At 40.9% G+C, this 72,089-nt stretch overlaps 1 protein-coding gene across 14 annotated transcripts; it reads left to right on the forward strand.

Moving 5' to 3' along the window:
• Window positions 1-6,268: 6,268 nt before the first annotated feature.
• ZNF454 (zinc finger protein 454) lies at window positions 6,269-58,910 on the forward strand. Of its 14 annotated transcripts, none has more exons than XM_067032223.1 (9): window positions 6,269-6,354; window positions 9,331-9,426; window positions 19,185-19,274; window positions 28,231-29,386; window positions 29,981-30,056; window positions 30,777-30,849; window positions 34,156-34,281; window positions 35,295-35,931; window positions 36,046-36,368. In XM_067032223.1, the coding sequence occupies exons 4-8, from the start codon at window positions 28,307-28,309 to the stop codon at window positions 35,329-35,331; spliced, it is 1,392 nt and encodes a 463-aa protein (XP_066888324.1). In that variant the 5' UTR covers window positions 6,269-6,354; window positions 9,331-9,426; window positions 19,185-19,274; window positions 28,231-28,306; the 3' UTR covers window positions 35,332-35,931; window positions 36,046-36,368. The 14 variants fall into 14 exon arrangements, with proteins under 14 accessions (XP_066888324.1, XP_066888323.1, XP_066888325.1 ...); XM_067032213.1 differs by lacking the exons at window positions 6,269-6,354; window positions 9,331-9,426; window positions 19,185-19,274; ... (2 more) ...; window positions 30,777-30,849; window positions 34,156-34,281 and adding exons at window positions 34,567-34,973; window positions 37,343-37,433; window positions 37,935-38,061; ... (2 more) ...; window positions 55,370-55,582; window positions 55,668-58,910 and having other exon boundaries at window positions 36,046-36,170; XM_067032218.1 differs by lacking the exons at window positions 34,156-34,281; window positions 35,295-35,931; window positions 36,046-36,368 and adding exons at window positions 8,596-8,634; window positions 33,013-34,138 and having other exon boundaries at window positions 6,299-6,354.
• The last annotated feature ends 13,179 nt before the right edge of the window (window positions 58,911-72,089 follow it).

Below are 72,089 nucleotides of genomic sequence, written 5' to 3' on the forward strand. Positions count from 1 at the left end.
CCCCCCCAAGCGGAATCACATACATTTTATAGCTTTCATTTTTCATTATGCAAAGTGTGGATATATCAAGGGTTTTTTTCTCATTGGTTTGTTTTGTTCCGGACCGGAGTGGGGTCTTGGCTCTAGTTCCTTGATTGGTTAGCTGTCGGATGCCTACTTTACATTTTCGTGTTTTTGTGGTGGGGGGTTGAGTCACATGAGTTATGGTTGGCTAGGGCGACCTTTAAACTCTTTGGCTTAATCATTCTTATCCCCCCGCCGTAGTTGTTTGCTCGCGGTTAGGGCATGTCTCAGACATGTCCTGTTTTCCAGGCCTTTGTTGTTTGCTCGGAACGGTTTCTGCCCAGGGGGGTAGGGGTGTAAGTATAGTTAAGGTCCTACAACTGTAGTTATTTAAAGTTTTTTAAAATGCAAAAATAATCTACAGGGGCTTCCCTGGTGGTGCAGTGGTTGAGAATCCGCCTGCCAATGCAAGGGACACGGGTTCGTGCCCCGATCCGGGAAGATCCCACATGTCGCAGAGCGGCTGGGCTCATGAGCCATGGCCGCTGAGGCTGCGCGTCCAGAGCCTGTCCTCCACAACGGGAGAGGCCACAACAGTGAGAGGCCCACATACCGCAAAATAATAATAACAATAATCTACAGTGTTAGAAGTCAAGATAGTGGTCATGTTAGCTAGGCAGCAGTAGGGAAAGGATAGAGTTAAACCAAAGTGTGATTTGTTTTGCAGAAACTATCAGTTAAATGGCAGAAACACACCACGTTCCAAAAAGGTTACAGTGCATTCCAGTCAACAAGATACCACAGTGCTAACAAACAACCAAGAACCTGCTTGCTTGCAGTTTTTGGCAACCTAGCGTAACCTTTGCCTCATAATGATCATGCCTACTGTTTCATGAATATGTGTGACGCCCCCAGGCTTAAAACTTCCCCTGTCCAGCTGTTCATGGAGAGTTATGTCCCTGTCTCCTTACTTGTCAAAAGTAATAAATGTCTTTGTTTTAATGGAAAGTACTTGGTGTGTTCGTTGGCTGTGCACCCCAAGGAGGGACCAATAGTGTCTAGTAACAGTTACCTTTGGGTAGAAGGGATCAGGTAGTTGTTGGGAGGGCATGAGGGGAGCATTTGGAGTACTGAAAACATTCTATTTCCCTGGATGGCAGTTATATAGCTGGATGGTGGTTGTGTTATGGAACCAAACTTTGGTCTGCTAGCCTGCAGGCAGTAAACCAATCTACTATACTGGGTTGTGGTGAAGGAAAGTGTGGCATTTACTGTAAGGCACCAGACAAGGAGTCTGGGACAGCTAGTGCGCAAAAAGCCCTAACTCCCATACGGGTTTCAGCAAAACATTTTTAAAGGCAAGGTGAGGGAGGAGGAGTCCCAGGGTCTGTGATCAGTTCATGCACAATTTTCTGATTGGTTGATGGAGAGGTAACAGGGTGGTATCACAGGTTAACGTTACCAGTCCTCAGGCACCAGTAACATGCTCCTGGTCATCATGTAGTTAATTTCTTCCATTTGGAGGGGTTTCAGCATTTGCAAAACAACTCAGGAAATGTACATCAGATACTATTACATAGGTACTTCAGAGAGGAGCTACAGCAGAGGATATAGGGGAGGGGTCTGTCCCAGGACCATAGGGTCCTGTTTGGTTACAGTTATATAGCAGTGTTAACTTGTGATGACCCATTAAGCAGTATGCTATTAAAGAATAGGACTTTTCTGGGCTTCCCTGGTGGTGCAGTGGTTGAGAATCCGCCTGCCGATGCAAGGGACACGAGTTCGTGCTCCGGTCCGGGAAGATCCCACATGCCGTGGAGCGCTGTGAGCCATGGCCGCTGAGCCTGCGCGTCCGGAGCCTGTGCTCCGCAACGGGAGAGGCCACAACAGTGAGAGGCCCGCCTAGCAACACACACACACACACAAAAAGAATAGGGTTTTCTTTAAGGTAAAATTATGACTGTCATATAGATATAAAATGAACAGATTTTAAGTTAATTACTTAATTAACTAGTGAGGGAACAAACAAAACGTTACCATTAAATGGTGCAAAAGACATGAAATGAATTTATAAACAGATACAGAACTGTTTTTTTTGTCGGGGGTGGCTGGAGGGAAATCACTTGTCCCTCCACCAGACAATAATTTATTTGCCAGTGTACAGAAAAGAATAATTTGTATTGTTTTCAGCTGTCTACTCATATTTAAACTTACAAACTTTTAAAATAGCTCAAAGATAATGAAATGTTCATACCTTATAGAATCAGATAACCTGGAAGGGCATGCTCTAGACACATAGTTTTCTCCTGCAGATGCCAAATAATCTTTTTGGTCCATTTCACAGTCTTTTACATAACTTAAGAGTTGTCAGTCTGTATATTATACTTCCATTTTTAAAAAGTTTATTAAAAAATAAAATTAAATTAAGGAAAATAGAGAGTTCTGCAACCCATGCATCAGCTTTCTCGGGTATTCCCCAAGGCTACGCTAAATTCCTGAGACTTCCGCATTGACCAGCTTTCTTTAAAACTTCAACCTCTTGCCACATGGCTGGCCTCTGTCTTACTTCCCTCTTCCCAATTCCCTCTCCAGAGACTAACTATCCAGATGTCTACTTGGTGGGGCAGGGGAAATTGACTGTAATGTTGATTGGGAAAGGTATCTAAAGATCTGCCTCAAAGAGTTTTCTCCTTGCCCTCTTTATCTTTTTTTTGTTTTAGCCTCCACCTTCAGTCCCACTTCCAGAAGTATCTGGTATTACCACTCCTGTACTTCTGAGGTTTCTGAGATATGAAGTCAGACTGGCTTTCAGCTTTTTTTTTTATAGCTGTCTGGGGATTTGGCATTTTTCAGGTTTGCCAAGAAAATAACATCCGTCTACTTTTCAGGTCCAAAATGTTGCTGGTGTGTCCTTGCCTGATTTTTCCTGAACTTCTGAGTTAACTTTTCAAGTAATACCTTAATTTTGGCTTTACTGGGTTTTGGAAGGGAACAAAATTTGATGTATTGTTAGAGAAAAAAGTATTATCCTACCTGTTAAAAAATATTGTTCATGGTATTTGTTAAAGAACAGTAAGGCAGAGTTTATTCACGGGGGGCTGTTGTGATTGGGTATAGGGACCACTGCAATGGAATCTTGCAGTTGGGAAGAGGGACTGGGATCAATTCCAAATACAGCATAAGCAAGTAGGAATTTATAGCCAATGAGCCAGGTGGGGGTGGTCAGAGAATACATAATTACTAAGAGGAAACATCAGGGGTGGGGGGGGCACCAAACTAACGGAATACTTGCTGAAAACAGACATCACCTGAAGCATGGCGGAGGAGGAATTACCAGATATCAAGAGTAATAAGATATGGAGGATGGGGTATTCTGGCTAAACTGAATTTAGTAGTATTCTTGCTAAAATTTGACAATGCAGAAACAAAAATGAGAACCCAACTCTTGAGGCCTAGTTGAAAAAGAGCTCAGAGGAGCCTGATTAGAGTGTGACCAGCCTAATCTCTAAATATTCCCTTTACTTAAACTTTTAAAAACTTTTCTGGTATTTTAAAAAAATGTCTAATTGCATTGTTGTCAAAGAATGTGGTACTTATGATCCAGTTCTTTGAAATGTGTTGAGACTACTTTTATAGCCTAGCATAAGGTCATTTTTTATAATCCTATGATTAAAAATTATTTTTATTAATTTGGGGATGCAATATTCTATGTGTTTGTCCATTAAGTAAAACTTGTTAATTTTGCTCTTCAGATATTCTATATCTTTAGTGATTTTTTTGGTGAGATTTTCTATCAATTACTGAGGAAGATAGTTTAAAAATAACTCAGTAGGGCTTCCCTGGTGGTGCAGTGGTTGAGAGTCCACCTGCCGATTCAGGGGACACGGGTTTGTGCCCCGGTCCGGGAAGATCCCATATGCCGTGGATTGGCTGGGCCCGTGAGCCATGGCCGCTGAGCCTGCGCGTCTGGAGCCTGTGCTCTGCAACGGGAGAGGCCACAACAGTGAGAGGCCCGCGTACCGCAAAAAAACCCCAAAAAACAAACAAAAAAAACTCAGTAGATTTGTCAATTCTCTTTGTTCGTCAATTTTTGCTTTAGATATTTTGAAACTCCATTATTAAATACATAAAAGTTTATGAATATTTTCTTTTCTTGGTGAATTAACTCTTTTATTGTTATGTAATTACCTTTTCCACCTCTAGCAATATTTTTTGCTTTAATGTGTGTGTGTGTGTGTGTGTGTGTGCGTGCATGCGTGTGTGTTAGTAGTTACATTAACTTTCTGGGGTTAATATTTGCCAGGTATATCTTTTGCCAGTTTTCCACTTTCAAGGTTTGTGTATCTTTATGTTTTAGCATATAGCTTAGATTTATAAAAATGTAGTCTGACAGTATTTTTCTTTCAATTGGAAAGTTTGGTTCATGTGCATATGTAGTGATTACTAATAGACTTGGCATTATTGCTATCATCTTCTTGCATATTTTTTATTTACCTGAATTTTTATGTTTGTGGCTTGTTGCGTTATGGGGGGGTGGGGGTTGGTTTCTTTCGGTCCTTCTCCCTCTCCCTATTCTACATTCTCTGCCTACTTGTTGGGAAATTGCACACTCTTATGTTGTGAGTTTTATCAAGAGCCATTTCTCCACCAAACCATGATGAATATGTTCATGCAGTTTCTGATGTACGCATGACCTTGTAGTCCTGGAATAACTGTCTGATTCAAGGCATTTGAATCGAAAAATACAGTGGTAGATTTTTACTTTGTTTGTTGCTATCTGGGTTACCTTCACTTGGTTAAATGAACTGTGAAGATTTTCATGTTTTTCAATATTTTGAAATAGTTCAAACATCTCTCAAAAAGAAACAGAGTTGGACACTAGTTAAACACAGTAAAGACATATTTTATTCAGTACTATTGCAATAGGGGCTTCAGTAAAACTGAACTCAACTCCCAGTAGAGCAAAGGCAGCTGGGGATTTACAGCTCCAACAATCAGGGTAAAGGAGGTCAGTGGATGGAAATTACTATAAAGGAGACAGCAAATTTGGGGGGATCCTTGCCAAAGGCTGGCCAAGGACTTAGACATCAAGAGTAGAGGATGAGGAATTTGATCAGATATTAAGAATGGGAAAAAAAAAAAAAAAACGAATGGGGGATTCTACCTAAATTGACTTAGCAGTATTCTTGCTAAAACTGGGCTCCACAAGCCAAGGACAGGGCTCAAGGAGGAGGCCTAGTAGAAAAGAAGACTCATAGGAACCTTCCTAAAGTCTGGTCAAAGGTGGAGTCTTTGTCACATCAACAGAAAGAGGCAGATGAAGCTACCGGTTATTTTTAGAAAAACAAATATTACAATCTAAGCTACCATATTGATCTGCCCTACCATATTGATCTGCCCCAAATGTCATGTACTTCTCCAAATTCCAGCGGCAGACCCAGCTGTAACTGACAGCTCTGGCCACACATTTAATTAGAGATTTTCTCTGCATTCCTTTTCAAAAAAATTAATTTATTTTTGGCTTCGTTGGGTCTTCTTTGCTGCGCGCGGGCTTTCTCTAGTTTGCGGTGATTAGGGGGCTACTCTTTGTTGTGGTGCTCGGGCTTCTCATTGCAGTGGCTTCTCTTGCTGTAGAGCACAGGCTGTAGATGCGTGGGCTTCAGTAGTTGCAGCACACAGGCTCAGTAGTTATGGCACACGGGCTTAGCTCCTCGGCCGCATGTGGGATCTTCCCGGACCAGGGCTCGAACCTGTGTGCCCTGCACTGGCAGGTGGATTCTTAACCACTGCGCCACCAGCGAAGCCCTTGTCTGCATTCTATACAATGATAATTCTGAAGCAAATACAGCAGCACCTGACACTGAGCTAGGAAAGGAGGTACAGTAGCCACCATTCATGGAGTGCTCACTCTGCATCTGGTATGTTAACTACAACATCTACTCAGTCTTCTGACAACTTTGCAAGGAACTCCTCTAGGCTCCCTTTATTTCAGAGGAGGAAAGTGAGGCTTAGCCAAGGGTGTCTGCCCCTTCTTCCCTACCCATGGGTTAGGAAACCACAGGTTCTAATGAGAGGCTTCTTTAGGGTTGCCGGTGTAAGGTTACCGCGCAGTCAACTCCTGGCTTGGCAAGCCACAACCCCACCAAAATGAGGTACCCATTCGGGGAGCCACCACCTTCCGTCCCGCTGGAACCGCCCCTCCCCCCACCACCGAGGCCCGCGCCTGCGCATTCGTGACGTCCGCGCCGCGCCCTCGCAGCTTTGTGGGAAATGTAGTCCGGCACCCCGGGGTGGAGATGCTGGGAGGGGCGGCATTGGTCCGCTGGTTGCTGTGGCTCCTGCTGGGAGAGGGTGAGTGCGGGGCCACGGCGGGAGGCACTGGGTCTGGCGGGCGCCAGAGGGCCTGGCGGGAGGGGTCCAGCACAGCCGGGCGAGGCCCCTTAGGGGCGGGGCGGGGCGGGCTGCAGATGGGCCGCGACCTCTCGGACCCTGCGCAGCGCCTGGCTTCTAGCTCCAGATGTTCCTCCTCTCGCCCTGGGGGCCCAGCTGGGTTGGGAACACCGTGAGCTGCGGCGCAGGACGCGGTCCTTCCACCACCTGTCCCCCGAGTGGCGAGGGCAGGGGACCCGACGCGGCGGCCCCGGGTCCCAGGGGCAAGTGAGGGACCGAAGGCTCTGGAAGTCGCTCGGACCCTGGGTTCCTCCCCGTCGCGAGCTGTCCCCCGGACCCACCTCGGAAGTCTCGGGGGATGCTGGACCAGGGTGCGGGTTTCCGAGCTCCAGCACCTGCCCTTTGTGTAAACTGCATCTCGGGGACCGCCCTCAGTGATTTCTGATTCCTAAGGGTGATAGCGTGGGCTCCCCTTAACTCATCTCTCTGTAAGAATGGGGAGGCCAACCCTGTGCAGATTTCTACTTCAGGGAATCCTTTTCTTTCTTTTCTTCCTTTATTTATTTATTTAAAACAGTTGTTCTCTTACCAAAAAAAAATGTTCACTGTAGGACAACTAGAAGATTCAGAGGAGCAAAAAGGAAAAAATAATTTGAAAACTGTCAGAATCTGCATATCGACATGTATATACATATAAACACAGAAACGCTTTGTTTTTAAGCAAATATATGGATATTAGTATTCTTTTCTCCATTTACTTCAAAAATGAGTGCACAAGTCTTAAACTCCGAGATTTTTTAATAAATATTTTTATCTGTGTAGTACCACTTAAGATGCAGAATAAACTTTTGTGAGTTTTGAAACTATATACTTATACCAATTTTTAAGAACAGCTAAGTCTGCTTGTTAATGAATATGAGAAAAAGTATGTCTGTGCCATATTTAATCCTCTCTTTAGGCCTTTGTGTTCTTTCTCAGGGTTGTGGGGTTTTTTGTTTGTTTGTTTAGTATTATAAACAATATAGGCCATCTGGCTACATATATCTTTGCATTCTTGTCTCATTCTATAAATCTCTTCAAGTGAAATTTCTAGATCATACTATAAGGCTGTTGATACCTCCTGTCCTATTCTCTCTAGAAAAGTAGTAGTTTATAAACATTGAAAGATAAGGGTGCCTGATTGACCCACAGCAAGTCTGAGTGTTACTATTCTCTAACTTTGTGAGAGGTGCAAACAATAGGGTTGTTTAGATTTGCATATTGAAAACTAGTGAATATTTTTATGCAGTTTGCATTGTGTTTTAAATTGTGTCTGATACGCAAGTATATTTACAATTTCTGTGCAGAAATGTTACATTTTCACATGTTCAGATGTGCATACCTTCCCTTTATGTTTGGGTTTTTGACATCATTGTTAGGGAGTCTTCTATTCCATATGTCACAAAATGTTCATCTTCATTTTCTTATAGTACCTTAGTTTCACTTTATATGCAAATTTTTATTCTTTTCCAAATGGTAAGTCCTTGTTCCAAGTTACTGAATCATTCATCCTTTCTTCATTGATGTGAAATGTCACTTTTTTCATATCTGGAATTCTTATATATAAATTTTTTTTCTGAACTGATTGTGTTGGTAGGATTTTAATTTGTTCTATTCACCCTTTTCCCTGTTAGACTATAACATCTGCGAGAGTAGAGAGTTTATCTATTTTGTTTACAGCTGTATTCATCCCTTGCCCTACGAATGGTGCCTGGTACACAGTAGGTGTTCAACAATATATCTGGTGAATGAGTGACACTATACAGTAACACTATGTTCTAATTATCATAGCTTTATAATATCTGGAGGGCAAGTTCTCACATCCATTGTTATACAACACAATTAACTTAAAAAATAATCTTTTCCATAATTAACTTTACAAGATTATTATTTAGCTATAACTTGGTTGGGAATATGTTAAGTTTATAAATTAATTTCAGAGAAGTGACAACTTAGGATACTGTGACATCCTATCCAGGAGTATGGTATGTCTCTCTCTGTTTAGCTTTCTTTATATATCTAAATAAGCTTAATAAATAAAAAATACAGTTTTCTCTACATTAATACTATACACTTCTTATTTGGCTTATCTGTAGGTATTATATTGTCGATGAGAAAAGATATTCACAACCTAAAAGTTGAGAGTTATGTTTTATTCCGCAGGAATTTTGGGGACTTCAAGCCCAGGAGGCAGCATCTCAGGTAACCCTGAGAGAACTGCCCCAAGGAGGCGAGGGGTGGGCAGGGGGCGGGGGGGGGGGGGAGGGGGGGCAGGATATATAGGAGTTTTGCAACAAAGGGCAGGTAATCTGAACGTCAGAAGATTATGGTTAATTAAAGAAAACCAGGGCTTCCCTGGTGGCGCAGTGGTTGAGAGTCCGCCTGCCGATGCACAGGACACGGGTTCGTGCCCCAGTCCGGGAGGATCCCACGTGCCCCGGAGTGGCTGGGCCCGTGAGCCATGGCCGCTGAGCCTGCGCGTCTGGAGCCTGTGCTCCGCAACGGGAGAGGCCACGGCAGTGAGAGGCCCGCGTACTGTTAAAAAAAAAAAAAAAGAAAGAATTTAGCACTTTTCTGTGTATGGGAAGATATAAGAGTTTGGGTTCACTGAAGTCATTCCTTTGATATGCGCCTCAGCTATCTGGGGCCAGTATCCTGTGTTTTCACATCCTGAGTTTCCTCAGGGCTCACTGTGGGGCGTGGCTGCAGTCTGATGGCTGCTAGATGACAGGTATTCTCTTCCTAAGTTCCCTCAGGGCTCACCAGCTCACTGGTGGTGGCTGCAGTTACTGATGACTGTGACATCCTTTGTTTACTGATATGGCAGGCAGTATTCCATTTCTCAGTATTTTTTGTTGTTGCTGGAGTCTTGTTTCTCACATCTTTTCCTTCCCTCAGCTCTGCCTCCTCTGATCCTGCCCATCCCCTGGGAAGGACACCACAGGAAGGAAGGAGAAGGCAATGGCTGCTGGGCCTCTACTATTGGGAGTTCAGGTGAGCTCATTTTTCTCTCTTAAACCTCTCCCTTACTCCTTGTTCCTATACTGTAGGTGGGCCTCACCACAGAAAACAGGGCCATTGAGATCTCTGAATGTTGGATGTTTTCCACAAAACTCCCCCTCAGCATCCCTTAGCTAGGTTCTCAGCCTACAGTTCCTTATTCAGCTGGATGCCTTGGCCTGCTGAGCTGTTGGTATTGTCCAAGTGTCAGAAAAGGAACAAAAATCATGTGAGAGATGGTCCTGGTGCTTATAGGGCTATGGACTTTCAGGGAACATAAAAGAGGTCACATCTCTACAAGGAGCAGTCATGATGATTGCACAGGTATATGATAATAAGAACAAGTATGGTTAAGTACCCACATTGTCAGTGTTCCAAGACCTGGAGAGAGAGAAGATCAGTGTGGTGACCAGAAGTAGGGTTGGGTAGGGATACCTGGAGAGGATTTGCTGTAATGGAGTCAGAGTGTCCCAAGTTTAAATTCCGACTACCATTTAATAGCTGCACTGTCTTGGGTGAGTGACTTGACTTCCCTTGAAGCATCATTTCCTCATGTGATGATAGAAATAACAGCATTAACTGAGTGTTTGCTACATACTTGACATTGATAAGAATTTCACTGGACTTATTTCATTTAATAATACCTACTTCATAAGTTTGTTGAAAGTTCAAATGAAATAATGTAAGCAAAAAGAGCCCAGCTTTGGTTACTGGAATGTTGAAGAAACTAGCTCAGCGGTAGGCATTCTTAGCGTTATTCCAGCCACTAACTTGGTGTTTTAGAGTTTGTCGACTGAAAAAAAATGCACAATATGAGGATTGTGAGTTAAGTTTTATTTGGGGCAAATTGAGGACTATAGCCTGGGAGACAGCGTTTCAGAGGGCTCTGAGAAACTGCTCCAAAGAAGCAGGGGGGAAGGTCAGTATATATGTGATTTTGGTGAGGGGGGGGTGCATGCAATCAAGCACATATTTTTTTTTTTGCAGAAGGTTTCTGCTAGTCTCGTGAAGGTTACTGCTAGTCACGAGGAGCAGATATCACCATGAAGGATTTTAGTGCTTTTCTAGATGTGAGGAGATATAAGAATTGTGCTCATAAAATTGTCTCTTGAAAATATCTAACTATCTGAAGACCTGTTCTGCCAGTTTTTCCCAGAGCAGAGTGCTGATCTCCACCCTGAATTCCTTTCAGGGGATGTTGAAAGTCAGCAGCTGTAGCGGCTTGTAATTTGATCCTTGTAGAGGTAGATGGCAAGTGCCAATTTGTAGGTGACAAGTTTTAGAGGTGGAGCGAAGGTAGCAGGGACTGGAAGGGAGAGGGAATCAGATACAGTTTGGGATCAAGTGCCAGGAAGGAGGAGTTTGTGTGTTTGGCTGGGTGGTAGGCATGGGAGTAGAGGAGGAGTCAGAGGAATTTAATAAGGGAGTTGGCATGATAAGAGCTTTTCTAAGAAGAAGAAGTGTTGGACCTCCCTGGTGCAGTGGTTGAGAATCTGCCTGCCAATGCGGGGGACACGGGTTCAATCCCTGGTTCAGGAAGATCCCATATGCTGCGGAACAACTAAGCCTGTGCACCACAACTACTGAGCCTGCCCTCTAGAGCCCGTGAGCCACAACTACCAAACCCGAGCACCACAACTTCTGAGCCTGCCTGCTGCAACTACTGAAGCCCACGTGCCTAGAGCCCATGCTCCACAACAAGAGAAGCCACTGCGATGAGAAACCCACGCCCTACTCACTGCAACTAGAGAAAGCCCGCACGCTGCAGCAAAGACCCCCACCCCCCACCCCGCCACAGCGCAACAAAAAAAAAAAAAAAAGAAGAAGAAGAAGAAGAAGCAGTGTCTGTCAGCTAGAGGAAATCATAGAGTTAAAAAAGTGAGTAAGGAGCCTAGGCTTTTTTTGCCTTGTGAGATTGCTTGAAAATGGAACCTGCTAGTTTTTGCTAGAACCTGGAGTTGTTCCTTCCCTGGAAAAGGAAATAAGACATCAGGGGCACTTCACCCAGGAAACCTTAAGTTCTTGGTTTTTTTTTGTTTCTGTTTTTCTTTTTAGGGTTAGGTTTACTTAACTTTGTCTGCCATCCCAAAGGACTTGTGGTTTTTCTTTATTCATAAGATCATATGTTAGGATTCTCTTAAATATGTCACTTGGTTATTTACAAGAGGAACCAGTTTAAAGGCTTCATGAAGACAAGCATTAACTGTTGTGATTTTTTAAAAAATTTATTTATTTATTTATTTTTGGTTGCATTGGGTCTTCGTTGCTGCACACAGGCTTTTCTCTAGTTGTGAGCGGGGGCTCCTCTTCGTTGTTGTGCATGGGCTTCTCATTACAGTGGCTTCTCTTGTTGAGGAGCATGGGCTTTAGGTGCACAGGCTCAGTAGTTGTGGCACACGGGTTTAGTTGCTCCATGACATGTGGAATCTTCCCGGACCAGGGCTTGAACCCGTGTCGCCTGCATTAGCAGGAGGATTCTTAACCACTGTACCACCAGGGAAGTCCAACTGTTGTGATTTCTATTTGTACTACTTTCTCTTCTCAGTGTTATCAAGCTCAGTTTTAAAAGGCAACATAACTCACAAAAATAGGTATCAGAGAGAGGGAGTTTCTGGAAGAGGGGAAGGTTTAAGGGGGGAGCACTCAGAAGATTTTGGTTGATGAAGGTTGTGGTTTGGTTATCAATAGCCTTGATTTTATTTTATTTAGTTAAAATAGTACTAACTAAATTTTTAAATCAGCTTTATTTTTCAGGTATAATTTACATAAAATAACCCACTTAAAGCATATAATTCATTGAGTTTTGACAAATTTATGCACCAACATCATCACCACCCCAGTCAAGCTATAGAACATTTTTATCACCCCAGAAAGTATCCTCATATCCTTCCTATCCACGATCCCCATCCCAGGCAACCTCTGGTTTGATTTCTGAATACTTCAGTATGTGTTTCCTAAAAATAAGGACCCTGGTTTTTTTTTTTTGTAAAAAATGGTACATGTTTATTTTTCACTCAGGCATAAGCAAAGCAAGGTCATTCCTGGGAGAAGGGCATGACCCACCAGCAAAAAGGGCTGTCATAGTGTCAGAGGGTGGGAATGGTGATAGCTTGAGGCCTGCAGTAAAAATATATATAGTGTAAGGGCTGTGCTGAGCCCCACCCAGGGAATGCAGTGGAGAATATATTGGCTATTATTAACTTGACAACTATTTAACAGTTTAGCCAAAAGGCATTTGCTGAGCAAAGGACCCTGTTTTACATAACCAAAATATAATTATCAAAATGAGGAAACTTACTTTGATACACTACTGTTAACTAATCTACAGACCTTACTCCTAATTTGCCACAAATGTCCTTTATCTGGTCCAGGAACTAATCCAGATCACATCTGGCATTTAGGTGTCCTGTCTCCTTAGTCTCCCTTAATCTGGAACAGTTCTCAGTCTTTGTCTTTGATGACTTTTGACACTTTCGAAGAGTATAGTGATTGATTTAGGAGGTATCAGTGCAGCATTAGAGCTGTATTCCTTTTTTCTCTTTACTAATATTTTCATCTTGTGAATTGCCTGAGTATGACTTGTGTTTGCCTTTAAATTTTATCTTCCTTTTCTGAATATAAATATTAGGCATATAGTTCTAAAAAAAAATTAAGGCCATAAGATACATTTCTAGGTCTCAAATCCTCAAAAATAACTATGGATGTACATTCTTCTAGCCTTTTAAGATAGCTTTTTATATCCTTTGCCCCTTTTTATATTGAGTTGTTTATATATAAAAGAAGCCTTTTATATAATGTGGATATTAGTCCTTTCCCATAAATTGTCATTCTTGTTCCCTGTCATTTTTCTTCTAAAATTTTTTATAATCTTCTACAAACAAGTTTTGAAGTTTTATGCAGTTAACTTTCCTTTTCCCTTGTTTGGCTTTGGAATCATTGCTATGAAAGGCTTCCTGTACCCTAAGATTATAGAAATACTTTTCTACATTTTTTAATTAGTTTTATCATTTTAAATTTAGATTCTTGAGCTATCTGAAATTTATTGTATATATGTGAGGTTGTATTCTAACTTCATTTAACATGGTGTGGTGACACATTTCATCATCCATCCTTTCATTAAACAGATTTTTAGCACCTCCCTACCATGTGCTAAGCAGCGTTCTGGGTGCTGGGAAGGTAGCAGTGAATGAAACAGGCAAAGCCCCTTACTCCTGGATCTTCTCTTCTAGAAAGAGGAGGCAGCAGTGAAGAAGAAATACTACTGAGGATGAGGTTACATGCTGTGATGGCCATGCAGCAGGTGGCCTGGCTGAGGGTGACGGGGCACCTTTGAGGAGATGGCATTCAAACTGTTGTAAATCTGTTGAAATAATCTATTGAATAATCTGCTTATTCTCCATAGATTTGAAATGCTACCTTTAAAATATACTAAATTTATATATGTATATAAGATATTCACATATAATATATTCACACACATACATACATGCATGAGTTTATTTTTCTGGATTCTGTTCTATTGCTCTATTTCTACTATAGTAACACACTATTTGCTTTAGAATTTATTGTTATTTTATAAAGAAAATCCATCCCCCCCCTTGTTTTTCTTTTCAAAATTTTGGTTACTTACTGTTCTTATACATTTATTCTTAGGGTCAAATTTTGTTAACTATAATCAAGTTCTAACAGAAACAGTTAAACAGAAAAAATATGCAATTTGGATTTGGATTCATTAAATCTGTATCAATTTGAGGAAGATTACCATATTTACAAAGTTTATTCTTCCTATTGAGTAAAAAAATTACCCTTCATTTTATTTGGATCTTTCATTATGGATTTTGTTAACTTTGATCATGAGGCTCTTGCTTATTCCTAGTAAGTATATTCTGAGGTGTTTCATTTTTGTTGCACTGTGATTGGGATTTATCCATGAGTGTGACTTTGTTTAAAAAAAAAAAAAAAAGAAGAAATTGGGTTGCTAAGAATTATATTTGAAGTCAATTTGCCGTTGTGGTGCCTAAAACTTCATCACTATCATATCTTCTTTATAAAGTATACTTTCATTATTAAAATATCCCTATTTATTCCATTTGGTAATTCATCTTTTTAAAGAATAACAATATCAAAAAAACCTGTGTTTTAGGTTTAAGAAAACCTCTGCATAAAGGAGATAAACCCATGAAGCTGCTTATTTCAAACACCCTGAGTTATCCCATGCTTAATGTAGTACTGGGGAGAAAAAACCCATAATAAGTGGAAAGGAGAAAGGCAGAAAACATTTTAAGGGATTAACAACAAACACATTTTATGAACGATACAGCTAAGTTTCACTTCAGCCTTTTAAAATGGCTTTCTGTACTAATCTACCCAGGGCTCCGTAGTACGTGACATAGTAGGGACAAGCTCTGTGGCATGAGGGCTGGAGGTTGGGGGTGGGTAGGTTCTGCACTTAAGGGAATCTAGGGAATAGAAGAATCTAGGGAAGTAGGGAAGACCAGCATATAGCTCATAGGAGTCTGAGTTTGGGCTTTTAATTTTGCCCAATATGTTCAGCTAAAAAGGCGATTGCATTGTAATTAATTTATTGAAAGTAGATTAATTTTTGGAAAGAGAGTGTCATATTTCTGATATGTTATGTTTTTCAGAAAGAAGGGGCTTATGTTTTGTTTCCACGTATATTCTACCTTGTCTGATATTGATATGGTCTCCTCCTTGCCTTTTTGTTTGTTTGCTTTTGCCTGCTATATCTTGTCTCTATCCCCCCCCCCCTTTTTTTTCTTTTGTGGTATGCAGGCCTCTCACTGCTGTGGCCTCTCCCTTTGCGGAGCACAGGCTCCGGACCCACAGGCCCAGCGACCATTGCTCACGGGCCCAGCTGCTCCGCGGCATGTGGGATCTTCCCGGACCGGGGCACAAACCTGTGTCCCCTGCATCAGCAGGCAGGCTCTCAACCACTGCGCCACCAGGGAAGCCCTATCACCACCCCTTTTTAACAATTTTTTGGTTTGTGTTTTAGGTGTATCTGTTGTATGTGCCATGTAATTGTATTTTAAACAAATTTTACAGTTTTTGTCTATTAATAGATAAAGTCAACCCATTTATATTTGTTGTTATACATGTATCAAGTCTTTTTCTGGTTATGTAATGATTTGTCCTTATTATGCTTTCTTGTTTCCTTTCTTCTTGCTTTAAATTTTTGAACAGATGATTTTTCTTGTTTCCTTTTCTTCCTTTCATAAAATGAAAATTCTGCCATGTATTTATATCCTGCTAGTAGCTACTTTTACTTTTCTTGACACTGTTTGTCAGTGATTTTTAACATTTTTTGTTATTTTGATATATTGATTTAAAAGTATTAGGAGAAAATAATGGGGTAGAAAGATATATAATAAATTCTATGCCTCAGGGTTGACACTTTTTCTGGAGTTTATAGCCAGTAGGATGTAAAATACACAACTTGCTTGGAAATTGGTTTCATTCCATCTCTGGTCTCTCCAGTCCTTTTCTTTCCACTAACTTTCTACCCTTTGCCTATTCACATATTAAGTGCTCTCTGTCCTTAAACGAAAAACTTTTACATTGCTTTACTTACACGACTTATTCCTTACTTCTTTTCATACAGTGTTATCTCTCATCTTCACAAAACGTTTGAAGTAATTTCATCTGGCTGCTTCTGATTCCTTATCTTCCTTATCTTCTTTACTGTAAGCTGACCTCTTCCTTCACTCTTCTGAAATTAGCTAATTTTCGAATCAGCAGATTCTTTTCAATCATTCTGTATGACACATCCAGCTTCTGATAGTGTTGACTAGTCCCTCCTCTTTGTTTTTTTTTTTGTTTTTTTTTTGTGGTACGCGGGCCTCTCACTGTTGTGGCCTCTCCTGTCGCGGAGCACAGGCTCCAGACGCGCAGGCTCAGCGGCCATGGCTCATGGGCCCAGCCGCTCCGCAGCACATGGGATCTTCCCGGACCGGGGCACGAACCCGTGTCCCCTGCATTGGCAGGTGGACTCTCAACCACTGTGCCACCAGGGAAGCCCTAGTCCCTCCTCTTTGAAACCCTCTTTCTCCTGAGCTTCAATCCTGAGTCTCCTTGCATCTCCCTTTCTGTCTTTCTCTCACTCTTCCTCTTGCTGAGGATTGCTAGCGTCTTTTCTTGGCCTTCTCCTCACAACATGAGGAGTTGGATGGCCTTGGGTTCAAGCTGTATGATCTTGGAGAGGTTATTTAACCTTTTTGTTCCTCAGATTCCTCATCTGTAAAATGATGACTTTAATTCTGTCACCTTAGCAGGTTGTCCTTTGGATTAAATGAGCTGAGGCATATGAACCTCCTATTAGTACGAAACTGAGCACAATGTGAGTTATCATTTATGGTAACTGCCACTCAGTTAGTGTTCCCTCCTTGTATTAGGGTTCTCCAGAGAAACAGAACCAGTAGGATATATGTAGATATACAGAAAGAGATTATGAGGAATTGGCTCACACAATTATGCAGGACGAAGAGCCCCTATGTTCTGCCATCTATACTCGTAGGGCCCAGGAAAGCCAGTGCTGCAGTCCCACTCCAAACCCAGAGGCCTGATACCCAGGGACTGATGGTGTTAAGTCCTGGTCTGAGTCGGAAGGCTCAAGAGGTAGGAGCATTTATGTCTAAGGGCAGGAGAAGATGGCTATCTCAACTCAAGCAGAGAGAGCAAATTCGCCTTTCCTCAGCCTTTTTGTTCTATTTGGGCCCTCAGCAGATTGGATGATGCCCTCCCACCTCTTCTTTGCTCAGTCTACTGATTCAAATGGGAGAACTCTCACAGAAATACCCAGAAATAATGCTTTACCAACTCTCTGGTCATCATACCTTAGCCCAGTCAAGTTGACACATGAAATTAACCATCATACGCATCAGATAGTGAACGCTTACAGAGTTTTCTTTCCTAGTCTAAGGGCTAGAAAACAAAGCTCAAATGGGCTTATAAATTTGAAATGCCATTTTCCAGTCAAGCTGGGTGTTTTGTTGGTTGTCTCATAGACCAACCACAGTCTAGATTTATCCTGTTTGCACATGCTTCCCCCCGCCGCCCCCCGCATCAACTGGAATTCCCACCCAGTGATTGTAAAGCCTAAAATTCCATGTGCTGCTTCTACAACTCTGAGCCTTAGGGTGCTCCAAAGACCTCATTGTGAGTTCCCCTGCTCTCCCCGGATAGGCCCCCACCCACTGGGAAAGGCTCCACATACAACTAGCTCCCCTGTCAGCCTGGCCAGGTACACCCCTCCTAATCCTCAACCTAATGGTTTTCACCTCCCTATTTGCCCACAGAAGTGTTCAAACAAGCCAGTCACATCTTCCCATGGGAACCAAGGGTCACCTCAGCCTCCTGTCAGTACCAGGTCTGCCTCCCACAGCCCCTGCGGTTCACTGTACCTGAGTACAGGCCCCGAGTGGTCTTGCATGGCGTGGGGTTGTGAGGCCAACTTGTGACTAATGAACTGTCAGGCTCATCTGTCCAGTGCTGGGTGTCACCATGTGCTATTTAGGGTGGAGAATCCTCCTTCGTCAATGGAGTGAATAGGATACAATCAGAACACCACCTACTCTTCTCCAGTGCTAATATAGAGCAGCCTTCACTATCCTTCCCTATGACTCCTTATACCTTCTCTTCCTGTCCTTAAATGTCAAAGCACTTTCTATATTTGTCTCTGATTATTTCATGATGTTGGTTTTTGTTGCAAATGTTTAGTTTCTTTTGAAGGATAATATTTTTCTCTCACAGATCTCTTCTGTCCCTTCTAATGCTGCTTGTTTTTTTGTTTTTTGTTTTTTAATTTCCTTAGAGGGTGTTATTGGCATAATCCTTTGTTCAGTAGAAATTTATAGTTTCAGGAATCAGTGACATTCAAGGATGTGTCTGTAGATCTCACCTGGGAGGAGTGGGTCCAATCTAAATTCTGCTCAGAGGAACTTGTATGGGAAAGTGATGCTGGGAAACTACAGTAACCTGGTTTCACTGGGTAGGACTTCTCCTTGTAACTCAAAACCTACCTATTGCCATCTTTCCCACTATTGACATCTTGTACAGCCTCTGAAATTTGTGAATTTGGACTTGAAATCCTGATACTACAGGACATTGTTTTTTTTTTTTTTTTAAACATCTTTATTTGAGTATAACTGTTTTACAATAGTATGTTAGTTTCTCCTTTACAACAAAGTGAATCAGTTATACATATACATATGTTCCCATATCTCTTCCCTCTTGCGTCACCCACCCTCCCTATCCCACCCCTCTAGGTGGTCACAAAGCACAGAGGTGAACTCCCTGTGCTATGCGGCAGCTTCCCACTAGCTATCTAATTTACATTTGGTAGTGTATATATGTCACTGCCACTCTCTCACAACGTCACAGCTTACCCTTCCCCCTCCCCATATCCTCAAGTCCATGCTCTAGTAGGTCTGTGTTTTATTCCAGTCCTACCACTAATCTCTTCATGACATTTTTTTTTTCTTAGATTCCATATATATGTGTTAGCATACGGTATTTGTTTTTCTCCTTCTAGGACATTGTTTTAGGGTAGTTCCTTAGTGTCCTGTCTTTCAAGGTGAAAGTCCTTTTCTATAGAGAATGGAAAAATGGGAAATCTCAGAAGCCACACCTTCCTTTGTTACAGAAGCCCTGAAGAGGAAGGGATAAGACATATGCTGGGAGTGGTTTTTATACTCAGTTCAGAAGTCAAATTTAGTGTTTTTCCCCCGGAGCAGGGCATCAGCTTTTCAAACGAAATGTGATATCTCAGCTGGATTGAGAACTGAGCCTGATGACAAAAGAACATCCAGGGTGCATTTCCCCAGGTAAGGATCTGGCTGCAAGAACTTGTTCCATGAGTGTCACCTTGGGGAGAAACCACTTCAGAGGTCTCTGGGTCTCTTGAGACCTGTACCTATGCTGTGTGTTTTTCAAATGCCTCTGCATTGTTGATGTCACGCATCCTGCCAAGGTCTTGCATGTGTCCTTACCTCAGTGGGAGGTGATATCTTATGAGGATTAAATGAGTTACTACATTTGTGACTCTTTTAAATTGCTTGGAACATACTGAACATTCAGTAAATGTCAGCAGTTATTATTTCCTCTTCTGTCATCTGTGCTTTCTGTTCTTTTCTTTCTTTCTTTTTTTTTTTTTTTTTTTGGCCATGCTGCGTGGCTTATGGGATCTTAGTTCCCTGACCAGGTATCCAACCCGGGCCCTCGGCAGTGAGAGCATGGAGTCCTAACCACTGGACCACCAGGGATTTCCCTCATCTGTACTTTCAATCCCTGTCTTTCTATCCCCCTCTACTTTATTCTCTTTATTGTCTTTCGTGGATCTTTCTTCTCGGCCATTACCTATATCCATAGCTTCCTTTCCGTTATTCATTTAAACATTTGTCAGCTTTTTAAAAGGAAACTAATGTTTCTCTTCCTCTGAATTATATAGGTGTTTTATACAGTCTTCATTTAAAAACAAATGACAAGTGAGTTTAGCCCTGTACTTTTTACTAGTAACCTTACATTTTATATATTTCCTTTCTCATTTCTAAATTTTTAATCTGAATCTACTACTTATTTAATCCCATTCTCCTCTGAGCATTTAATGCTTCGTAATCGTTGTTATCTGCCTACTAATCCCCCTCACAACTGAAATTTCTTTATTAGATGTTATCACGACTTTTCTCTGAAAAAATGCATTTTACACCTTTATCTTTTCTACTCATGTGAAAGTGTTGACCACTTCTTTTCATACACTGTTTAAAGAGTTAGGCAGATATTTTTTGATCTCTGGATAGTGTATGGCTATCTAAGTACAGAGCAATAAAAGAAATCAGTAAAAAAACATTGATAGGAAAAAAAATCATCTTGTGACCATCGCTGCTTGTTTCCATTAATCTTTCTAAAGAACAGGATTCTGGAAGAGTCACTGTGTCAAAGGATATATACATTTTTGTGGCTCTTGCTACATATTGCACAACTTTGGGTATTATCTTATGCTTTTCATGCTAATTTTTAGGTATAGAATGATTGCTTAAGGTAACTTTAATTAACTTTATTACAGATTTCTGTGGATTCAATTACTATTGCTATTTGTATTCTTACATAAATAACAAACAAATGTTTTTTGAGCACTGGGCCCTGTTCCTAACATTGGGGGTAGAGCAATGAGCAAAACAGGCAGAGATTCCACGTGGAGTTTATAGTCTAGTCGGGGAAACAATAAATTAATCAAGAAAGAAAGCAGGGAAGGAGAAGGGAGAAGAAAGGAAGGAAGAAGGGAGGGACTGACTATTCATAGAGTCAGGTGCTGCGTGGAAAAACAAAGCATCATAAGGGAAGTAGATCAGTTAACAAGAGTGCTGTTTTATAGGGGTGATCACGGAAGGCCTCTTCATTAAGGTGACTACTGAACAGATACTCAAAGTGATGGTCATGTGGGAGCACATTCTGGGCACAGGGAGCAGAAGGTGCAAAGACCTTGTGGTAAATTGCATGGCATTGTTTGAAGGGAAAATGTGAGATGGGAAGATTTCTTTAAACTTTGTCTTTCAGTCCTTCTGTGAAAAAATTTATTTCTACTATCATATTTTTTCTTTCTATGAGCCTTCTCATTCTCTAAGTGCTCCTTCTTTTTTTAATAGCAATCTTTTAAAATGCATGTATTAGCTTCTCTTGTCTGTATGAGGATATATAAATTATATTTTTGGTAGGGGTTTTTCATTTTGGTTTTGGTTTTCCTTTGCAGCATTTTGTTCCCTAGATTATTTTAGTGCATTTATTTATGACTTTTTCATTCTTTCACTGTCATGTTGGTGGGTTTTCTAGAAGCATCAGAGGCAAACAAAGGTATTGCTCATACTGGGTTTTCCTCTCTCAGTTTTTTACCCACCTTCCAACTTCTCTATTGGGCTGAATCCTAAAGATTTATCACTTGCGTATGATTACATTTGACACTGTATTTCTCTTGTCTCTTTGAATATCTATCTAGCCACTAGTATGTAGGCTCACTGAATTGTCATGATTGAGTTTACTTTTATTTATATCCCCTGCCTAGCATGTTGTCTGCGTGAGTAGGTATTTAATATCTTTGTTGAGTGAATATTAGATGACATCAAGTAGAATTTTTAGTAATCAGGTAAAACTATAGCTTTGAAAATTATATTTCTGACACTCATATCAATGAATATTTTTAATTATCAGGAAGAGCAAATAAGAAGGGCAAAGCAGCAAGGATGGAATCTTGAGGAATAACATTTGACTGGGGGCCAAAGATGCTGTAGCAAAGGTGACAGAGAAAGTGGTTAGAGGGAGAGGAGAGAGTTACAGAGAACCGGGCCAAGGGAAGAGAGAAAAACAGAGAAGAGTGCAGCAGTGCCAAGTAAGAAATGAGAAACACTATTGGTCTTAGTGTTGAGGAAGTGGCCTGTAACCCAGGGAGGAGCACTCTGGTGTTGCAGGACATGTGCCTGGGGAGAGGAGTGAAGAAGTAAACAAGGACTTTTATGGGGAATTCCCTGGCGGTCCAGTGGTTAGGACTCTGCACTCTCACTGCCAAGGGCCTAGGTTCAATCCCTGGTCAGGGAACTAAGATCCCACAAGCCATGTGGCAAGTCCCACCACCACCCCCACCCCCCAAAAAAAGAGAGACTTTTAAGTACAGACTATCCTTTCAACAAAGTTAACTTTGAAGGAAAAGGAAGAAAGGGCAGGACCTGAAAGAAGTCAGATGTAGAATGCCTCTGAGTTGTTTTTTACTGAGATAGAGACTTGAATGCATTTACAAGAGCAGAGAGGTACCTGTTGGAGAGAAGGAAATAAAGACACAGAAAAGTGGAGGAACAGAACGGAGCTCAGAAAACATGATGATGTGCAAATTCCAGATCTTGTTCTTTCTAGATTTTCTTTGATGTTACCAGTTAGTTGCCAGTTAGTCTCATTATGCTGTCCAAAACCTAGAGGGGAAAGCGGCAACCGAGTGCTGTGCTCAGCTCTTCCCCAGGCATCATCTGATTTACCTCTGTGTGTGAGTAAATGTATATGTGTGTGCACATGCACACACAAAGAGAGAGAATTTATGTGCTCTTACCGAGTCCCCATGTACCTTCATGCCACCTTCATAATGAGCCTCATTAATGGTTAGTACAGGCACATATCTTTGCTTCCAGTAGGAAAACTAATCTAAAAGACTGTAATCAACATAGGTGAATCCAAAAAGTTAGTTCATCCTTGCACAGGCTCTCAGCACTGGTTGTTCCTTCTGCCTGGGAGGCTCTCCCTTTGATAGTCCTGTGACTCCCTCCTTGGCCCCTAAAGTCTTCTTGTCTTCAATGTCACCTTGTCAGTGAGGCCTTTCCCGAAGATTGTATCTAAAATTACAAACTTTTCCCCTTACCCATCATATTGCCTATTTCCATTTTATTGCTTTTATTTTTTCCATAAGGTATAACCACTTAAATACTAAATATTTTACTTATTTATTATGTTGATTATCCTTCCTCCTCTCACTAAAATATAAGTTCCTCCAGGGCACTTTTGTTCATTGCTGTATTCCTAGCACCTTGAACAGTGCCTCCTCACTCAATAAATAGTTATTGAATGAATGACTTATCATGTTCAGAAGATCGATCTGGCTGCTTTGTGGAGAATGCACTGTAGGGGTAGCAAGAGAGTTACGTAGGAAGTCCAGTCAGGTGAGTACTGAAATAGTCTGGTTGAATGGAAGGAGTAAATTAACTGTTAGGCTGGAAGAAATATAAAAGGAGTAAAGAAAGAAATCAGCTTGCCCTAGGAAGAGCGGGGCCTGCTGCCCAAGTCTCTCACCTGGGCCCCCGACCCCCGGCCAAATACTCTGCAGGCTCTTGGCCTCTACTATGGCCAGTCCCAGACATAAATACTGAAAGAGCTGTGCTTTCCCTTGGTCCTGGGGACTCATGTCCTGATGAGTACCAAAGTTAATATAAATCATAAAGTTAACTAGGCATTCTAAGACTAAGGGAGTATGGGCCATCACTTGAAAGAACTGCTTAGGAATAAACGAATGGAAGAGAGAGCTGTATATTGTTTGACATAAAATAATAATGATAATGATAACCTCTAACAATCATTGAACTCTTATTGTGGCCAAGCATAAAGCTGTGTATGTTACAGGTTCTTATTTAATGAAAGCAAAATGGTAAGGATCTGAAATGTCATCCAATCCTGAAAGAGCTATGGTTTTGATCTTTAGTGCTCAGTTCCAGGCTTCACTACTTCACTAATATGAGTAAAGCCACCTTAACAATTTTATGTTTTCCACAGAGACAGTTATGTAATCTGGGAAAAATGAAATTTCCTCCCCTCTCATTTGTCTAAAAGTGGTCACACTTTTGGAACAATATTAAATAGTTGCAGTAATAGTAAGCATCCTTTCCTTGATTCTGTTTTTTAGTGTGAATTCTTCTAGTGTTTTATTTTTATGCTTGGTACAATGCTAATATTTTTGTTTTTGAATCAGGATTAGATGTTGGATATTATCAAATACTTTGAAGCATCCATCAGGTTGATCATATGCCCTATTTCCCATGACCTATTAATATATTACTAGATTCCTAATAGAGAGCATTCTGGAATTCCTGGATAAATCCTTTGTTCAAACATTTAAACATTTAAGTAATATTTCAGGAATGGTTTAGGAATATTGCAATTACTGAATCTTTCATATTTAAGAACGTGTTTTGTTTTTTTCCTATGCATGTATAGAGTACTGGCTATGTGGAATTCTTGAGTCACATCAGTTTTTCATCAGTCCTTTGTAGACATGACTCCACTGTCCTTTGCCATCCCATGTTGTTGGATAGATCACTTAGGCCAGTTTTTAAAAAATTTGTTTGTAGGGCAGTCTATTTTTTTTCTTAAGCAGCAAATCTTCAGAGGTAACTTTTTAAGTTAGGTCTCTAAATTCCATGAAGATATACTGAACCCTTACTATTAAGTTTTCTGCAGTATATGTTTCAACTTAAAATGATCAATATTTTCCAAAATAGAAAATATTTTGTTGTTCTTCTCATTTGTTTTTTGAAATGACATATATACAGAAGAATGTGTAAAATATGGGTAATGCTTAGCAAAAACCTGCCTAGTCTTCTAAGCCCTTTATAAATATCAACTAATTATTGTTCACATATCAACACTAGATAGGTACCATGTAACAGATGAGGAAACTGGAGCACAGGACAGGTTAAGTAATCTGCCCAAGGTTGCACAGCTAACAGTGATGGAGCCAGGCGGTCCGGCTCCAAAGTTGTTGTCTTAACTGTACTGCTTTTTTTATAGTTCATGATGATAAAAATGAATGAATAATAACAAAAGCAAACACCCAGGCACCAGAGCCCAGATTCAGATTCAGAAATGGAACACTGCTAGTACCCTAGTAGCTTTATATGCACCTCCTCATTCCCATCCTCTTCCTCTACCCAAGACACAACCACTGTTCTCACTTTTGTGATAAATCCCTTCCCTTGCTTTGCTTTATAGTATTTATATCCATAGGTGAACAATATATTTAGTTATAGTCTGTTTTAAAACTTTATCTAAAAAAAAGAAAAAAAAAAAAAAAAACTTTATCTAAATGGACTCTTACTGTATTTATTTTTCTGTGACTTTGCTTAAATTATTTATTCATTTATATTGATATGTGTGGCTTTAGTTTATTAATGTTTACTGTCTTAAGCAGTTCAGGCTGCTATAACAGAATACCATAGACCAGGTGACTGAATTTATCAGACATTTATTTTCATAGTTCCAGATGCTGGAAGTCTGAGATCAGGGTGCTAGCATGGATGGGTTTTTGGTGAGGGCCCTCCTCCTGGTTCACAGGATAGAGCAAGTTCCCTCATGTGTGCCACTTCTTATCAGGGCAGTAATCTTATCAGGGCTTTACCCTCATGACTTAATGACCCAAAGACCCCCACTTCTTAATATTGTCTCACTGGGGATTAGGCTTCAACATATGAATTTTGGGGAGAACAGACGTGAAATCCATAACATTCACTGTTTTCATTTCTCTTGTATAAGTATTTGACAATTTAGTTATCCTTTCTCTTGTTGGTAGACATTTGGGTTGTTTCCAGTTTTTTGCTATTGAACACAATGCTACTTTAAAATTATGAATCATGGGGAACCTTTACAAGATAGATTTACCTAAGTGTATGTACCTACTAGTGGATTTGCTAAGTGTTATAGTCTTGTGCCTGTTCTACATCCTAGGTAGTGCTAAACTGTTTTTAAAATACTTGAACCAAATTACACTCCTACCAGCAGTATGTGAAAGTTCCCCATACTGCACATCTTTCTAAATTATGAAGCTGTCAGTTTGAATTTTTGAATTTTGTTTCTCAGGTGGATTTGGTAATAGTATCTCACTGAGGCTTTACTCAACCTTCTCCTGGTTACTGTTGGATTGGCATCTTTGCTTATGTTTACTCACTATTCAGGTTTCCTTTTCTTTTCTTTTTTAAAAATAAATTTATTTATTTATTTTAATTTTTGGCTGCATTGGGTCTTCGTTGCTATGCGTGGGCTTTCTCTAGTTGCGGCGAGCAGGCGCTCCTCTTCGTTGTGGTGCATGGGCTTCTCATTGCAGTGGCTTCTCTTGTTTCAGAGCATGGGCTCTAGGTGCGCAGGCTTCAATAGTTGTGGCATATGGGCTCAGTAGTTGTGGCTCACAGGCTCTAGAGCGCAGGCTCAGTAGTTGTGGCGCATGGACTTAGTTGCTCCGCAGCATGTGGGATCTTCCCAGACCAGGGCTCAAACCCTTGTGCCCTGCGTTGGCAGGCGGATTCTTAACCACTGCACCACCAGGGAAGTCCCCAGGTTTCCTTTTCTTAAGTGTCTATTCAAGTCTTTTGTCCATTTTTCTAGTGGGCTTAGTGTTCTACAGATATTGTTTTCCAAGTCTAAGTTCTAGAGCTCTCTTTGGGTCACGTGTTGCAAATCCCTTCTCCCAGTATGTAACTGTTTTTTTGTTTTTTTACTTTTTTTACATCTTTTGATGACTGGAAGCATTTATTCTTCCAGTGTTTATTCTCCCATTTGGTTTTAATGCTTTCCCCCCGCCCCCTTGTTCTCCTGCTTTTATTATTTTAAAAATCTCTTGAACCTCTACGTAGTTTCCAAATTTGATATTTTCTGTGTGTCATTTATCTTTGAATAGTTTTGTCTGTCTGGACATTGTATTTGTCTAATAGTGAATAGATGCCCCATGTCCTTAATGTTGTTTACTGGGTAGCACTTGGAATGATCTCAGAGAACTTCAGTTGGATAGCTGGATATGATAGAGTGAAGTGGGGCAAGAGGCAGCCTCCAGTTGCCTGTTGGTACTTCATGCTTGACTGGATAGGTCTTCTCTGAGGTTACTTGGTGGTGTGTGTGTTTTACAGGTGGCACCTGCTTGGCTTTCCACTTTTTCTCTTGTTTTATGTAAGCAGGTCAGACTGGAAGGAGGAGGTCCAGTTCATGCATATCTTTTGCTTCATAGTAAACCTCCTGTCCACAGACCTTTGGTCTGTTGGTTCAGTGTTGATTTTTTTTTTTTTTTTTTTTTTTTTTTTTTTTTTTGGTACGTGGGCCTCTTACTGTTGTGGCCTCTCCCGTTGCGGAGCACAGGCTCCGGACGCGCAGGCTCAGTGGCCATGGCTCACAGGCCCAGGCGCTCCGCGGCATGTGGGATCTTCCCGGACCGGGGCACGAACCCGTGTCCCCTGCATCGGCAGGCGGATTCTCAACCACTGCACCACCAGGGAAGCCCAAGTGTTGATAATTTTGATCAAGCTGACAAGGTGATTCTCAGATTGTAGTTCCCTGTCCTCTGCCTCTCTGCTTCCAGGATGTTTTGTCTGGGATAAGAAATGGGATCTGAGAAAATAAAATCTGAGTGGCTACAAGGCCTTTCCTCCAGCCCCATCTCAAGCAGTTCAACAGATTCTCCCCTACCTGCCTCTGTCACCAGTTCTTATCTGTAAGGAATGGATATTTAGGAAAGGGTAGGGCCCTTTAGGACTCTCTTACCTAAAGAGAGTGAGAAAATCACATGCTCCTTGCGGAGCAGAGAGGAGCTTTTAGATTTTGCCATCCTCCCTTGAGAGTTTAAGTTTCAAGTATGTTCTGGTATTTTATGTTCCAGACAAGTATGTTCCCTAAGGGTAGTTTATATACATTAATTTACTTAATCCTTATCAGATTATTTTATTCTCATTTTATATCTCTGAAAACTCAGACTCAGAAACAACTACTTAAGATGATAAGTGATTAACAGCGAGTGTTTAAACCCACATTTGTCTGACTCTAGGGTAAACAATCTTTTCACTGTGTCACACTGTGATGTTTTATGAAGATTTAGTATCAGAATTATAGGCAGCCTTCGGGAGGGCAGAAACTGCTGGTAGGAGTACCAGATAAATGTTCCAGGGCTTTGTGATCTGCCTCTACCAATCTCAGCTCGTCTGTATATCTTCCCTTAGTTCCATCTTCATTATTTAGCCTGTCCATTGGTCAGTGATTTCAGTATCTATCCCTTCTGCATAGGCTCACTCTTTCCTCTGCTTACCCTGCTTCTAGTTTCCCTATTATTTATGGATGGCTCACTGTTTTTCCCTCCCTTCCAATTCTCTTCCTAATTATAGGGACATCTTTGAAAACTCTCAAATGTGCCCTATAGTTATTCTCAGTCTCATTCTCTTATTCCTGCATTATACAGTTTTCAGCACAGAAACCAACGTATATTTGAATTTTTATTTTTTTCAGACTGGGAGACAAGACTTGAAACCAAAGAGTCAACTACAAAGCCCTAATTACTGAAGATTTATCTTATGGGGTAATAATGGAAAGAGAAGGTCTCTGGCATTCTTCTTTAGGGGAAACCTGGGAACCTGATAATTGGTTAGAGGGGCAACAGAAAAACCAGGATAGACATCTGGGCCAAGTGCACATTACCCATAAGGAAACCCTCACTGTGAGAAGGACATGTGGAGGTAATGAATTTGAAAGATGTTTCAGTCAGGGTTCAATCATTGATACACAACAAACTATTCCTGTGGGGAAAAGTCCTCACAGTTGGAATTCACATGGAAAAGACACTAAACAAAATGCTGAATTAATTAAAACTCAAAGAATGTTTGCAGGAAAGAAAATCTATGGATGTAATGAGTGTGGGAAAACCTTCAGCCAGAGTTCATCCCTCCTTAAGCACCAGAGGACTCATACCGGGGAGAAACCCTATAACTGTAATGTATGTGGGAAGCACTTCATTGAACGCTCCTCGCTTACTGTACATCAAAGAATTCATACTGGAGAGAAACCTTACAAATGTAACGAATGTGGGAAAACCTTCAGTCAGAGCATGAATCTTACTGTTCATCAAAGAACTCATACTGGAGAGAAACCATATCAATGTAAAGAGTGTGGAAAAGCTTTCCGCAAGAATTCGTCCCTTATTCAACATGAAAGGATTCATACTGGAGAGAAACCCTACAAATGTAATGAATGTGGTAAAGCTTTTACCCAAAGTATGAATCTCACAGTGCATCAAAGAACTCATACAGGAGAAAAACCCTATGAATGTAATGAATGTGGAAAAGCCTTCAGTCAAAGTATGCATCTTACTGTACATCAGAGAAGCCATACTGGAGAAAAGCCCTATGAGTGTAGTGAATGTGGAAAAGCCTTTAGTAAGAGCTCAGCTCTTACTCTGCATCAGCGAAATCATACTGGAGAAAAACCCTACAAATGTAACAAATGTGGGAAATCCTTCAGCCAAAGTACATACCTTATAGAGCATCAGAGACTTCATTCTGGAGTAAAACCTTTTGAATGTAATCAGTGTGGGAAAGCTTTCAGTAAGAATTCATCTCTTACTCAGCATCGGAGAATTCATACTGGAGAGAAACCTTATGAGTGTATGGTATGTGGAAAACATTTCACTGGGAGATCATCCCTTACTGTACATCAGGTTACTCATACTGGAGAGAAGCCTTATGAATGCAGTGAATGTGGAAAGGCCTTCAGCCAGAGCGCATACCTTATTGAGCATCAAAGAATTCATACTGGTGAGAAGCCCTATGAATGCAATCAGTGTGGAAAAGCTTTCATTAAGAATTCATCCCTTATAGTGCATCAGAGAACTCATACAGGAGAGAAACCCTATCAGTGTAATGAATGTGGAAAAGCCTTCAGTCGGAGTACAAATCTTACACGGCATCAGAGAACTCATACGTGAGGGAAGCTTTCCATGCGATCCTTCACTGTGATGAACTCTTCAGTGATAATCAGATAAGTCATGTAATGTAGAAACCTAATAAATACAATGATTGTAGTAATCTTTTAGTTGAAGTATAATATACCATATCAGAAAATACAGACCACTGCAGAGAAACCATATAAAAGTGGAGAAATCTTGATTCAGAAAGTAAAACTTTATACCAGAAGGTTTAAGTAGCTAATGTTCTAAGCAATGAGGATTCATGCTGAAGATAAGTTCTATTGTATTATACTGCAGATTCTCCTTTGGACATCAGAGACTTCACACTGGAGAGGAAATGTGAGAGTGCTTAACTGGATAGCCCAAAGACCTGGTATGTAGTCCTGATCTGCCACTAACCTGGACAAGTCACCTGCTTTCACCAGGTCCCAGTGTCCTTATTTGGTAAATGAGGGATTTTAGATTTAGAAGGCTCCAAGATCCCTATAAGCTCTAAAATGCTACAAACATAAATATGCTTGATTTTTCACCATGTTATATATGTTATCTAGATGCTCCTATTCCACGATCTGGTTTCCCTGAATGTTTTGAGTCAAAATTCTCTACCTCTACCAACTTCTATTATCCCTCCATGTCCTTCCCCCTCCCCCTGTTATTTTCTCCTCTGAAATATTGGCTGCTTGCTACCAGGTGATAGAATACTTGTGCAAATCTTAATGCAATAGCATGCTGTTTTAAGTTCTCAATTAACAGTCATTAAACTATTGTTAAATAAGCTAATTACTTAGAAAACAATATAACAAATATAGTCTTTGAGTACATAGGATTCAAATACATCTTTGTGTTGTACTCTATCAAAGTGGAAAGAAGAGGCTGAACACTAACAGACATGAAAATTTGACATATTAACAAAATCTTTGCTACTCACAACATATTCAAAAACAATCATAGAGAAAGATTTTATAGATCTATAGTTATAAGAGTAGTTAAGGCAATTTCATTTATTTTATACATATTTAATAAGTGCTAAATAGGTGATAAATATGATTAGGAAATCAAACTGCATAAGATAGTCTTTGTTTTGTTTTCCAAGGGCTGAACCGAGAAACTGGCAGTGGGATGGGAGAGGAAAGGAAGAATTCAAGCAATAATAAGGCAGAATCTAGGTAATGTAATCAATTGAATGTGAGCACTTGAATTTATTTGGGTGGATGGGTGCTATAATTAAGAACACAAAAAGTTGACTAACTTTGTGGGGCAATGATGAGTTTGGTCTGGCGGTATTTTATGAGTCTGTGGGTATCCAAGTGAAGATTCCTGATAGGCAGTAGAATAAGTAGAATAAGTAGAAGGGGCAGTGATAAAGGGTTTTCTGGGAGTACTGTCTTTGAATGCAGTAAGTGGAAGGTGTCATCAGTAGAAGCTGAGGGGAAAAAACAGGCAAAAGAAAAATGAAAAACAGAAAGAAAAATCAGGAGAAGGTGGTGACATAGAAAAAAGAATTTTAGCATAGGGATAGGAATATTTCATATTTTCAAATGCCACAGAGGATTAAAGTAAGCTAAAAATCGAAAATGGCCTTTGGTTTTGGTTATTGATAACCTCTAAATTTTAGTGGGTTGAAGAGTGACTTAAAGTTTGAAAAGGACTTAGTAGTTTGAGAAAGGAGATTTAGTAAGATAACTTTAGAAAGATTGTAGTTGAGAGAGGGTGTGTATATCAGAAGAGCTTTTGGCTAAAAATAATAGAAAGCCCAGATAACAACGGCTTACAAGCAAATAGGGATTTGTTTTTCTCCCATAACAAATCTGGAGGTGGTTGGCATTGTTTCGGACAAAATAATTCAATGCCTTGAGTTTCATGACTTTTTCATCATGTCACATGATGGCTCCTATAGCTTCAGATAAAATATCTGCATTCAGAGCAGGAAGAAAGGGGGTGTGTAGCACCAGCAACATCTGTGGCTTTTATCAGAAAAGGTTTTCCCAGAAGCCCCCGAGCAGACTTCTGCCTAAACCTCACTGACCACAGCTGTGTTGCATGGAGGCTAGGAGTAAAGGAGGCTGAAAAAAATAAGTACTTAGCTCTTCCAGCCTCTATAGAGGAGGTAGGCAAGGAAAAGGGGGGATTGAGAAATGTGTTGATTTAGCCAACGAATAATCTGCCAAGAGCATTTGTATGATTTAAGGTAGAAGAACTAAGCATGTTTATCACTGCATGGGAGAGTCTGAAGGTGCAGAAAGGAGGGGATGTGCAGCTCAAAGTGGGAAAATAAGATTTGGGGCACAGGTGGAGGCTGCAGGGATCTTTTTTCAACAGGAGGAAGGAAACTTTCCACTGGGAGAGGTGGGAATCAAGAAACGATGGGTATAGAAGATATTTGTGGGTGGCAATGGAGGAGGTTCCCCATGGACTCTGAGTGTTTGGAATTTGAGCAGTTTGGTCTCTTTGGGCTACAGGACCTCTATGGAATTAGAAAAGGCAAGGACTAAGGAGGAATGAAACACTGAATTAATTGTAACCTCAGAAACTTAAGATTTTAAATAATGTCTCTCCCTTGCATTCAGCTTCTTCCTTTCCCTTCATGTATTTTCTTGTTCCCCACCTGATCTCAAGAGACAGAAATGGAGGGGAAGAAGGAGGCAGAGAGATGGGTAGAAAACAGATGGAAGATTATAAAGACAGTAGCAAAATTAAAGGCTCAAAAGGAAGGCAGAGGACCAGGGGGAAAGGAAGAATAAAATGTATTGAAGCCTAAGATGGATGCAATAACCCCAAACTGGTAAAATATTAACACTTAGAGGGAGCAGCAGGAGAAATGGGTCAGATAAATGAAGGTTTCACTACTTTTTCAGGAGTTTTGGAAGCTTCGGGCCCTTGTATGTCAGTGCTCAGCCATTCTGGGCAATAAATCAGGAGGAAACTTCTGCACCTTTCCTCTATCAGCAGGGGCAGGACTCCTGGTCCCACTTACTAGACATGAGACCTTGGGCAAGGCACTTAATATATCGCTGTCTCAGTTTTCTTATTTGTTTTAACAGTGCAAACCTCATAGCTTTGGATTATATTCAATACTAATGTAAAGTGCTTATGAAAGTGCCCAACACATATTTATTGCTCAATAAATATTTTATTATTATTATCCTTATATATCTGAAAACAGAACAATATCCAAACTCCTTAGCATGGCATCCAGAACCCTTAATTATCTTAGGCTTTCAAAGCAAATGCCTTGTTGGAAGGTGATATAATTGTAGGAGGCTCTCTCTCCCCTCCCCACCCCCACTGGTGTAATACCCTCCTAACTGGTTTCCCTGTATTCCCTCTAGCCGCACCACAGCCTGTTCGCCCCACAACGGACCAGTGATTCTGTCAAAATGTGTTCAGCCAAGCCACTCTTTTGCTCAAACCCCTTCGATGGTTTTCTGTCACACAGAGAATACATGCAAACTTTTTATGATGGCCTTCAAGCCCTCTAATTACCCTTCCAACCTTCTCTCCCACTCTCCCTTGTTCACTGTGCCCTGTCCTGTCACACTGGCCTTGCTAAACCACAGGCTGACCAAGCACACTTCTATCTCTGGTCAGCATTTCTGTTCTCTTCCCAGATACTCACATGGTTTCCTTCCTCACTACATTCAAACTCTGCTCAAATGTCACCTCCTCAAAGGGAACTTCTCAAAACGCTACTGAAAAGAATCCCCACCTCCCCACCCCCGTCCCGTAACACAGCCTCAATGTGTCATCACTACCTAATCAATATTTTCTGTTTATTGAGTACCCCCTCTAGTAGAATTCAGCCTGCATAAGTTCAGGGTTTCACTATTTCTCCAGCCCCTAGAACAATGCTTGACACGTAAATGCTCCAAAAGTGTCTATAGAATGAAATCTTCAGTAAAAGCCAAAACAGAATGCCATAGTGTCACGTAAGTAAAGTCACTGACACTGCTCACTAAGAGGTGGCCAACAGTTCCCTAGCTGACAAATCTCAGGTCCCGTTATTGGCTTTTTTTCGCCACTGACAAAGTTAAAACTCTCATCTCTCCTTCCCGAGCTCCGTGAAAATTCAAAGGCAACTAAATATCTCCAGTTGGATCTTTCTGTATTTTACCTCATCCTTGCCCGCCTCCGCAAAATACTGTCCACAAAAATAAATACCACCTCTCTAAATACCACCCAGTTGTACATGACAGACTCCTTGGCATCCAGCCCCTTCCTCCTGATAAGTCGTGGAGAACCAAGTTTATTCTACCTGTCGACGTTTTTCGCGCCGTGCCCTTGGTCCCGTGGCCACCACTCTGGTCCCAGCCACTATCCGCTGGGTCCTGAACTGCCCCAGCAGCCTCCTCACTGGTCCTTAGACCTTCAGCCCACACCTCCGTCCTCCTGGTCCCCGGTCCCCACTCATCGCCCGAACCACGCCCCAGCCCGAACTCCAGGCCACACTGTTAGCATTTTTTGCATCCCCGTAGCCGAGGCACAGCCCCACTGCCTTCTCAAGTCATCTCCGCGCGGCCTCGGGAACGCTCCTTTTCGACTTGTCGCCTCCTTCTGAGTCCTTGGGGGCCGTCCTGGATCAGCTCTCCTCACCGGATCAGGTGCCGCTTCCTCGGACTGACCTTCCTTATCCCTTCGTTAACTTTTCGCCGGTCTCTGCCTTCCCTAGTCTGACCAAAACGGAACCAAATCCTCACGTGAGGGTCAGCGCGCGGGTGGTTACCTGCCTAGGGAACCGTGACGCCTCCGCCGAGGTCCCTGGGAAATGTAGTTTCTGCAAGGAAACCCCCTTGGCCTGGGTGGGGTGGGTCGGGTGGGGGTGTTGTGTGGCGGTGCCCTAATCTGCGCAGGCGCTCAATTCAGTTTCTCCGCCCGGCGCTGGTGCGGGCGCTTGCCGCCGATTCGCACTCTGGGAAGTGGAGTCGGCGAAGCAGAAGCGCTGCAGCTCTCCGGCTTGAGGGAATCCAGCTCGGCGGTTCTCCCGGCAACGCGCAAGCGCAGTTCGGATCCGGACTGCAGACTCCAGCTCATTGTGTTCTGCTTGCGATGTGGCGGTGGCGGTCTCTCGCCGCAGGCAGAGGCTCCTCGAAGGGCAACCCAGTGGTGACTAGACACGGTGGCCGAAGCCGCATCGGGAGAGCGGGAGCAGCCTTGGGGTGGTGGAGCCCGGTGGGAAGGGCGGATGAAAACCGAGTAGGTCTGGGTCGTGGTCCGTTCTGAAGGACGGAAATCTGACGCCCCAAACTTCCCGGGACGTATGGCTAAGGTTTGATTCCAAAGACAAAAAGGCCAGGTGTGAGCTCTCGGGCTTAGGGTCCGAATCTGCGGGTGCATGTGGAGAAGGATGCGGTCAGGGCCTCTGGCGTGTGTTTTGGAAGCGACTCCGGGAAGCCCACTTACGCTCTGTGGTAGATGCTCCCGGTGTGGTCCGAATCACAGTATCCGGAACTCGCTGAGGCCGGGTCAGCAGCTGCGCAGCCCTTGCAGCAGCTTCCCAGGGGACCTGGCAGAGGGCGGGAGGGTGGGTTGTACGATTAACATTCGTGGCGCCCAACGCCCACTCCCACCCCCACCCCGCACAAATACACTGCTTCTCTCCCACCTTTGACTCCAGGTCTCCCAAACTGGGCGCCAGAGAAGGAGAGGCCTGAGGCCAGAGAACGGCATGGCCTTGAGAGACGTCTCGACAATGAAAATCCAGCCTTCTTAGCTTCTTTTCTAGGAGAAAGAAGACGACCCTCCTTCCCTACTTCTTTCACTCCCCGCCCCAGGATTATGCAGCCGTCCAGGCAGGAGACACACTTTTCTTGAGATCTCTCAGCATAATTTAAGGGCAAAAGGCTGGAGGGTGTGTAGAAAGTGTGAAAACGGCCTGGAGGATGCTTTCTTCAAGAAAAGTCAATGTATTTAAGATACAGAAGGGAAGATACGGAAGATCTGACTCAGATTGCTAGGGGGAATATTGGTGGGGGGGGTGGGAGTAGCTGCAAGGTGAGCTATTCCCTTTACAGGCGAGGCCATCAGAAAGACCCTCCAGGAGGAGAGAGGATTGGGAGCAAATAGGGACTAAGAATTCACCACCTGGAGTATTGGAGGATTCCCAGGGTGTGAATGCTCAAAGCCCCATTCTGGACTGCTGTGTGATATCTTTTGACCCAGTCCTCTCCTCATAAATAGTAGAAGGTGTTACCAGCCTGAGGCTCATCAGAGAAGAAGGAATGGCAGTCAGGTGCCTGCCAACCGTGGTCCAGGTGAGTGAGGGATTGCTGTGGGCTTCCCCCTCTAAATTGCCTTAGGAGATTTGAATGTAGTGGTTGAAGAGGGTGGGCCTGTTTCTTTCCCCTGACCAGGAGCTTTTCTCCCAGTCCAGTTTCACTCAGGAGCCTGACCCCCTCCTGCCCACCCCCATCTTGGACACATCCTGGTGGGTGTCAGAGCTCAGGAACTTGCTAAAGCTCACCTAAGTGATACAACTGGAAATGAAACTCAGGTTGGTTCAAAGTGGAAACCTGCACTCTTTCCACTAGCAAGTAAAATAAGGGTCTAAAGTGGTAAAGGCAGTACCTAACATATGAGTGATAGAAGAGAGAAATTGGAATGCTTTCTTAGAAAGGTGGGATTTACTGGGCTTTTAAAAAAAATGATATTTGGCTTTTTACTTCAGAGGAATATTGGGTACAAATGAAATCATTCACGTAGTATGTTTTCAATTTCAATAAATTACTGAAAAGCTTTGAGCAGCGCTAACTTCTTTAGAATAAGGGTATGGACTCCACTTTGAAGGAGACAACATTCATTTGAGTGTACAAATTCTGATGAATTTGGTAAATTTGTTCTAATTCATTCACACTTAAACCTGTCCAGGGCAGGAATCTGTGGCAGAAATCACTGAGCAGAAATCGGCTGAGCAGCCGATTGAAAGTGCCGGGTCAACCCAGTCCCAGCTCACTGGTTGCTAACCCTTCTCCTTGGTTTCTAGCTTGTCCTTTAGAACCCATCTCAGGCACCACTTTTTTTTTTGAAACCTGTCTTCATGGTGTCAGTCCACTGTGATATTTCTCTTCCCTAGCCTTTTCCTCAAATTCATTGTTGGTGTCACACAATTATCTTGTGTTTACAGGCTGCCAAAATTTTGGTTGCCATTCAGCAGACCTATATTAGAGATGTAAAATGTGCCAGGTATTAGATCTATGCCCATGATAGAAAGGTGAACAATGGTCCCTGACAGATTGGTTCATGTGTTCAGTCCAACGAATGTTCCTTGGTGCAGCCTACTTTGTGCAAGGCTCTGGGTGCAGGTAACAGAAACCTAACTCAGACTACCTTAAGCAGGTCTTTATTGGAAGGATACTGGGATATTGCCCAAAATCCATAGGCCAAAATGCACCTGTACTTCAGCTATGCAAGTGGGGTCTAGAATAATCTAAAAGTCCTTTCTCTTGGACTCTTGCCTTTCTTCTCTGGGCTTCTACTTAACTCTTCTTTCTCAGTTCACACCAGCTCCCTTGGCCTCTCAGCCAAGAGTGTCCACAGAAGATACTAGTTGTGATCAGAGGGAACAAGGTCACATTGTCCAGAATGACTGTTTCCATGGGAACCGTGTATGTGTGTTGGGTTCAGCTGAAGAAAAGCAGGAGTTGCTGAATAACACATTTGTAACAGGTGCTGGGTACATGGACCATGTTCTAGAAGACATGATAGGAAGACAAGGAAGATGTGGAAATGGTCCATAGACCATGTTCTAGAAGACATGGTAGGAAGACAAGGAAGATGTGGAAATGGTCCATAGCTTCTTGGAGTCAGCAGTCCAGTGGGGGAAACTAAAAGTAAATCAAAACCCAGTAAAGTGGGACAGTGCTTGGATGACCCTGCACAGGTGATATGGGAGCAGTTGAGGAGGGGTGCTGAAGAGGTAATGCTGAAGCCAAGACCTGGGTAGGATTGGTCATAGGGGTGGGGGTACAGGCAGGGCTGTGCAGATTGATGGAGATGGGAGAAAATGTTTTAAGCAAGATGAACAGCCAGTGTGAAGTCCCAGTGCTGAGGAGGCCTGTCTTTTCCACAAGGTATTTTTCTTCAGGGGAATGAAGTCTGATAAAAGCTTGACCCCTAGGAGACCCTGAGGAAGTGCTTCCCTTGTCACAGAACACCATCCCCCTTCTGTGCTAACAGCCCTGCAGATGGTCACAGCATTTCCCTGAGAGTCATGTGAGGGAGTAGCCACCAGTCAACAGGGATGGGTTTGCCCTTACAGGAATCAGTGACCTTCAAGGATGTGGCCGTGCTTTTCACCCAGGATGAATGGGCGCAGCTGAGCCCTGCTCAAAGAGCCCTGTACAGGGATGTAATGCTGGAGAACTACAGCAACCTGGTGTCCCTGGGTAAGTGGGAGCCTCTGAAGGCTCATCTTCATATCTGGATATTTCTTTGGGACCCTTAAACTGGTTCCATACAGAAGTTTGGGTTGGGAGTGAGCTGTTCTGAGGATGTTATCTCAATGCCTATCCTTTGTGTCCTGGGCACAGGGCTCATCTAAGTGCAGATATCTCAAAGGTGACTAGAGGTCCAATCCTCCCTCCCTTCCAGCAGAGAGAAAGACGGGAGCAGATTCTCTGTGTCAGGCCCAAACCATCTTTTCCTCCTTCTGGGAACTGTTGTCTACCCTGGGCCCCTATCAGGTCACCTTTTCCAGGAAGTTCCATGGACCAGATCTCATCCTTGCAATGATTTTATCTCTGGTATGAACAGATACGGCCCTTTTTTTTTCCCCCTCAAAAACAGGACTCTTAGGACCCAAGCCAGATATGTTTTCCCAGCTGGAAAAAAGGGAAGAATGGATGCCGGAGGACTCCTTGGGAGGCTTCTGTCTTGGTAAGCATCCTGCATGTGGGAGGCATTGGGAGGAGCACAGCACATGCACCAGGCCTGTGGACTGAGAAATGAGCATCTTTTCCCTTCATGTCCACCTCAGTACCTGTTGCCACATTAGTCCCCATGTGCATGTGGCACTCCTTTCTTGTGGCAGTTTGTGCCTCCCTGGATCCTCCTTCCCATGATTTTTCTTCTCTATTTGGCATAGATGGACAGCTCCCCACTGTGCTTGTGTGTCCTGTTGTTCCCTTCAGCATCTGACTGTGCAGCCTCTGCTCACACTTCTCCAGTGAGGAGGAACAGCATGGTTCACACACAGCTGAGCAGCTTCTGGTCCTCAGGGCCAGTCACCATGTGCCTACGGAAGCAGCTCTTCTAGCTAAACGTTGCACATTTCTTCAACCACCTTCATATTTGTTCATCCACGTGTACCTACATTCAGCGTTTAATTATTCTCCACCTTCTGCTGGGGCTACTTACAAGCACAGCCAGATTTTTTGCCTGTTTTGCTGTATTGTTCATGCCCAGCACAGTGCTTGGCACCTAGTAAGTGGCAAAGACTTGTTGCCTGGGGACACAGAGAACACGGCAGTTCAGTGGCTGTTACTTGTTTTGAGGAACCCATTGGATCTGGTAGCTTAAGAACAGGAGCAGGGGTGCCTCTCCCTAAACCCCCCAATATTTTAGAGAGCTGTTGGCATATTCAAGACATTACATTTCACTTACTGCCAGCATTTGGCGAACTGTAAAATATTTTTAAAAACCTTTTGTTACTGATTTTTCACAGGAGCCCAATGAAGTAGGCAGGACTTTGTATCCTACAGTAAATAACTGTTTACTGGAATGTCTAGGATCTAATCTGTTATGGAATTTATATGTCTTAACTCCAAAACTCAGTTATCAAAAAAATCTTTTTTTTGATACCCCAATAGCATTCTGAATTTGTATGTTCTATTACACCCAAACTAAGGCATTTTTAATATTTCACTCAGTATTATACAAGCAGTGTTATAACAAAAAAAGACAAGGGATGGGAATTAAAAGAAATTAATCCACTGTCCCAGTACTCTGGCCTAATAACATCATTTTTTCTTCCTTTATTCATCATTGACACTAATTCTTTATTGCACTTCTGAGGGGGGATTGTGAAGATGAAGAGGACTTCTATGCCTAGAAGGGATTTTATAGTCAGGTATGAGTAATGACATGAAAAACCATGAGATCATGGTTCAGTCCTTCCCAGATGCCTTTCACAAGCTGCTGTTCCAGCACATCTTGTTTCCTGGACACCCTAAGCTGTGAGCTGATTCACAAAGGATGATTAGTGGTCAGCCAGTCAGACATGGAAAGAAATCTTATATTTCCCAATAAACTTCTGGGTTTTTGTGTTGTTGTTGTTTTGTTTTTGTTTTTGTTTTTGTTTCTTGGCTGCACTACGCCGCTTGCGGGATCTTAGTTCCCCGACCAGGGATTGAACCCAGGCCTACAACAGTGGAAGCACAGAGGCCCAACCACTGGATTGCCAGGGAATTCCCCCAGTAAAGTTTTATAGTTGTTTCTTCAATTTCCTATTAAAGTTATAGTTCTGTTTTTTAATAGAACTACCTCCTTGTTTTTCAACTGGAAATTGCTGCTGTAAAGAAGTGGTAGTCATTTCCAAATATTTATTCCCCTTGTCACTCTCCAATTCTTATTCTTAAAGTGTTCACTGAATCATTTTTAGTATAGTTTTTTCTTATTTCTGTTTCACTTCTTAATGACTGGCTAGGACTTCAAAAACCATGTAGAACAATGATAATAGGTTTATCTCTGATTTTTCAAAGGATCAGATCTAGAACTTTTCCATTGTTGCATCAGTCACTCTTGGTTTAGAAAGACACTTAATTTTAATAATAGTAAGAAAAAGTCCTTCTGATAGCTTTCTTTTAAAATTTTTCTCTTCCCTGGGCCATGGTCTAGTGTAGGCAGGGAGCTGACATTTGAGCCCCTGTGGATCAGCACTGTGCTGGGTGATCTCCGGGGATTTGTTAGCTGCCCCATTTCAACCTTACAACCTGTGAGGCAAATATGATTAACCCCACTTACAGAAAACCCATAAAACTGAACTTCAGGGTTGTTAACTAATATCAATGTATTTAATGTTGCCATTTTGTTGCAAGTCAGGATGAGGGTTAAACCAGTGTGACCCTCAAATGGTGTCATTTCCCCCCCTTCTCCAAAATAGCTTTAATTCTACAGAAATTGTTTACCCAGTAAACCTAAAGAAAATGGCCTGATCCCTTAATTTGAGTAGTTTGCTAATAACTTTTTACATTTCTTCCTCATTTATTAGTCTGTTTAGTTTCTTTTTGTTATGTCAATTGTACATTTTGCCCTTTAGCTTTAAATTATCTTTTCTTGAGCCATAAAATGTATTCATTTACAACTGTGCATGGTATCCATCTATAATTTTAACATTTTACATTATATCCTCTTTCTCATTTCCAACTTTATCTGCGTTTTTCCCTCTAAAATTTGTTGAGACTTTTTGTAGAGAACCAGCTCCTATTTCTCTTACATGCTATAATTTTATTTCGACACTTAGCATTATCATTTCCTTTTTTTTACTTAAAGCAAATGTATTTTGATACTGTAATCCTATCTACAGAACAGAGTATGTAACATTTTTGAACAGCCTGAAGAATGGACAAACACCCTCCATACCCCGCTCTCCAGCTGAAGAAACAGAACAAATCTGCATATGTGAAGTTCGATGTGCCCCTCCTCATCAGATCTTCCTCTTTTCATACCAGAGAGCCACTAGCTTGAATTTTACATTAGCTCCTGTGCTGCTCTTCTTGCTCTTTACCACATTTATCCATAGCTCTGAGCAATATTGTTTAGCTTTGCACACTTTAAAGCTTGATATATATGTATTGTACTATAGATACCTTTCCACAGCTTGCATTTTTAAAAATCCTTGTTGAGATGCATAGCTCTAGTCATTTTAAACTGCACTTTGGTACTCTTTCAATGGCTATACCTTTATTTAACTATTTTCTTGCTGATAGACCTGTAGGTTGTTTCCAGACTTTTTGCTGCTTTTTGAATAATGCTGACCTGAATATTCTTTTTTTAAAAAATTAATTAATTAATTTAATTTTGGCTGCGTTGGGTTTTCATTGCTGCACGCGGGCTTTCTCTGGTGGCAGTGAGTGGGGGCTACTCTTTGTTGTGGTGCACGGGCTTCTCATTGAGGTGGCTTCTCTTGTTGTGGAGCATGGGCTCTAGGCATGTGGGCTTCAGTAGTTGTGGCTCGCGGGCTCTAGAGTGCAGGCTCAGTAGTTGTGGCGCACGGACTTAGTTGCTCCACGACATGTGGGATCTTCCTGGACCAGGGCTTGAACCTGTGTCCCCTGCATTGGCAGGCGGATTCTTAACCACTGCACCACCAAGGAAGTCCAGACCTGAATATTCTTGTACATACTTCCTTATACACATGGGCCTTGTTTGGGAATTTCTTTAGGTGTATTCATAGGTGTAGAAATAGTGGGTTTAAGAGTATATGCTTCTTCAGCTCTACTAGGTGGTCCCAGATTGCTGATTAAATTAGTTGATCCAAATTATACTAATAGTTGATGCAGGTTAGTTGATGTTACTTTGGCAAGTAACAAGAACTTAACCAAAATTCCTAAGAAGTGGTATCTCATTGTGGTTTTAATTTGCACTTCCTTGTTTACTGGTGGAGTTGAACATCTTTTCGTATGTTGATTATTTGTGTCTGTGACATATTCATATTCTTTGTCCATTTTTCTGTTACAGTTTATCTTTTATTCACTTGTAGGACTTCTATATATAATTAGGAATTGAATACTTTATCAGTTAATATGTGTGCCAGTCTATAGCTTATCTTTTCTTTTTCTTTACTAGCAGAAGTTGGTAATCAGTCTTTGTCTTAATGATCTTTATCTTAGTGCTTTCTGTGTCCTGTTTAAATAATGCTTTCTACCCTTAGATCCATGAGGGAAGGACTTGGTCATGTTTGCTCTTGTATCTCAGCTCACCAGGTCCCAGTATTTATTTGTTGAATGAAAGCATGAATTTTTTCTAATAATAATTTACTTTTGTCTTTTTTTCTGTATAAATCTTATCAGAGGCTTGCCTTTTTAATAAATTTAATAAATAATTTTTGACTTTACTGATTGTTTCTATTTTATCTTTATTTCATTAATTTTTGCTCTTCATTATTTCTTTCCTTTGACTTTTCTGGAACTTATTCTGTCCTTTTTCTTTATTTTTAGTATTAAGTTTCATCACAATAATGCATTTAGTTTAATGAAACTACAATGTTTATTATGAAAACTGATGGCCTCTTATCTCCCCTTATCCCTATTCTCTCCTCTTTAGAAGTAACCATTTTCTCTTCTTTCAGCTGATTACTTGGTATATTTGTTTCCATGTCTCCAAGGAACGTGTTTATATTGCTACCTCTAGACTTTTCAGTTTTAGGCATTATTTACTGAATTCCCTCTATAAAAAGTAAGGATTAAACTCACCTCCCCGACTATTCGTCTTCCTACCTTTTCCATTCCCTGTCCTCCCAGTGGGGTTATAGTGTACTTAATGGTCAGAGAAATAGTCATTGTTTACATTCTGAAGCATTATTCACAGTTGATCCATGAAGTAAATCCTGGCAACTTTTGCTTTTGCTTTCCTAAGCAATCTTTCCCAGGGTTCATTTAGTTTAATTTAATTTAATTTAATCTCAGACCTTCTCTGGTTGTCTGCATCTCGATTCTCAAGACTTTTACATCAGAAGTCATTCTGACAATTTCATTTTCCTGGAAAAGTCTCTTCTGGAGCCATCTGACCTCCTCCATTCTTGAATGGCAGGTGCCTAGCTGTCATCCTCCTGCAAATCCCATCTTTCCTGGCCTGCACATCCCACATCATCCTTTTTCTTGGCTTATCTCTTCATTTGCACGTCTTCCAGTAGCTTCCTAAGAAAGGATGTACAGGAATAAGTTTTTGGTAACCTAGCAAGTCTGTAAATGTCTTTTTCCTGCCGTTAACACTTTCTGGATGGTTTGACTAGATAGAATTCAACACTAGAAATCTTTTTTCTTCAGAATTCTGAAGACATTGCTCTGTTGTTTTCTAGACCTAAGTATGCTATTGAGAAATCCAAAATCTTCATGTTCTTCATCATTTGTGACCTGTTTTTCCTTTCTGAAAGCTTGTGGGATCTCCTCATTTACTCCAGTGTTTCTCAGTGGTGTACCCTGGTGTCCTATACTTGGATCCACTGAGCATTGGTGAGCCTTTCCATCTAAATTTCTGCCCTGTGGATCTTGGACATTTTCTTCTATCATTTTAAAATTTCCACCTTCAGTTTTCTCTATTTTCTCTTGATGGAATGCCTGATACCACCTGGACTGGTCTTCTAATTTTATCTTTTTTTTTTGTTTGTTTAATAAATCTTACTGGCCCCAGTAAGTTTTTTTTTTTTTTTTAATTTATTTATTTATTTATTTTTGGCTGTGTTGGGTCTTCGTTTCTGTGTGAGAGCTTTCTCTAGTTGTGGCGGGCGGGGGCCACTCTTCATCGCGCTGCACAGACCTCTCACTGTTGCAGCCTCTCTTGTTGCAGAGCACAAGCTCCGGACATGCAGGCTCAGTAGTTGTGGCTCATGGGCCTAGTTGCTCCGCGGCCTGTGGGATCTTCCCAGACCAGGGCTTGAACCCGTGTCCCCTGCATTGGCAGACAGATTCTCAACCACTGTGCCACCAGGGAAGCCCTAATTTTATCTTTTCATTAAAATTTCCATCTTTATGGGGTTTTTTGTTCTACTTTTTGACAGGTTTCTTCAGTTATGTCTTCCAGTTCATCTATTGAGATTTTTAAAATATTTTTAATCTTCATTAAAGAAGATTAAATCTTCATTAATCTTCATTAATGAAGATTAATCTTCATTATACTTCATTAAAGTATAATTTACATGCAATAAAATTCACCATTTTAAGTTTAATATTTGATCTGTTTTGACAAATTTATCATTAAATCAAAGAAATAACATTTTTGTCATCTCTAACCAAAAATTCCTTCTTACCTCTTTGCAATTCATCCCCTCCCCTGTCCCCAGTCCCTGGCAACCACAGGTCTGCTTCTGTCACTGTGAGTTTACTTTTCCAGGATTACTTTTCCATTGCCTAAAAATAGTTGTTTCATTTTTACCCTGGTTTTCTAATTGTTTATGGTAGGAATTCCCTGTTGAGTTTTCAAATTCTGCCATCCTTTTTAATTTCCAAGAACTCTTGTTTTATTTGTAAGCTCTTAATCATACAATTGTAATATCTCACCTCTAAAGATAATGATTTCCAAAACCACTTTCATCTCCCTTTATAGGCACTGTGTTCTCAAATTTTCTCTTTGATTGTTTTGGTATCTCTTTGGTATCTCTTTCTTGTTAGAGGCTTTCCTCAGTTGGGAGAGGGAAACCTTCCAGCTCCTCTGAGTTGGGGAAGGGATCTGAGGGCATAAAGTCTTCATAAACTGACCTTAAACCAAAACCCCTTATTTTATCCACCCCCACTCTCAGATGTACTTGATAGTGCCAAGTCTTGAAACTTTTGATGATTTGGAGGAAATTGGGTCAGTTTCTGGTCCCTCCCTGGGGGTGACCTCTTGACTACATTGTATAAGATTTGGATCATACTACTTGCATGCCTTGCTTGATACCCTAGAGTTATCGATATATAGTTTAAAACCATACTTTTTTTTTTATTGTGGCCCAATGCAGCTACAGGTACTGCTCCTGATTCAGCCCCCGTGAAGTGACCTGGGCCCCAATGAGAACTGACTCTGAGGGTCCAGTCTTTCCCCATCTCAGTTCATCTTCAGCGCTGTGAAACCAGGGTGTTTGACCCCCTCTTGATAACAGAATTAGATGAGTGTTTTCCTGTAATACAAAACATTAAAAAGCCAATTTTCTCATATATAGGTGATATGTTTTATGATCACAATCAAGGAAAGGCTTTAATAAACATAGCTATCTAATAGCTGCTAGAAAAGAAACCTAGCAATTGGTTGCTTTTATTGAGCCAAATTATTATTTTTGAAAGCTACTCCCAGATTTTTTAAAGTAAACTTTTATTGAAGTAATACTAACACAGGAAAATACATAAATTATAAGTGTACAGCTCATCAGATTTTTACAGTATAAATACATCTGTATAACCAGCACCTATATCAGGAAATAAAATGTTCCTAGAACACCAGAGATCCCCTCCCACTCCCTCTGTTTCTTTTGTCCTGAAGATAATTACTACCCTGACCATAGCTTTGTTTTGTCTATTTTAAAACTTTTTATAAATGGAATCATATGTGTCTACTCTTTTGTGTCTGGCTTCTTTGCTTGCACGGTGTATTTGAGATTCATCCATGTTGTCATATGTAGCAATAGTTGGTTCATTCTCATTGAGGTATGATATTTCACTCTGTAAACCTAACACTATTTATACATTCTACCGTTGCTAGACATTTGGTATATTTCTGGCTTGGAGCTATTATCAGTAATACTGGAACTGTTATGAACATTCTTGTACATCTTTTAGAGAATGTATGTTATACATTTCTCCTGAGCATATAGCTAGGAGTACTATGTTCATGAGTAGGGAAGCTTTTTTTTTTTTAATTTTTTTTTTTTTGGCTGCGTTGGGTCTTAGTTGCAGCATATGGACTTCTCTTTAGTTGTGGCGTGAGGGTTTTCTCTTCTGTAGTTGTGGCGCACAGGCTCCAGAGCATGTGGGCTCTGTAGTTGTAGAGCGGGCTCCAGAGTATGTGGGCTCCGTAGTTTGTGGCATGCAGGTTCTCTAGTTGAGGCATGTGAGCTCAGTAATTGTGGCTTGCAGGCTTAGTTGTCCTGCAGCATGTGGGATCTTCGGTCCCGGACCAGGGATCGAACCTGCATCCCCTGCATTGTAAGGTGGATTCTTTACCACTGGACCACCAGGAAAGTCCCTGCAAGCTTTAATAGATACCACCAAATAGTTTTTTAAAGTGTTTATACCAGTTTATACTCCAGCCAGCAGGGTATGAGGGCTCCATGTCCTCTTATATACTTAGTATTGTCATTAAAAACTTTTTTTTCACCATTCTAGCGGATATATGGAGTATCTCATTGTATCTCAACTTATGACTGATGAAGTTGATCATCTTTTTATTTTTTATTGATCATTTAAATATCTTCGTTTGTAAAGTATAAATCTTTCCCCTATTTTCTATTTAGTTGTCTAATCTTTCCTTATTGATATATTTTAGGGTTGTACATTTGGGATTTGATCCTGTCATATAGATACATATGCATTATAAATATTATTTCACACTTTGAATAATGGTGTTATTTGGTAAACAGAAGTTCTAAATTTTTAGGATAGTCCAATTAATTGGGGTTTTTCTTTTTTTTTTTTTTTTTTTGCGGTACGCGGGCCTCTCACTGTTGTGGCCTCTCCCGTTGCAGAGCACAGGCTCCGGACGCGCAGGCTCAGAGGCCACGGCTCACGGGCCCAGCCGCTCTGCGGCACGTGGGATCTTCCCGGACCGGGGCTCGAACCCGTGTCCCCTGCATCGGCAGGCGGACTCTCAACCACTGTGCCACCAGGGAAGCCCTGGGGTTTTTCTTAAAGTTCATGCTTTTTGTTTCCTACTTAAGACATTTAATGCCATGAAGATCTTCTGTGTTTTCCTTTATTCTTTTGTTTTTCATATTTAGGTCTACAATCCACATGGAAAATTTATTTTCATTATTTTCCATAGGTATTCAGTTGACCCAGGATCATTTACTGAAAAGACTATCTTTTTCCCCATTGTACTGCAGTGTACCTTTGTCATACATATGGGGACTGCATGTGCATAGGTCTGATTCTGGGTCTATAATCTGTTCCGCTGGCCTGTTTGTATACAGACTGGACTTGCTTAAATGTTCAGAAGAATTCACTAGTGAAGCCACCTCCGCTTGGAAATTTCTTTGTGAGAAGGTATTAAATGGAGTATTCAATTTATTTATTAGATGTAGGACCATTCAGATTTTCTGTTTCTTCTTGCACCTGTTTTGATAAACTATACCTTCCTAGAATTTAGTCTTTTAATTTATTGGCATAAAGTTTCCTCATTATGCTATTATCTTATAAATCTCTTTAGAATTTGTCTTGATGTCACCTTTATCATTCTTGATAGTGGTAATATGTGCCTTCTCTCTTTCTCCATTAGTCTTGATAGAGGTCTATCAATTTTTTATTATCAATTTCTGTTATTTTTATTATTTATTTCCTTCTCCTTTGTATTTAATTTGCTATTTTTCTGATTTCTTTTTTTTTTTTTTTTTTTTTTGCGGTATGTGGGGCTCTCACTGTTGTGGCCTCTCCCGTTGCGGAGCACAGGCTCCGGACACGCAGGCCCAGCGGCCATGGCTCACGGGCTTAGTTGCTCCGCGGCATGTGGGATCTTCCCGGACCAGGGCACGAACCCGTGTCTCCTGCATCGGCAGGCGGATTCTCAACCACTGCGCCACCAGGGAAGCCCTTTCTGATTTCTTGAGATTGATAATTGATACAGATAGATGTACATTTCCTTCTAATCATGCTGTAGCTGCATTTTGTAAGTTCCATTTCATGGTTCTATTATCATTATTTTAAAATAGTTTCTAATTTCTGTTTTGATTTCTTCTTTGCTTTATCTGTTATTTAGAAATGTATGGACTAGTTTTAAAATATCTGTGGATTTTCTAACTGTCTTTTTTGGTGTTTTGTTATTCATTTCTGGCATAATTCCACTGAGGTCAGAGTACCCATTCTGAATGATCTCTGTCCTGTGAAATGTGTTCATACTACTTCACATCCCAGTATATGTTCAGTTTTGGTAAATGTTCTATATGCACTTAAATATGTATATTCTGTCATTGTTGGGTATAGTGTTGTAAGTATATCATTTAGATCAAGTTTGTTTATCTTGTTATTCAGATCCCCTATTCTTAATGGTTTGATTTCTGAGTTATTGAGAATGGCATGTAAACATATCTCACTATCATTGTTAAGGTTTCTCTATTTTTCCTTCTTATTTTCTCAATTTTTACTTTATAGATTTTGAAGTTATATTATGTGAAAATGTAGATTTGTTATATTTTCCTAGATAATTGAACCTTTTGTCAATATGAACTATCTTAAAGCTTGTTTTCTCTAATATTGAGATTTGTCTGATATTGGTGTAGGTATACCAGCTTTCTTGTGGTTAGTGCTTGCTTGATAAATCCTTTTCCATTCTTTTCTTTCTTTTTATTTCTGGATCTATATTTTTGATATTTCTATCCTGAGTGCCATATAGTTGGATTTTATTTTTTTAATGCAGCCTCACAACCTTAGTTTTTTAATAGGATAATTTAGACCAATTACTAATAGGATTGGACGTCTGCTATTTCATTATTTAATTTTAATTTTACTCGCCTGCTTTAAGTCCGTTTTTTTTTCTTGTCTTGTCTTCTTTTGAATCAACTATTTTTATTGTTCCATATTCCAATGAGCTTGTATCTTCTTTAACTAGTCTTAAAGTTAAAGACTCTATGAGCTTGTATCTTCTTTAACTAGTCTTTTATTTGTAAGTTTAATAAGTAAAACCAGCTTATTACTATCCAAAATAAATAATTCCCAGGCAATGCTAATAGCTTAAAACAATTCTATTTTCTTTCTTTCATCTTTTGTGTTATTTTTGCTGTGTATTTTAATTATGTATATATTTTAAACCTCTCAAGACATTATAATTATTGTTTTGTGCAATAATATTTTTATTTACTCTTTCCATTGCCTTTTCTTACTTTTACACCTGGGATTTTTCTTCTGCCTGGAACACTCCTTTTATTGTTTCTTTTAATATGGGCCTGCTGGTGACACAATCCCTGTTTTTATTTGTATGGAAATATCCATTTCATATTTACTTTTTTGGGACATTTTGTTTCTGTTGAGTTCTACTTTAGCAACTATGTTCTTTCAGCACTTAAGATGCTATTTCATTGTCTTCTTTTTTTTAGACAATTACAGAGCTATTTTTAAAATTTTATTTATTTAATTTATTTTAAAATTTTTGTCTGCGTTGAGTCTTCATTGCTGCACGCAGGCTTTCTCTAGTTGTGGTGAGTAGGGGCTACTCTTTGTTGCAGTGCGCGGGCTTCTCGTTGCCATGACTTCTTATTTTGCGGAGCACAGGCTTGAGGTGTGTGGGCTTCAGTAGGTGTGGCATGAGGGCTCAGTAGTTGTGGTTCACGGGCTGTATAGCACAGGCTCAGTAGTTGTGGCATGCAGGCTTAGTTCCTTCATGGCATGTGGGATCTTCCCTGACAAGGGCTTGAACCCATGCCCCCTGCATTGGCAGGTGGATTCTTAACCACTATGCCACTAAGGAAGTCCCTATTTCATTGTCTTCTGTTTTCCCTTGTTTTTGGTTGAAAAGAGAGCTATCAGTTTTATTTTTTTCTCTTTTAAAGGTAATATATTTTTTCTCTTAAGGAAATTTCAAATTAGTCTTATGTTTTCCGTAGTTTTACTATGGTGTACCTAGGTGAATTTTCTCTGAATTTATCCTGCTTGGAGTCTGTAGTGCTTCTCAAATTCATTTTTCAACCTTTTTATATAGTGTTTTTGCCCCATTCTTTTCCTCCTCCCATTCCAGAACTCCAGTCACACATGTGTTAATAAATGTTTTCACCACATCTTATATGTCTCTTTAAATTTTTTCCTCCAGGTTTTACCATGGATATTTTCTGCCTATGTATTTTTTTTAGTTCACTATTCCCCTCTTCTGCTATGTCCGATATACTGTTTTTAAAAATATTTATTCATTTTATTTATTTATTAAAAAATTTTTTTTTGGTCTGTGTTGGGTCTTTGTTGTGCCATGCAGGATCTTCTTGTTGCAGCACAGAGGCTCTTCGTTACGGCACATGGGCTTCTCTCAAGTTGTGATGTGCAGGTTTTCTCTCTCTAGTTGTGACGCCTGGGCTCCAGAGCATGTGGGCTCTGTTGAGGCGCGCAGGCTCAGTAGTTGTGGTGCGTGGATTTAGTTGCCCCGTGGCATGTAGGATCTTAGTTCCCTGACCAGGGATCGAACCCCTGTCCCCTGCATTGGAAGGCAGATTCTTTACCACTGGACCACTAGGGAAGTCCCAATGTCTGATATACTGTTAAAGCTATCTATTGAGTTCTTAATTTCAGTTATATTTTTCAGTTCTAGAATTTTCATTTGATTATTTGGTTCCAATTCTCTGTTAAAGTTCTCATTCTTATCTGTTTTATTGAACATGTTAGTCACACTTATTTTAAACCCCATGTCTGATAATTTTGGTATCTGAGTTCTGAGGGTCTTTGTCTATTGTCTGCTTTTTCTCTTGATTCAATAATTTCTTAGTACTCCTGGTACTTTTTGACTGAATCCTTGACATCATGTGTGAAGGAGTGAATAGGCTCTGGATGATGTTATGTTCCTCCAGAGAAGATTTGCCTTCCCTCTGGTAGACAGCTGGAGTACAAGCAAACCACCCTAATCCATCCACCTGGGACTCATTAGCTGGAGATTGGGTTGAATGTTTATGAAGCTTTACCTATCTCTTGTTTGCCCTTGCTGCTAGGTTGTAGCCCTCCAGGGTCCCAACCAAGAGCTTTACATGTTTACTCTGACCACTGTTCACCCTACAGCCCCCCAGAAGGTCCTGAACTCCAGTTTTTGGCTCAACAGTACTATAAGACTATAGAGAATTCTGAATTTCTGCTTAGCTTAGTCTCTTGCCCTGAGAAGCTTAAGAATTCAGCAAATTCTCTGAGGAAAAAAACCACTGTTAGGATCACCTCTATATTTCCCCTCTATCCCAAATATTAGACTATCAAGTTGGCCTCAAGTGATATCTGATGCCTTTAGACAGATTTTTTTTTTTCAATTCAGATTTTTTGGGTGTTTTTTGCAAGAATCTAGTCTTCCACAGGCTACTCTGTCAGGTCCAGAAGTGAAAGTCAGTTCTTAAGATTTTGAGATTTGGAAAAACTGGTGTTTAACTTTAAACATTCTTTGTTTTGAGCAAGGATATATTATTCTAAGCTCATAAGGATTTTAGCCTTAAAGTGCACCTGTTTAACTTTCTTTTCCAGGTAAGTACAAGGAGTTTTAAAATTATTATTATTATTATAGCTCTTTATAGATTTTCTGGAGTGAGCAGAAGAAAAATGCATTGAGGGAAGTTTGTTCTTGGTAGGCTTTCCCAGGAATCTTTGCATCATCTGTGTTAGTATCAAGTCCTTATCATTGCATTTCTTAGTACAAAGTCTTAAATAGACTTAACACAAAAGACAGATATTCACAAATAATGTACAGAAAACTAGTATGCATTCAGAACTCTGCTTGTTAATATCAGGATACCCATGAGACCAAGTGAGACTGTTGTTGAGTAAGTGTGGAATTTGTTTGTGGGGAGAGGAATCATTTTGTCAGACAATTCATGGGACCTTGGCCCAGATCCCTGTAGCAGAGTCCCATTTCTAATGACTAGCATACTCCTTTCCCCAAATTCAGGGCCTTGCCTCCAAGACATACTGGATATATCCTGGCAGATTTGCTGCTTTGTTCCTAATTTTTTGTGCTCACATATACATCCTCATGGTACATTTTCTTTATATCAATGTCACATTTTTCATATAGGTTTGAAGATGTTGCTTCCTCACTGGTAGCAGGAGGTTGTAACTTTATTAGTAGGCATCAGTGTTTCACAGGCTCTATAGTAGCCTAACATTTTATTTTCCATCTGAATGCTCAAATGAGTCTATAAAACATAAATGCTGGTTTTAGTAGTTACTCCGAAGCGGAATTTTTTTTCTACCAAGTGTTGACCTCTAGTTTCAGTGGTTTCTTAAGGTCACATCTAGGTTATTTTAAAGACCATATCACTAAAACAGATAAGGTACATTTTTTTCTTATCTGTTAGCATAGTGTGGTCTTACAGGTTCTTTTGAGGCTTCAAAATTCAGGTAACTTCTCTGTAATCACAAAGAAAATAAATATTGTACTCAGGATCCCAGCTCAGGCCTGTGACTTCTGAATGCCAGCTCCAAGCTCTCCTGCTTCATACATTGTATAGTTGTCTACCCCTTCCTGCCATGTCCTCTCTTCACCTCTTCTCCCTATTCCTGTTTTATCTTCACTTCAAGAAATCTTCAAAATTACAACCTCTCTGTTAGCATTATAAACAAGGTCATGTTCTTATCCCAACTAGATGTTTTACTAGGATAAAACAGACATTTTTATTTTTGATGTCTTTCAGACTGGATGACTACACCTGTGAGTAAGAAATCAAATCTCAAGGCAGATATTCCTGAAGGAGAATTGGGTCAGTGGATGATAAAGGAAAGATTCACTAGAGATAGTCACTGGAAATATGATACACTGTTGGAATGGCAGCATGGAAGCCAGGAGATAAAGTTGCAGCAAGTGATGCTTGCTCACGAGAAAACTTCATCTGTGGTTGGTGACCAGAAATGTGATGAATCTGGGAAGCACTGCACCATGAGCTCATCCTTTGTTCAGAGTCAGCGATTTCAATCTAGCAAAAAAGCCTTTGAATGTAGTGAGTGTGGAAAAGTCTTCACTAAGAGTTCAACCCTCAATAAACATCAGAAGATTCATACTGAAAAACTTAATGCAAATCGGAAAATTCTTATTAAAGAGAAGCGATATGAATGTAGAGAATGTGGGAAAGCCTTTCACCAGAGCACACACCTCATCCATCACCAAAGAATTCACACTGGTGAGAAGCCGTATGAATGTAAGGAATGTGGCAAGGCCTTCTCAGTGAGCTCCTCGCTTACTTATCATCAGAAAATTCATACTGGAGAGAAGCCTTTTGAATGCAACTTATGTGGAAAAGCTTTTATCCGAAACATACACCTTGCCCACCATCATAGAATACATACTGGAGAGAAACCTTTTAAATGTAACATATGTGACAAAGCCTTTGTGTGCAGGGCACATCTTACCAAACACCAGAATATTCATAGTGGAGAGAAACCCTATAAATGTAATGAATGTGGGAAGGCCTTCAATCAGAGTACAAGTTTTCTTCAGCATCAGAGAATTCACACTGGGGAGAAGCCTTTTGAATGTAATGAATGTGGGAAGGCTTTCAGGGTGAACTCTTCCCTTATTGAACATCAAAGAATTCATACTGGAGAGAAACCTTATAAGTGTAACGAATGTGGGAAAGCTTTCAGGGATAATTCATCCTTTGCTCGACATCGGAAAATTCATACTGGAGAGAAACCTTACAGATGTGGTTTGTGTGAGAAAGCCTTCAGGGACCAATCAGCCCTAGCCCAGCATCAGAGAATTCATACTGGGGAGAAACCTTATGCGTGTAATATATGTGAGAAAGCATTCAGTGACCATTCAGCCCTCACTCAACATAAGAGAATTCATACTAGAGAAAAACCTTATAAATGTAAAATCTGTGGGAAAGCCTTTATCCGAAGTACACACCTGACTCAACATCAGAGGATTCACACGGGAGAGAAACCCTATAAATGTAATAAATGTGGGAAAGCTTTCAACCAGACTGCAAACCTCATTCAGCATCAGAGACATCATATTGGAGAAAAGTGATATGGAAGAGCTTTGAGACTAAGTGTATTAATTATTGAGTGAAAGAGAATTTCCATTCTACAGAATAACCATGAAAGCTTACATGAAGATAGTCGTTTTATTTACTGAGAGTCAAGGTTCACAGTAGTGTGGGTTTTGAGAACTTAAGAATGGCAAACACTCCTCATAGTTCAGAACTGCCTCAGTTGAATAGTCTGAATTACCAAGTATCAGAACCAACATGGACCTTCATGAACAACACAGAAATTGACCATTAAGAGAAATTATAAAATTGTAAAAATTGAGAAGCACAGGAACAAAAAAAGTAAGAAAATGGTCTATAAGCGTTTTACTGTAGTTGATTCTCTTATATAGGAGGGTTTCTACCTTTAATGGAACCCTTTGTTTTCCTCACCCCCACTGCTTACACCCAGTGTAAAGAAAGTGCAGTCACCTGTGCATTGACCCAGGAGTTACTTAAATTATGCTTCCCACCTTCTGCTTCAAACCACCTTTTGTCAGATTTCCCTGGTTCGTGTGTCCACTGGCTTCTTACCTGTATTATTCTCCTGGGACAATTCATTTGAACCGTGTGTCCCTTTTTGATTTAGCAACTGCTAACTGATAACATCACGTCACTTACTACCACCCAGTTTGCCCTTGAAGACTGTGGTGATCTGACCTCACACACAGTCCATGATTCTGGATGTTGCTCCAAACCCAGCTTTCAGAACTCAGGACCCCTATCTGGAAGGCAGAGGTTGATAAAAATTCCTGAGTTACCCAGTTCCTCTGGGCTTCAGTTTGACTCTGACCCTGGGATAATCCCTAAAGTAGGGGCTTAATCTGTACAGACATTCCCCGTGCCAGTTGTTCTGCACTGTAGTTACGCTACACACGGCAGTCAGGGGCATGCTCAGCTTCGGGTGTGATGATCCCAGCCACCTACAGATGTTCTGGGCACTGCCACTTCTGTGACTTGCCATTTCCTGATGTGCATCTGACAAGGGAGGATAGAGCCTCAAGGGAGTTGTCAAAAGGCTCTCACCCACTTTTTCCCTTGGCTGGGCAGACCTCTGTGTCCACTGCATTAGTGTATATTTGTTACTCCCAGAACATTGAACTGCTGCACCCTGCTTTTGTCTACTTTTCTGAAGATATCAACTCTGTTCACAGAAAACACAGAGAGCTTTGAATTTCTGATTTTGCATTTGGAAGTGGCCATTTCCTGTCCTCCACCTATGTATTCCACCACTTAAAGATTACCCCATTTTGACAGTGGTGAGCAGCATGTTGAGTAATTCCATGGAGTAGTCAACAGCACCATGACATTCTCTGGCAGGGGCAGTGCCCACGCCCAGAAGTCAGAGTAATACTCTAGTCCTGCAGGTACAGTTCCTTCACTATCTCTAATTCTTCAGTGCTGTCAGTAGAAGTCACAGATAAAATAACATCTGTCTCCCTTCACACACAGCCTCTGGGGGCACCTCCCCTTCCCCACCACAAAGAATGCGGAGCCCGCACTACTGCAGACTGGAGCATACTACAGCATGAAGGTGGAAGAGAGCAAGTCAACTGTTGTCTGGGAAGCAGTGTGACAGGTTCCTGGTCTGTGGAAGTGCTCTCCATCAATTTGGGCAACTGCCGGCCCCTACGAATGCTGCACCTCAGCTCCAAGTTACAGGAGAGGATAGTCTCTCATGGTGGAATCAGGACTTTAGGTTGAACATAGACTTGGAAGCTTCCAGCAGCTTTAAATACCCAAGTTCTCTAAATTCAGCCTCCACCTAATAAAGGCCACCGGTGTGGGTAGGCTTCTCCTGTTAGATGATCAGCAACTCATCCTTTCTTCCTTATTGAGCTTCAGGTGAAGCAGCATTTCAAGAGGTTGCTTGAAACTCTCCATGCACTGGGCCCACACATGTTCATCTGCAGCCTTACATGGCTGGCAACACCAGATTCCACAACAAACTAGGAAAACTGCTCACTGCTACAGAGATCTGCCTTCAGTCCTATCCCTATGGCCCGCCTTGTCCTCACTATTACCTCCTTGCCTTGAATCTCTCACAAGGAACATATTTCTCAGCTAACTTTGTTGTTCCTTTTGTTTGTTTTTAATGACAGCTGCTGACCCTTGGAATGTGCTTGCAGTTGGGCTAAGGCCAAGACCTGCTGCCACTCATACCAGTGGCAGCTCCAGCAGCTGTCCTTCCACCAGCATTAGTGCAGTCTGAAGGCCCTCCATATGATTACAGTCCACTTTCCCTGAGCCCACCACTGTCAGGCTTGGGTCTTCATGAAATTAGACCTCTGAGATGCCTAGTCACTCATCCCTGGCTGGGGAGGCAAAAAGTAAATGGCCTGATTCAACTTGGATATATTTATGATAGTACTGTTCATCTGACCAGACCATTAGCTTTATTATATTATGCCATATGATTAACACCTTATGGTATGACCTTCTCAACTAAGTGAGCCAAATTTTGCCTGGGTGCTATTTCATACTTTTAAAATCTGAAGTAAGTTCTCCACACTAGCAGTGTGACCTTTGGCTTAACCCCCCAAAAGTGCGTTTTTGAGAACTCTGAGTTAAAGTCCCTCAGCCACCTTTTCTTCTGCCAGCTGATCTGCATGGTATTAGACGAGTTGAGCAATTATTTATTTTTAAAAATTTCTTTAACATACTTTATTTCATAGTATTTTTCGTGAATACCTTGTTATAGAAAAAGTCTAAAGTAATGTAGATAATATTAAGCTTATATTGGTGAATTAGTTTATAAAAAATATATTCATATGAATTATCTGTGCCTAACAGGAGTTGAGCAATTATTGACAGGGACTTTTCTCTACCCCATCCTCCTAGGAGGAGCAGTTCATTCTGCACCTCGCTTTTCTAGTTTTACTGATAGACACCGTGACAGAAGATGATGACCAGTGTTTGGGACACTCCAGGGTTAGATGGTAATGTGCCATCCTCAGCACATCCAGCCCATCCCCTACTATTCCCTACTGGCACAAACACTTCCCAGCACACCCACGACTATGCCATCTCAAGATAACGGGTCTGGGGCTTCCGTGGTGGCGCAGTGGTAAGAATCTGCCTGCTAATGCAGGGGACATGTATTCGAGCCCTGGTCTGGGAAGATCCCACATGCCGCGGAGCAACTAAGCCCGTGCACCACAACTACTGAGCCTGAGCTCTAGAGCCTGTGTGCCACAACTACTGAAGCCCGCATGCCTAGAGCCCATGCTCTGCAACAAGAGAAGCCACTGCAGTGAGAAGCCCATGCACTACAACAAAGAGTAGCCCCTGCTGGCTGCAACTAGAGAAAGCCCATGTGCAGCAATGAAGACCCAATGCAGCTAAAAATGAGTAAAATAAATAAATTAAAAAGAAATAATAACGAGTCTGTGCATGTGGTAGAGGAAGTGGTGAGCCAGTCTACCTATCCCCTTCACCTGGACTCAGAGAAGCAGACCTAGAACCCGTCTCCCACACCAGCAGTCTCCTAGGGTGCTTTGGAATTGCCCAGTGGGTACACCCCTTGGAAGTACCAATTCTACTCTGCCTGGGGAAGGCTTTGAGTAGAGAATTAGCATGTAGACTTTGTTATATTCTTCAATATCCCCAGGTTCCCATGAATAGCCACTGAAAGTGCCAGCTCCTGAGGAAAAAAATAATTGCTCCAAGTTTCCCCTTTCAAATTCCTCTAATTCTTCTCTCTTTTTAAAAATAAATTTATTTATTCATTTTTGGCTGCATTGGGTCTTTGTGTGCAGGTTTTCTCTAGTTGCGGTGAGCGGGGGCTACTCTTTGTTGCTGTGCATGGGCTTCTCATTGCGGTGGCTTCTCTTGTTGCAGAGCATGGGCTCTAGGCATGCGGGCTTTAGTTGTGGCACGTGAGCTCAGGAGTTGTGGTGCACGAGCTTAGTTGCTCTGTGGCATGTGGGATCTTCCTGGACCAGGGCTTGAACCCGTGACCCCTGCATTGGCAGGTGGATTCTCAACCACTGCACCACCAGGGAAGCCCTGATTCTTGTCTCATCAGGTCTTCCTCATCTCCAGCTGATTGATTTTGCACCTCGGTTCTCCCTGTCCACATAAGTTTGCCTAGGTTAGACAGCAGCATCTCACCAACATGTTGCCTTCCTCCATATTCAGCGACTGCTTTTAAAATGGCACCCTGACTCTGCAGCAGACTAGGGCTCCCAGCCTCAGAGTCTTGGAACAAAACAGCCCTAAACCGCACACATGCCTTTGGTTGAGAAAATAACCACGTTTAATTCCCTTACACGTGAATTTAATCTAAGAATACATAACCTCCAGCTGTCTAATTCCTTTCCCTTCCCTCTTTGTACTTTGCCCTACCTGCCTATGCTGGATTAGCCAGCAGGATAATCAGAACACTCCTACCCTACTCTATCCTGCAGTGGGAAGGTGCCTAGCTTCTTGGCCCACTTCAACTCCTGCTAAATGTATTTTGGGTAATATTTTACTTTTAATGTTTTTATACCAATTTGTGAAGGGAAAAAAATACAAAGCTCTATTGTTCCCATCATTCAAGGATGTCTCTGTTGTGCTCATGATCATTCTCTGCCTGTGTCAGGATTTGGTCATGTGGATGTGTCCCTCCTCGTTCTATGTGTTACCCTGTACACCACAGGTCACTATCCTCAAAAAAAAAAAAAAAAAAAATGTTGCTGTAAGAAGTATTCATCAGTGTGTCTTTCTGAAAATAAATGAGAAAAGTACCCATTGTTCTAAGATGTGCAAGCTGCCTGTATCTAATTAGATATCACTAAGACATGGCCAGAAATCGGCTTCTGAGTGTGTTTACCTTTTTATGGCCCATCTGGTCCTAGCTCCCCACAATGACTATCCAAACCTACCTGACCCCAGAAACCATAGCATTCAGGCTGTGGAATATAAAGAGCTGTGTCCCCAGTCGCTGGGGATAACAGTTAATATTTGAGGGCATGCCCTGTGCCAGGTACTGTTGTAAGCACTCTGCATATATTAACTCACTTAATCCTCATAATTATGTGAGGCCATTTCTACCATCACCACTTGAAGGTTGAAGAGAGAGGACTGAAAACTTGTCAGAAGTCACACAACAACTGGTAAATGGTGAATCTAGGACTTGACCCAGGCCTGTGTAGCTCCAGGGCACACGTTTGCTTGCTGCACTGGGCCACCTCCTTGATGGCACGTTCTAAGCCACCCTAGAGAGCCACTTGGCTTGAGGTGTCAGGGTGGGACTGATGTGGCCATAGGTGGGAGGTGGTGTGGCATAACAACATGGCCTTGGGACATCTCATGAGGGCAGCCTGTGATAACCATAGCAGGTCCTCCACCCAGGCCAAATGAGAGAGTTATTACTAGGAATCCCATTCTAGAGGTGTTCCAAAAGGGGAATGATGAGGTGGCCAGAAAAACAGAAAGGGGGCAATAACCATTCATTTAATAATTTCTGCCAAGCATAGTATACAATGTCTATACATGCATATAGTTACCACTTTCATGAACCTTAAATGGTGAAGATGGGTATTATAAAAAGAAATATAAATGTTTAACAAGTAATTATAATATGTGGAATGAATAAATAGCTTGGGATACTATGGAAAAGAGTGTCAGGGGCCCAGCTTTAGATTGTGTGGTTGCAGCAGACCTCAGTGAAGAATTAATTTATGACAAGAGGCACAAAGGATAGATGAGTAAGACAGGCAAAGGGGTTTGGGTGTCCTAGATAGAGTGAATGTATGAGCAAATGGGAAAGCCCAGAGGCAGGAACTATCATGGGCTGGTTAGGAGCCTTTTAAAAGGTGTGGGTAGGGACTTCCCTGGTGGTGCAATGGTTAAGAATCCACCTGCCAATGCAAGGGACACGGGTTCGAGCCCTAGTCCAGGAAGATCCCACATGCCATGGAGCAACTAAGCTTGTATGCCACAACTACTGAGCCTGTGCTCTAGAGCCTGTGAGCCACAACTACTGAGCCCACGTGCCACAACTACTGAGTCCGTACGCCTAGACCCCGTGCTCTGCAACAAGATAAGCCACCGCAATGAGGAGTCCATGCACTGCAAGGAAGAGTAGCCCCCACTTGCGGCAACTAGAGAAAGCCTGCGCAGCAACGAAGACCCAACACAGCCAAAAATAAATAAATTTTTTTTAAAAGTGGGGGGTGTGGGTAGAGAGAGTTGGGAACCATGTGAGCAAGATGAGGTTGTATGGGAAGAGGCGAGACCACATAGCCGGACCAGCCTGTGCGATGAGCTTTGGCAGTTTAACACAAAGGAAGCTACTGCCAGGTTTTATCTTTTGCATTTCAAACTTCTAAGCTACAGAGAGTTGCCACTGATATATAAATTTTACTAGAGCATAAAAGATTGTAAATTTTTCTGATTTTTTTCTTCTCCAATTAATTTCCCTTGTAATGAATAAGAAATTCCAAAGTTGGAAAAACTATTTAACCACCTAAAGTTCAATTGCTAATTTATTTCAGCAATATACCTTAACCAACGTACAGGGTTGCTCTCTGACACAACCCTGATTATTACCTGATGTTATTTTATAATTTCTAGCTCTTGGATACAAAAAATAAAGGAATTATAAATATATTTTCAGGCAGGCATATGCCAGATTCCCCCTGGTAAGTTGCCCCAGGCTCCTGACCAACCTTTCTGGTGCGCTCCAGTCCATCTTCCACTCCAGCAACCAGTGATGTGTCCACCCTACAGATGGTGAGGTCTCACCTGCTTAAAAGCAAGGCCTTCAAGACCCTTCACAACCAAATCCATGTAGACTCTCCAGCCTCATCTCCCTACCTTACCCTGCAAAAATGGAACTGCCAGTAGCTCCTGGCATGCCAGATTGGGTTATCATCATCTCTTTGTCTAGTTCCCCAAGAAGGCTGTGAGCTAATGTTAAGAACTTGGCCCAGCACCCAACTCAAATTGAGCACAGTGGTGTCAACAGATGTGTGTTAAATTAGTAAACAGGTGATCCTCACTATTTCCAACAAATAATTTGCTGAGGCCTGTAGGGTTTATGACACATCTCTTCAAAGTAAAATGCCTTCAGTTGGCTTATAGGTTATAAAATGCACTTCTATTCCCAGGGCTATTTTTTTTTTGTGGTAAGCGGTCCTCTCACTGTTGTGGCCTCTCCCGCTGCGGAGCACAGGCTCCGGACGCACAGGCTCAGCGGCCATGGCTCACGGGCCCAGCCGCTCTGCGGCATGTGGGATCTTCTCGGACCGGGGCACGAACCCGTGTCCCCTGCATCGGCAGGCGGATTCTCAACCACTGCGCCACCAGGGAAGCCCAATCACTGTTTTTTAAGTGATTTAATGTGGTTTCTTTTTTTCCTTTTTGATAGCACGTGGTACAAATTCAAAACTTGTACAGTGAAAAGCAACTGCCTCTCTCCCATTCCTCCACCTTCCCAGTTTCCTTCCCCAGAGGCAACAGCAGTTACCAGATTCTATGTGTCCTTCCAGAGATAGTCTATACATATACAACCCCCAACTTTTTTATAACACAGATACTAGATATGTTGTCCTGCGTTTTGCTTTTATTTAACAACATATCTCAAAGATCTTTTCGCTGCAGTACCTATAGAACTTCCTCATTCTTTCCGGTGGCTGCAAAATATTCCATTGCTTGTGATAAAGGAAATATTCACATATTGAAGTACGGGGAAGTCATTCTGGCTTATACATGTGTTAACTTGAATTTGATGCTAACTAAAACAGCCTGTTTGTGGCCTATCAAACATGCATTGTACATCTGCTTTAATTATTAAAGAAAAGGACACATTGACCAAAAGTAATGTCCATATTAAAAATAAAGATTGGGGCTTCCCTGGTGGCACAGTGGTTGAGAGTCCGCCTGCCAACGCAGGGGACACGGGTTCGTGCCCTGGTCCGGGAAGATCCCACATGCCGCGGCTTAGGCCCGTGAGCCATGGCCGCTGAGCCTGTGCGTCCGGAGCCTGTGCTCCGCAGCGGGAGAGGCCACAACAGTGAGAGGCCCGCGTACCGCAAAAAAAAAAAAAAAAAAAAGATTAAATGCCTCCCTTCCTGAGACACCAATGCTGGTACTCCTTCTATGATAAACCCGCTTCCCAGGTGCCAAGGCCATACTGACTTACTCTGTATGTGTTGATCTGTTTTTTGAAAACTTGAAGGAATGTATCCTTGACTTGTTTAATGTTCTTTGTTCTAACAAGATATAAAACTGTGCTGAAAACCATGCTTCTCCGGAGCAGTTCCTCAGAGTTATCTGAGAGGCTGTCTTCTGGGCTATGGTCCTCAGTTTGGCTCAAATAAAACTGTTTTCTATTCCTATTACAGATTATTTATTGGTTGGCCTCATCGACACATGGATGCACCATAATACACTTGAATCGGTGTTCCCAACTGAGGTGCAGTGAGGTTGTTTTCAATCTTTCATTATTGCAAACAATGCTGCAATTAATGTTCTTAGATATGTGCCATTTCACGCGTTGGCAAGTATTTCTGGAGGAAAAACTCCCTGAAGTGGGCTGCTAGGTTCAAAGGGTGTGTGCATTTTTAAATTTAGTAAAACAGTGCCATCTAGCCCAGCTTAGAGGCTGTACTGTGTGTATTCCACAGGCCATGGGAGGTGGGGGCCATGCCCCACAACTTGCCAGCACAGAACATTACCTAACTCTTTGATCTTTGCCAATCTGATAAAAAGGGTGTCTCAAGGTGGGTTTTTGTTCCAGCTTGATTGAGATATAATCAATATACAGCATTGTGTAAGTTTAAGGTGTACAATGGTGATGATTTTTTGTTGGTGGTGTATAATTGCTTTACAATGTTGTGTTAGTTTCTGCTGTACAGTGAAGTGAATCAGCTATGTGTATACCTATAACCCCTCCCTCTTGGACCTCCCTCCTACCCCGCCCCCAATCCCACCCATCTAGGTCATCACAGAGCACTGAGCTGAGCTTCTTATGCTTTATAGCATGTTCCCACTAGCTATTTTATGCATGGTAGTGTATAATGTCAATCTTAATCTCCCAATTCACCCCACCCTCCCTTCCCGCCCTGTGTCCACATGTCCATTCTCTATATCTACATCTCTATTCCTGCCCTGCAAATAGATTCATCTGTACCATTTTTCTAGATTCCACATATATATGCATTAACATATGATATTTATTTTTCTCTTTCTGGCTTACTTCACTCTGTATGACAGACTCTAGGTCCATCCACATCTCTACAAATGACCCAATTTCGTTCCTTTTTATGGCTGAGTAATATTCCATTGTATATATGTACCACATCTTCTTTATCCATTCATCTGTCATTGGACATTTAGGTTGTTTCCATGTCATGGCTATTGTAAATAGAGCTGCAATGAACATTGGGGGTACTTGTGTCCTTTTGAATTATGCTTTTCTCAGGGTATATGCACAGTAGTGGGATTGCTGAGTCATATGGTAGTTCTATTTTTAGTTTTTAAAGGAACCTCCATACTGTTCTCCATAGTCGCTGTATCAATTTACATTCCCATCAACAGTGCAAAAGCGTTCCCTTTTCTCCACACCCTCTCCAACATTTATTGTTTGTAGGCTTTTTTGATGATGGCCATTCTGACTGGTGTGAGGTGATACCTCATTGTAGTTTTGATTTGCATTTCTCTAGTAATTAGTGATGTTGAGCATCTTTTCATGTGCCATCTGTACCAATGGCATTCTTCATGGAATTAGAACAAAATTTTTTGTTCTAATTTTCTAATTCCATACAATTTGTATGGAAACAAAAAAGATCCTGAGTAGCCAAAGCAATCTTGAGAAAGAAAAACGAAGCTGGAGGAATTAGGCTCCCTGACTTCAAACTATACTACAAAGCTATGGTAATCAAGACAGTATGGGACTGGTACAAAAACAGAAATACAGATCAATGGTACAGGACAGAAAGCCCAGAGGTAAACCCACACACATATGGTCACCTAATTTATGACAAAGGAGGCAAGAATATACAATGGAGAAAGGACACCCTCTTCAATAAGTAGTGCTGGGAAAACTGTACAGCTACATGTTAAAGAATGAAATTAGAACACTCCCTAACACCATACACAAAAATAAACTCAGAATGGATTAAAGAGCTAAATGTAGGACCAGACAGTATAAAAATTTTTAGAGGAAAAATAGGAAAAACACTCTTTGACATAAACCAGAGCAAGATCTTTTTTGACCCACCTGTTAGAGTAATGAAAATAAAAACAAAAATAAACAAATGGGACCTAATTTAACTTAAAATCTTTTGCACAGCAAAGGAAACCATAAACAAGAAGAACAGACAACCCTTAGAATAGGAGAAAATATTTGCAAATGAAGCAATGGAAAAAGGATTAATCTCCAAAATATACAAACAGCTCATGGAGCTCAATATCAAAAAAACCCCCAAACAACTCAATTTAAAAATGGGCTGAAGACCTAAATAGACATTTCACCAAAGAAGACATACAGAGGGCCAAAAGGCACAATGTGATGATTTGATACACATATATATTGCAAAATGTTTACCACAATACATTTAGTTAACACAGACTTCACCTCACATAATTACCATGTTGTTCTCATTGTATGGTGAGAACATTAAAGCTCTACTCTCATAGCAACTTTCAAGTGTACAGTGCAGTATTGTTAACTCAGTCATCATGCTGAACATTAGAGCCTGGCACTTACTCATAACTGAGACTGCAGTTGTCTTACTATGAATTAGATTGGGCATCATCTCGTGTGCTTAAGAGCCATTGTATATCTCATTCCAGGCTTGTTGGTTTCTAGAAATCAATTTGTAGGTTCCCTTCCATAACAAGGCGATTAGCCCATCGTCATGAGTTGCAAATGTATTTTATTAGTTTTGTTTTTGGTCTTTTGACTTTGTACATAATGGTGTTTTTATTTGTTACAAAGCTTTATTTTTAAACAAAATTGATTATTTTTTTCTTTCATGGCTTCTGAGTTTTAAATCACAGGTAAAAAGTACTTATCCACACCAAGATTACTTTTTAAATTGTCCACTGTTTTCCAGTTTTATTTTTTACTTTAAAATCTTTGAGCCCTTGAAATAATTTTGATGTAAGATGTGAGATTATAGGACAAATTTAAATTTTTTCAAGATGGCTATCAAGATGTCACAACATTGTTTATTAATTAAGCCATCTTTCCCCTCACTGATTTAAGATGTCATCTTTATCTTTTACCATATTTCACACATATTTTGGTCTTTTTGGACCATTCTGTCCCATTGGTCTCTGATCTATGAACCAGTACTTTGAATTATTATAGCTTGATATATATGTGTGTATATATGTATATATAGATTGACCTTAAAATACAGACAATAAAATTTCTGAAATAATTTATCTCAAAATCTTTTTTCACTTTACTTAAGAGGATAATTATAACTTGATTTTAATGCTGGGAAGAATGTCGATGAAGATTTTAAGTCTTTCACTTCAATGAAGATTTAAAAAGTGAAAAACTGGGTCTTACCTTTTAGACCCAGTTTTCAAGGATGTGTTTCAGTCCTTTGTACACATCCTTTTCCTTCACAGTTGAATTCCCTGACAACCAACCTAGTCTAAGGAGCATCTCTGAATGGAGCTCAAGAGTCACTGCTTTTGGCACATTTACGGGTGTCCATGTGTCTTTGTTTCTATGTGGTTTTAGCTCTTTATCTTTTCTTGCTTTATTTTTAACTTGAGTCATTGGACAAAAAGTCAGTATGATTTGAAAAATCATGGTTAACAAACTTGACCTTATGGGACTATATACAGAATGCATCATTGACCCTTGCAGAAAACTGATGGAAATGAAATGTTACATATCAAAACTAATGTAGATCTTTTATTCTACTCGAAATGCTAGATTGTGTGTGATCCCTTTCATGGATGATATTTTCAAGCTTGTCTTCATAGTAAGCAGGTTATTTTACTATTTTTTCTTGAAAATGTGGTCCTTTTTTTTCATGTGAATACTTCAAGGGAAGTCACCACTAGCTTTTGTTTAGTATAAAAAAGGAAAAAAGAAAGCTACAAAAAATAACCTTGGACTTAAAGGAAACCTAAGTCTGTCACTAGGAGCCTGGTTGAAGAATTCATATTTTTATAAAGGAAATAGAGTTCAGATTTCTCTACATATCAGTTTTAAAAGAAGCAATGCTAGTGGAGGGGTTGAGTGGCTTATTTCCCAGGCTCAAAGAGATTTGGGGAAGGTGTAGCAGATTATTTTTTAACTTGTGTCTGACAATTTCAATATCTGGAGTCTTTGTTCCAGATAGTTTTCTGCTGGTTGTTTATCATGGTGCTTTATTTCCCTCTTTGATTGATTATTTTTTGATGCTATGCTGTTCCTTGTCTTTGAATAACTATATTGGAGGAATTTTGAAGCCTAGTTGAAGGTGCATTCTTCCAGAGAAGATTTGCATTTGCCTCTGTGAAGCACCTCATGATCTGGGATATTTTAGAAGACTCAAGGTAGCTAATGGGTCTCTTCACTAATTTCTTGGATTTGATGCATTGTTTCTTGGATCCCATGTATTCTTCTCTCTTGGTTTACCCCATAGGTTTTGTTTGTTTTTTTAAAATAAATTTATTTATTTATTTTTGGCTATGCTGGATCTTTGTTGCCACGTACAGACTTTCTCTAGTTGCGGCGAACAGGGACTACTCTTTGTTGCAGTGAGCAGGCTTCTCATTGAGGTGGCCTCTCGTTACAGAGCATGGGATCTAGACGCGAGGACTTCAGTAGTGGCATGTGGGCTCAGTAGTTGTGTCTCACGGGCTCTAGAGTGCAGGCTCAGTAGTTGTGGCGCACGGGCTTAGTTGCTGTGCAGCATGTGGGATCTTCCCGGACCAGGGCTCGAACCCATGTCCCCTGCATTGGCAGGTGGATTCTTAACCACTGCGCCACCAGGGAAGTCCCTACTATGTAGTTTTTGTTGGAGGATATCCTCCAAAAGCATTCTAAGGAAGCATGAGAGATGAACTTCATGTCCTTGCATGTCTGAATATGTCTTCATTCTGCCTTTGTTTCAGATTGGTAGTTGAATGATTATAGAATTCTAAGGGTGGGTGAGGGGCAGATGAATTTTTCTGTAATTAGGTTTTTAAATAATACCCTTGTTTCTAGTCCAATGCCTCACCCCTGTACCCTGCCCTGCCCTGCCCCTGTATCTAAGACCTCAGTCTTTCCCAGTCAATGTCTCTAAGAAAAAAACTATCTTCTTCTCTCATCCCTGGTGGGTAGGTGTCTGTTGATGGCTTTCTGCATCTGGTGTGAGTGTAGAGGTTTATTGTGTCATAGATGGACTTTCAAAATAACTTCCTGTTTTCTCTGCCCCTGCCCAGGCACACTCCCCCTCTTTTCTTTACCTACTACTTCTAAGCATTCAGTCTTTATGGGAGACTCTTGTGCAAATTAGCCCTCTCTGCTTTCCATTTTCCATAGTACTGTTGCCTACTTTGTCCCCTTTTATACTCTCTTTGTTCATCTGAGTTTATATAATTTTTATACTGGTCATTTGAGTGGAGCCTTAAGTAGGTGAGAAGATAGGTGTGTGTTTAATTGGCCACTTAAACCAAAAGGCTATATATCAGTTTATTGAGGTGAAGACAAAAGAAAAGTAGGCCTTTGGCATAGCTTTGTGTTATGCTATTTAGAACTGAAATTTGTTCTGTAAGCCCATGTCCGCCCTCATTATTTTCATGACATTATATTAAAAGTTGAAATGGGCATTAATATCCGGGGATCAACATTGAAACCTAACAGTATAGCAAATCAGAAGCTTTCCATAGGTCAATACATTACATGGAAATTATCTTTTAGGCAAAGAATGTCTAAAGTTGGAGTAGAATAGTTGTAAGTAGAGTCTGTCTTTCATGTAAACAAGGATATTCAGTAACCTGTTTCTGGAAAATATGTGTTTCCAAAAAACTAAGGTACATCATTTGGGAGAAATTGTGTAATAAGTTTTGAACATAAGGTGAACTTAAATTTTGATCAATTCTAACGGGGTTAACCTTGATTAGTTAACCATATTGCCTCTGATGTTACTGTATTATTATGAAGCATTTGTATGAAAAAAATTCTGAGATAAATAAATACTGAATGAAAATTACTGGGCCTTAGTGTTAGCAGAATTAAGTCCTCCACCTTAATGTTATTGTTCACACAGTTCTGTTATTTGTCTTAATACTAAGTTTTACCCACTTTGTTTTTTAGAGATGAGAATTGTTTAAAAATTAAGGGTTTAATTTAATATATTTGCAAGTATTTTTCTCCTGAGATTTGATTATGAAAGTTCAGAATCACTGGGGATAAAAAAGATGAATGAGCCATGAACTATTAGAGGTCATTTTGTTTGATGGTCATGAGCAGCCACAATGCATGAGGTGCCATGAGGAGATAAGAACAAATTGTTGCTGGAATTCACAGAAATGACAGAAGTCTTGACAAAGTCTTCATGAAACTTGGTTACATACAGTAAGATCTTTAAAACTGTAATCAAGTGGTAAGCAATGTAGAAGAAGCTATGTGTGGGTACTTTTGAAAGAGTCATACTGTTTTTGTGGGGGTGATGCACTCAGAGACACAGACTTGCCTTTCATTTCTGGCATTTCCTAGGTGTGTTACTTGCAGCAAATCTTATATCTTCTAGTATTTAATTTCTTTACTGATTAAAAAAAAGGAGCAGACCAGAGAATTTTAAATATCCTATCCACTTATATTATTTCTGCCTTCTTTGTCAATGAGGATGTAGTCTGAGAATGGATCTTAAAGGGCTTTTGTTACCAATGTTATGTGTTTGATCTTATTAAGCAGGCAGTGGGGATGGACTGGGATGATAAGAGAAGAGAAGGTCATGATTACACATTTTCATTAGGAAAGTGATATTTTTTAGCAAGGTTGGTTATCAGGATTACCTGTGGAGGTGTTAAAAAATGCAGCAATTTTATCTTTGGCCCTACTCTAACAGATTCTGTGGTAGGAAAACATTGTGGATACCTGAAGTTAGGGGGACTTTGTCACGCTGGCTGCCAGAGTCCTCCACTCACCTCTTCTCTCTCTTCCTTTCTATACCTTTCCCAAAATATAAAGCAACATCAAAAGGTGTTTCTAAGAATGCTAGTGCGTACGTGATTGAGAGCAGTTATTTCAATGAATGAATGTGTCCACCACACTAGTCTGCATGTAATATACTCTGAAGAGACACATGCATAGAAGATGTTTCTCTGTCTCTCTCTTTTTTTAAACATCTATATTGGACTATAATTGCTTTACAATGGTGTGTTAGTTTCTGCTTTATAACAAAGTGAATCAGCTGTACATATACCTATATCCCCATATCTCTTCCCTCTTGCGTATCCCTCCCTCCCATCCTCCCTATCCCACCCCTCTAGGTGGTCACAAAGCACCGAGCTGATCTCCTTGTGCTTTGCTGCTGCTTCCCACTAGCTATCGGTTTTACCTTTGGTAGTGTATACATGTCTATGCCACTCTCTCACTTCGTTACAGCTTACCCTTCACTCTCCCCATATCCTCAAGTCCATGCTCTAGTAGGTCCGTGTTTTATTCCCGTCCTACCCCTAGTCTCTTCATGACATTTTTTGTTCTTTCTTAGATTCCATATATATGTGTTAGCATATGGTATTTGTTTTTCTCTTTCTGTCTTACTTCACCCTGTATGACAGACTCTAGGTCCATCCACCTCACTACAAATAACTCAGTTTCATTTCTTTTTATGGCTGAGTAATATTCCATTGTATATATGTGTCACATCTTCTTTATCCATTCATCTGTTGATGGACACTTAGGTTGCTTCCATGTCCTGGCTATTGTAAATAGAGCTGCAATGAACATTGTGGTACATGACTCTTTTTGAATTATGGTTTTCTCAGGGTATATGTCCAGTAGTGGGATTGCTGGGTTGTATGGTAGTTCTATTTTTAGTTTTTAAAGGAACCTCCATACTGTTCTCCATAGTGGCTGTATCAATTTACATTCCCACCAATAGTGCAAAAGGGTTCCCTTTTCTCCACTCCCTCTCCAGCATTTATTGTTTGTAGATTTTTTGATGATGGCCATTCTGACTGGTGTGAGATGATATCTCATTGTAGTTTTGATTTGCATTTCTCTAATGTTTAATGATGTTGAGAATTCTTTCATGTGTTTGTTGGCAATCTGTATATCTTCTTTGGAGAAATGTCTCTTTAGGTTCTATGCCCCTTTTTGGATTGGGTTGTTTCTTTTTTGATATTGAGCTGCATGAGCTGCTTGTAAATTTTGGAGATTAATCCTTTGTCAGTTGCTTCATTAGCAAATATTTTCTCCCATTCTGAGGGTTCTCTTTTCATCTTGTTTATGGTTTCCTTTGCTGTGCAAAAGATTTTGTTTCATTAGGTCCCATTTGTTTATTTTTGATATTATTTCCATTTCCCTAGGAGATGGGTCAAAAAGGATCTTGCTGTGATTTATGTCATAGAGTGTTCTGCCTATGTTTACCTCTAAGAGTTTGATAGTGTCTGGCCTTACATGTAGGTCTTTAATCCATTTTGAGTCTATTTTTGTGTATGGTATTAGGGAGTGTTCTAATTTCATTCTTTTATATATAGCTGTGCAGTTTTCCCAGCACCACTTATTGGAGAGGCTGTCTTTTCTCCATTATATATTCTTGCCTCCTTTATCAAAAATAAGGTGACCATATGTGCATGGGTTTATCTCTGGGCTTTCTACCCTGTTCCACTGATCTATATTTCTGCTTTTCTGCCAGTACCATACTGTCTTGATTACCATAGCTTTGTAGTATAGTCTGAAGTCAGAGAGTCTGATTCGTCCAGCTCCGTTTTTTTCCCTCAAGACCTCTTTGGCTATTTGGGGTCTTTTGTGTCTCCATACAAATTTTAAGATTTTTTAATCTAATTCCATAATAAATGCCGTTGGTAATTTGATAGGGATTGCATTGAATATGTAGATTGCTTTGGACAGTGTAGTCATTTTCTCAATATTGATTCTTCCAATCCAAGAATGTGGTATATCTCTCCATCTGTTGGTATCATCTCTAATTTCTTTCATCAGTGTCTTATAGTTTTCTGCATACAGGTCTTTTGTCTCCCTAGGTAGGTTTATTCCTAGGTATTTTATTCTTTTTGTTTCAATGGTAAATGGCAGTGTTTCCTTAATTTCTCTTTCAGATTTCTCATCATTAGTGTATAGGATTGCAAGAAATTTCTGTGCATTAATTTTGTATCCTGCAACTTTACCAAATTCATTGATTAGCTCTCATAGTTTTCTGGTGTCATATTTAGCATTCTCTATGTATAGTATCATGTCATCTGCAAACAATGACAGCTTTACTTCTTCTTTTCCTATTTGTATTCTTTTATTTCTTTTTCTTCTCTCATTGCCATGGCTAGGACTTCCAAAACTATGTTGAATAATAGTGGTGAGAGTGGACATCCATGTCTTGTTCCTGATCTTAAAGCAAATGCTTTCAGTTTTTCACCATTGAGAATAATGTTTGCTGTGGGTTTGTATTATATGACCTTCATTACATTGAGGTAGGTTCCCTCTATGCCCACTTTCTGGAGAGTTTTTATCATAAAATGGGTGTTGAATTTTGTCAAAAGCTTTTCCTGCATCTCTTGAGATGATCATATGGTGTTTCTTCTTCAATTTGTTAATATGGTGTATCACACTGATTGATTTGAGTATATTGAAGAATCCTTGCATCCCTGGGATAAATTCCACTTGATCATGGTTAGATTCTGTTTGCTAGTAGTTTTTTGAGGGTTTTTGCATCTATATTCATCAGTGATATTGGTCTGTAATTTTCTTTTTTTGTAGTATCTTTGGTT

This window comes from Kogia breviceps, chromosome 4 (genome assembly GCF_026419965.1).
Source record: "Kogia breviceps isolate mKogBre1 chromosome 4, mKogBre1 haplotype 1, whole genome shotgun sequence".
Lineage (NCBI taxonomy): Eukaryota > Metazoa > Chordata > Mammalia > Artiodactyla > Physeteridae > Kogia > Kogia breviceps.

Bases quoted from the DNA above. Each gene is read 5' to 3' on its own strand.
- ZNF454 (XM_067032213.1), top strand. The intron at 37,434-37,934 runs GTAGGAAGACAA...TTGCCCTTACAG, and splicing joins ACCATGTTCTAGAAGACATG to GAATCAGTGACCTTCAAGGA. The intron at 38,552-52,880 runs GTAAGCATCCTG...GATGTCTTTCAG, and splicing joins CTTGGGAGGCTTCTGTCTTG to ACTGGATGACTACACCTGTG.